General features: G+C 50.2%; 3 protein-coding genes across 6 annotated transcripts; 2 read left to right on the forward strand and 1 right to left on the reverse strand.

Moving 5' to 3' along the window:
• The first annotated feature begins 13,088 nt into the window (after positions 1 to 13,088).
• MLPH (melanophilin) lies at positions 13,089 to 41,084 on the forward strand. Of its 4 annotated transcripts, XM_030952327.1 has the most exons (17): positions 13,089 to 13,496; positions 17,353 to 17,574; positions 18,498 to 18,634; positions 20,041 to 20,079; positions 20,664 to 20,758; positions 21,849 to 21,977; positions 23,056 to 23,242; positions 24,900 to 25,051; positions 28,780 to 28,863; positions 30,627 to 30,818; positions 34,516 to 34,692; positions 36,850 to 37,005; positions 37,113 to 37,205; positions 37,376 to 37,441; positions 37,571 to 37,628; positions 39,064 to 39,161; positions 39,458 to 41,084. In XM_030952327.1, the coding sequence occupies exons 1-17, from the start codon at positions 13,270 to 13,272 to the stop codon at positions 39,482 to 39,484; spliced, it is 2,139 nt and encodes a 712-aa protein (XP_030808187.1). In that variant the 5' UTR covers positions 13,089 to 13,269; the 3' UTR covers positions 39,485 to 41,084. The 4 variants fall into 4 exon arrangements, with proteins under 4 accessions (XP_030808187.1, XP_030808189.1, XP_030808188.1 ...); XM_030952329.1 differs by lacking the exon at positions 34,516 to 34,692; XM_030952328.1 differs by lacking the exon at positions 28,780 to 28,863.
• A 2,759-nt stretch (positions 41,085 to 43,843) lies between these two features.
• On the forward strand, positions 43,844 to 44,322 carry PRLH (prolactin releasing hormone). The gene is made up of 2 exons (XM_030951945.1): positions 43,844 to 43,943; positions 44,180 to 44,322. Exons 1-2 carry the CDS (start codon positions 43,844 to 43,846, stop codon positions 44,320 to 44,322), a joined length of 243 nt encoding a protein of 80 aa, XP_030807805.1.
• A 1,088-nt stretch (positions 44,323 to 45,410) lies between these two features.
• Positions 45,411 to 51,407, reverse strand: RAB17 (RAB17, member RAS oncogene family). The gene is given in 7 exon segments (XM_030952631.1): positions 45,411 to 45,523; positions 45,880 to 45,973; positions 46,166 to 46,239; positions 46,242 to 46,290; positions 46,526 to 46,677; positions 47,930 to 48,077; positions 51,284 to 51,407. Coding segments are annotated over 6 exon segments (627 nt in total). The 5' UTR covers positions 48,075 to 48,077; positions 51,284 to 51,407.
• Positions 51,408 to 61,874: the final 10,467 nt, after the last annotated feature.

A 61,874-nucleotide genomic window follows, 5' to 3' on the forward strand; every position in this document is an offset into this window, starting at 1 on the left:
AACAGGAACTGCTGTAAAGCCATGACAATGAGCTTTTTTTTTAATTTTTTTTTTTTAATTTTCACGAGAGTGAGGGACAGCTGCTAAAAAATAAAACACATATGATGAAGGAGCATTATGTGGGCAGAAGGATCCAAACCAAAGGCCTTTCCAGGGGATTTCAGTTGTCAGGCAGAGCTCAGCTGGGATGCCCCATCCCTAGAAGTGTTCCTGGCCAGCTTGGACAGGGCTTGGAGCATCCAGGTCTAGTGGAAGATGTCCCTGCCCATAGAGGGGGATAGAATAAGGTGGTCTTCAAGGTCTCTTCCAACCCAGGCTATTCTGAGATTCAGTAAAGCAAGAACTTGAGGCTATAGTTGCTATTATAATGAAGGATTATATCCACCAGTGCTTCCAGTTTGCCACCACCAGTGGTAACCAGTATGCAGCTGGGATCTGTGTTGCCTTTTCTTCAGATCTGCCTGGAAAACCAGAGTTTTCTCTGTGGCAGTGAGGGAATGCAGGGAAACACTTTAATTGACTAAAAAAAAAACCCAAAAGGACAAACCACAGGAAAGCTCCACGTACCCCCAGAACAGTGGTGAAAAACAGCCAAGTCAGAGAATTCCAGATAAATAATGTAACAACCCTGGTGAAATATGTGTGAGCAGTGTAATGTGCCTATCACAGTTCAATTGAGAACATGATTAACTGGGGAGTTGGATTGATTTCTTTTCGTGCTGTTAGCATTTCTTCTTTTTTTTTTCCCTTTGTCTTAACATGGTTTTAATATTGAAGTGACTTTTACCAAGAGCTCCAGTAATTAAATGAGGCTGCAAGAGCTCTTCAATTCCCATCTGACTGCCTCATGGCTGTAATAACCAAGCTGGAAGATCTTCCTTTCCAAAAAGGGGCTTTATTACTGACACATAGCGGGGGAGCAGCCAGACAGGATGCTCAGGGCATTTTGGGGTGGGGTTATTTTTTCCCCCCTTTCACTCACAAGCCTTTACAATCCTTCCTTTAGCAGTTCCCTCACCATTTGTGTTGGTGACTCCCAGAAAAATGATCCCCATCCATCATGGGAACCTGGGCTGTGGCTGCTGTGGCATTCTGGGGGGGGGTGACCTCCCTAGGGAGAGGGTGACATCTGCAGGGACAGACTACTTTCCACCCCCAGACACCAAACAAACCCTCTGATAATTAGTAAAAGACTGGATCACATCACACTGGTAATTTCTAGAGGCAGCTGGGACTAAGTTCAGTAATATTTCCTCCCTGGTGCATTAATAACTAGATGTGATTAATGCTATGAGTCAGGAAGAGGGTTTTGAGGAATTCTCTTTGTACCCATGAAAAAAAATTAAAAGCCCCATGTGCTACATCATCTCCAGGATGCAAAGGTGACTTTGATGTCCTCCCATTGCCAGAATGAGGGTCCCAGCTTAAAAAACATCCAGTGAAGCTGGCAGAGAGTGGTTAAATTTTGCAGTTCTTTTCTGATGCGCCTCAACTGGGCAATTCCCACCCTGACTTAGGAAACCTCTGTGGATTTTGCCCGAGTGTGATTCAGGCAAAGCACAGGGTGGCTGGCTGCGGGTCCCTGGTGACACATGGTGACACCCAGGAACATCTTGCCTTGGCTCCATCCTTGAGCACCATCTGCTGGCTTTTCCTCCAGGGACTCCTCGGGCATCTCTGCCAAACCCAAAGTCACCTTTTTCCCCTTCAAATAAAAGCTGTTCCTGCAGAGAGAGAAGCTTCTTGCTCTGAAATGAGGGAGTACCACCAAAACCCAGGCTTGCTCCACTACTTTCCCATCTGCACAGCAGATCAGGGGTGCAGGATCCCACCTCTCACAGCCCTAGTTTTAAAGAACAAACTCTTTGTCCTGCTTGGAAATGAAGGCAAAGAGCAGCTCTGCTGGGACACAGGGAAGGGCTGCAGGCTGCATTTTAATTTTGCTTGCAATAGATGGTTTTCATTAGCTCCAAAGGATTTGCTATTGCTTTTATCCAAATGCCTCCCCAGCACCCTGGTTAGGAAGTGGTCCAGGAAATATTTTCCTGAAGTTCTCTTGGTTCTGCTTTTCTCCTGTGCTTTCTGTTGGTCTGTCTGCCTTCATGCAAATATTTCCTGATGTATTTTAGTCTCATCAAATGACTTTGGAACAGTCAGGGAAAGGGGCAAGAGCATCTCTAGATGGGCAGGTCAGAGTGGGAATTAAGAAAAGATAAGAGACACTTGGATCTGCCCTTCCCATCCTGCAGCACTGGCCAAGAATTTAAAACATCTCTGCAAAATTTCCCATCTTCCATCCCTGGGAGTGTTCAAGGCTGGGTTAGATGGGCCTTGGAGCAACCTGGTCTAGTGGAAAGTGTCCCTGTCCATGGGAGTTGGAAAAAGAAGAATTTTAAAGTCCCTCCCAACCCAAACCACTCTGTGATTTTATGATTCTATGATTTTTTTTTCTCCCTCTCATAAAAACTTTCATCAACAAAAACAAGCCCACACCAGGCTGTGTGCATTATCTTAGTGTATATACACACACTTAATCCATGGCCTGCAAAAGAGATCATAATTCAAAAGGTGAAACTTGGAGCTCTAACCAACCACATCCTGCAAAAAGGCCTCCTGCTAGAAGGGATTTTCAGTGATTACAGGGAACAAACTACGCTCAAGTATGTAAATAATGTGGATATTTTCCTCTCTAACACAATGCACAGCCTGTAGGTCAGTAAACTCTAATGTGAACTGTGATGCTTGGCTTCTAGGAAAGATAGCTCAGCTCTTTTTCAGAATAAAAGATAACTCAGGGAGCACAAAATGCATTTTGGACAACACAGACCTTGCCAGCCTTTGCTTTGGGTTACTCCTGTTTTCTTGTTTTAGAGCCTTCCAGGTGATGCCCTGCACAAGGGGATGAAAAAACCTTTCCAAGTCTTGGCCTCAATGTCCTGTGGCAACTTGTGCTGCACAAAAAAAAAAAAAAACCTATTAGGAACGGGCTGGATTTCAACAGATCAACGAAACTTCCAACTTTTGTGATGGAAAAGACTGTTACTAATTACAGGGAGAGAGGTGAGGTGGCTTGAAAAGAGCTAGAGTCAGAAAAATGGAGAGGCCAGAAATACTCACTGCCCACACGGACAGGATGATGTAACGGCAGACGAGCCGAAGAGGAGTTATAGGGAATTATTTGTACTCCAAGAGGAATTGTAAGGAATTATTCATACCCATGAATGAGTGTTGTGTTATTTGGGAAGGTGCAGAGGGGAAAAATAGACCTGGGGATTTGCTGTAGGTAGTTCCTTGGAAACCTGTGGTCATTGTGCTCCAGCACTGAAGAGAAAAAATCATGTGTAATGTAAAAGGGAGAGGAGAGCCCAGGAAATGCAGAGCTGTGTTGGTGTGCCACACATCCCAGGCCCCACGGAGATGTTCCCTACTAAAGACATAAGAAAATACATATTTTATCTTGCCTCCCTGTTTTTTTTACATGAAAGAATATTCCATGGCTTTTCTTGCCTGTGAGTAGGGTGAGATGGAAGTTGGGGATCAGCAATGCTGGAGTCTGAAACGACCTGTGGGGATTGTGGCCCACACCCCAACCTTGCCAGGGCTTCTGCTTCTCCCCTGGGGCACCAGGTCAGCCCTGGCTGCTGTTTCCTGACAGAGGGTCTGTCCAAAATGCTGCTGCTTTTTAATCTTTGGGGCTAAGTTGAACAGGTTTAATTCAGCTGTGAAAATTGGGCCACTCTCCTGACTTGAATTAAGAGGTGGGAAAATCCCTACATTGTGCTCAAGGTGAGCGCAGGGATTTGAGGAGGGTTGAATCCACTCTGCACCTCTTTCCATAGAATCACAGAATGGTTTGGGTTGGAAGGGACCTTAAAGCTCACCCAGTTCCACCCCCTGCCATGGGCAGGAACACCTTCCACCATCCCAGGGTGCTCCAAGCCCCATCCAACCTGGCCTGGAACACTTCCAGGGATCCAGGGGCAGCCACTCTGGGCAACCTGTGCTAAGGCCTTCCCAGCCTCACAGGGAAGAATTTCTTCCCAATATCCCATCTAACCTTTCCCTCTGGCAACGGGAAACCCTTTCCCCCCACCCTGGGATTCCATGCCTCTCCTGAAAACCCTTCTCCAGCTTTCTTGGAGCCCCTGTAGACACTGGAAGGTGCTCTAAGGTCTCCCTGAAGCCATGGGAGTTCCCCTGGGTGGGCACAGGGATCCAGGCTGCATCATTTTCCTCTCTTCCCTGTAAACTTCCCGTCAGTTGATGGGGGAGCTTACATAAACATCATCTCCACATCGTGGCTGTTTTGTTTGGAGCTCATGTCCAAAAAATCCCAGGAAACAGCACGTATGTGGTCGGTATGTATTTATTCCTGAGGGGCTTGTCCACAATTTATATGGAGCATATGGAACAACTTGTGCTTGAGATGTTTGCCTTGAGATGTTTGATACATCTGGAGATGCTGGGTTTCAAACAAGGAGGGAAACCTTTGTAAGCTAAAAAGGCAAATTTGCCTTTAGAAGCTCACTTGAAGCTGGTCTAGGCAATTTTCAGAGAGATGGATTTTGCTGCATGACCGCTCCGTTGGAGAATTTTTCTTAAAGCAAACATCAGCACTGCCAGGTTATTCCCACGCAGTCAAACACAAACTAGTAAGAAAGTGGGAGACCTTAATTGGGTATTGAAGTCATTTTCAAATTGTGAAAAAGAAACCAAATTAATCTAGTGCAGTGGCACAAGTGACCAGGTATAAGCCCCTGCTTAAAATTGGGGTAAAAGGGGTAAAAAAAAAAAGCATTAGGAAATTACTTTTCTGAGGAAAATAATGTTGTTCTGCTAATTTGCTTGGCAAGTGGATTTGTTGTTTGTTTTTTTTTTTTTTTTTTGCTAAGGAAGCCAGCCTGGTTTTAGAGAGCCAGAGAAGAATTTCAGTATTTTTGTCCTGTAGTTCAGTTTTGGGGAGGAAACAGAGACTCAGGAGGCTGTTATTGGGAAGCATCTCCAAATTAAAGGGAAACCTCTAATGAACTTTTCCCCATATTTAGGCATCTCTTTGGGCAAACAGAACCTGCAGCTCTCACAGTGCCAGGACCCTGCTGCAGCCCCTGGGCTGGGGATGTCCCTGGATGTGAAAGATCAACCTGTGCTGGGACAGGAAGAGGTGGAGATGGCTTTGCATGGTTACAGTTGCTGTTTATCACCCTTTCCAACCACTTGTGGCAGAAGGAGTGGAAAAATAGCCTTCAACTCTCCATATAAAACATGGAGCCAGAGGCCTTGCCAGCCTTACAAAGTATCCTCTGTCAAATGGCTCATTCATTCATTCTGCAGCGGGGACACGTGAAAATCACATCATTTCCCCAAGGTGGAACAGCAGCGTGCTTGTCCCTAAAAAATCCCAGTGTGGCAGCAGGTCACCTGTCACCTACAAGCAGGCTGGAACTGGGATGATCTTTATGGGACTGAGCATCTGTGGGAATAAAGCTCAGGCAGAATGAGCCTGATGGATATTTCTGGCTGCCTGAGGAACAAAAATAACATGGCCAGGAGTGCTGTCCCCTTCCCTCTGGGCTGGCACATCCCCATGCCTAGGGAGGAGGTGCATGGAGAGGATGAGGTCACACTGGGTGATGGCCTGTCCCAGTCCCTTGCTCCCAAACTGTGACTAGGCACTCTGCACGGTCACCCCCAAGGGCGTCCCTTTCATCTGAACCTGCTCTGCAAAGCTCAGAGTTTTTGGAGTATGGAGCCTGCTCCACTTCCACAGGGAGTGTTTTAACCCCTTGAGAGCAAGGCCAGCTGCAGCCTGCCCTGTCCAACCCCTTCCAAACATATGGAACCTCCACCATCCTGTCCCTTTGGCAAACTGCTGCTGCCCAGCCATGTGCCAGGACAAGGCTCTGCACCCAAAATAACTGATGCTCCAGCTCAAAGCCCAGCTGTACCTCCATGGGATGCATGAAAACAGAGGGGGTGAACTCACCAGCTGCTCTTCCTCCGTAGGGATGGCTCCCAAAGCTTGGCTTGTCTTGCTTTAATCTATGTGGGGTTTTTTATCTAACACTCAGGGGCCTCTGGTCCTCCGAGCAGCAAGGAGAGGGATGGTAAGTTGCCAACAAGCAGCATCCACAAACACCAGCATTTCTTTCACAGTCAATCTGCGTTAGGCTCCCTCTCTGCCTTCAGAGCAACCTAATTGTTTGGAAATGTTGGGGTTTTGCCATCTGACATGGCAGCTCTGATTCATCAATCCATCAGCCTTGTTGTCCTTTAATTAGCAGGACCTGAATCCAGCCTGGCCACTGGTGAGGTTATCACTAACCGGAAAATACTTGCGCAATTTATTGGGTGAATGTGATCCTTTTTTGATTCTAAGGGAAGTTTTATCCATATTTATGTATCCTGCAAAGGTACAGCCCAGGCTGCAGCACTCTAGGCAATCCCTCAGCTTTCCCATATTGCCATTCCCTCCCTAGTTTGGGTGCACACACCAGAAGGTGAGCTCTGGCAGGGCACTAAAATTACCTGAATAGGAATAGGATACTGGGCTATAATAGGAGCGACTTTCCCTATGGCATCATCCTGGCAGCTGGATAAATCCCTCATGGAAGGCAACAAGCTCAGGGACCATCACTGTGTCCAGCATCTCCCAAGGCTTGCTGACTTCTTGTGATGTTTTGAGGAGGTTGGCGTGCATTATGTGGCTTTAAACTGATTTATAGAGATATGAGGTTCTGCATCAAGGAATGCCTTGAAGGCAGAGGTTTCCCCGAGCTGTGCTTTGGTGGAGCCCAGGAGCAGATACATGGCAAAAGGGGATCAAATCTTCTTTGGGATTTAACAACAGGAGCTATTTTTACACAAACGACCTGAAACTCCTCATAGAAAACCCAGTTTGGTATTCAGCTAGGATGAGAAATACCAGAGAGAGAAAGAGAGGAGGAGATTTGGGATTTTTCCCCTGTTAGAGGCCAGCCCTGGCCAGGCTCCACCAGTCATGGGATAGCAGCTGTGATTTTTCCTTCTCTATCATCAGAAGGAACAGGGAGGAGAAAACTTTGATTTTAAGCTTTGCATGGAGGGGCTGTGTGGGGCTATAAATGCTCTGAGGTCTATGGGGGCTGTGAAGGCTAGAGCTGCAAGGGCTACAGAGGTTTTGGGGGCTGTGAGGACCAGAGGGACTTGGAAGGTTTGGGGTCTGTGAGGTCCTTCAGAGCTCTCAGGGCCATGAGGACTCTGGGGGTTATGGGATCCATGGTGGCTGGGAATGTTAAAATGTGACTTTGAGGTCTGTTAGGGCTAAGATAGCCAGGGAGACAGCAAGGTCATTTATAGGTGGGAGGAGGAGTGATTGACAGGTGGGACTAGGTGATTGACAGGCTATCAGATTGATTGACAGGTGGCTCTAAGAGTGATTGAGAAGGGGGTCACCCCCTCAGGGTGACGACAGACAGTGAGGGTGACAAGGGGCAGGGCAGCTGCAGGGTTCAAACTGAGGGGAAAGATGACAAAAAACGAGTGGGAAAGGTCAGGGGAAAGGGACACAAAAAAAGGATGAGGAATACGATGGGGAAGGGACAGAAAAAAAATAAAATGAGGGGGAAAGGGCTGGAAATGTGAGGTGAAAAAGGGTGGGAAATATGAGCGGAAAAAGAGTGGGAAAGGTCTGGGAAGAGGGAGACAAAAAAAGGGTGAGGAATACGATGGGGAAGGGGCAGGAAAAAGTAGATAAAATTAGGGGGGAAAGGGCTGAAAATGTGAGGTGGAAAAGGGTGGAAAAGATGAGCAAAAAAGGAGTAGGAAAGGGGCAGGAAAAGGTAGATAAAATGAGGGGGAAAGGGCTGGAAATGTGAGGTGAAAAAGGGTGGGAAATATGAGCAGAAAATGAGTGGAAAAGGTCAGGGGGAAAGGGAGACAAAAGAGTGAGGAATATGATGGGAAAGGGGCAGGAAAAGGTAGCTAAAATGAGGGGGAAAGGGCTGGAAATGTGAGGTGAAAAAGAGGGGGAAAGATGTACGAAAAAGAGTGGGGAAAGGAGAAAAAAAAAGGATGAGGAATATGATGGGGAGGGGCAGAAAAAGATCGATAAAATGAGGGGAAAAGGGCTGGAAACGTGAGGTGAAAAAGGGTGGGAAAGGGGGGAGTAATGGCGGAAACGGTGAGGGGGAAAGGAAAAAAAGAAAAGGGCGGGAAAATGAGAGATAAAAGGGCGAGAAAGATAAGGAGAAAAGGGACAGAAAAGCAGCCGGCAGCCCCAGGACGGTGAGGACGAAGGCTCCCAAAGCCGAGCTGCCGTGCAAAACCTTCCATGGAAGCTTGGTGTCGCTCCAGGCCTTGGGAATGCAGCAAACCGAGGCGGCCGGAAGGGAAAGGAGCCTTCGTGGAAGGAGCCGTGCCGGACCCTCCGCGCTCCCTGTGCTCACCTGCGTTCCCAGGAGGGCGCAGAAGGAGCTGAGACACGCAGGGCTGGAGCTGGGACACGAAAAGCTGGAGCCGGGACACGAAGGGCTGGAGCCGGGACACGAAGGGCTGGAGCCGGGACACCCGCCCGGCTGCCACCCGCGGCCGCTCCCCTCACGCCTTCCTCGCCATCGCCGCGCCTTCGGGTTTCGCTTTGGAGAGGGATTCTACTTATTTATTTGTTTTCCCGGCGGAAAATAAATAAACAAAGGAGACAACTCAGACCCGCGGGGGGGAGGGGAACACAAAAGAAAAAAAAACCAAAAACACTAAAAAGAACACACTCGCCGGCCCGGAGCGCGGCGGGAAGGGGAAGGGATCGGCGGTGTCACACCCCAGAGCACGCCCAGCCCCGGGTGAGGGATCCTAAACAGATTTAAAGTCAGTTCTTCCCCCCAGAGACCTCTCCAATGGGAGTCTATGGGGTTTTTATAGAATATATTGCGCTGGAAGGGACTTCAAAGCTCATCTCGTTCCACTCCTTTGCTACAAACACCTTTCACTATCCCAGGTTGCTCCAGGCCCTGTCCAACCTGGCCTGGGACACTTCCAGGGATGGGGCAAACACAGCTTCTCGGGAAACCTGTGTCAGGGCCTCCCCACCCTTATGGTAAAAATCTTTTCCTAGTATTTATATTTATATTGACGTCTATCCTTCACTTCAAAACCATCACTCCTTGTGCTGAGGGCTGCGGCAGCCCCAGGTGTGGCTGGTGAGGGTGATGTGTGGGACAGCATTTGGGGACCCTGGGAAGATTTTTTTTCTTTCTCCTTTCTATTTCATCTTCCCCATCCCTCACCAGTGCATCCCAGTGCCCCCAGGTTCTCCCCAGTGCATCCCGGTGATCCCAGAACAAAGGCAGGGAGTTCAGGGGAAAGGGGGTTTAAATTGAGGGGAAAAACCTCCTTTTCCATTATTATTCATGTTTAAATTAGGAGGAAATCCTTTCACCTGTGATTTAAAGGTTATAAATTGAAGAAAAACCTGCCTTTTCTGCATTTTTAGGGGTATCAATTAATTGACCAGGAATCCCTATTTTCCAGTTTAACTGGAAAAGATCTTTTTTATGTCATGTGTTGGGTTTGAATTGAGGGTAACACACCCCCACATCCCCCCATTTTCATCATCGTAGGATTTAAATTGAGAGGGAATTCCTGTTGTCCTTCACCTTTTTAGGGTTTAAATTGAGGGATATTACCCCATTTTCCCATCATTTGGGTATGGGTCCTTTGGGGTTGTGGGGGCTATGGGAGCTCTAAGAATCTGTGAAGGCTATAGGGTCTGTAGTAGTTATCTGTTATATGAGGGATGGAACAGTATGGGGTTTTTTAAGGGTTATGGGCTGTGTTAGGGATGTGAGGGGCTTTGAGGTCTGTTTGGGGTCTCTGGGCTCTGAGGTCTGTGTAGGGTATGGGGGCTTTGGGGGGCTGTCAGTGCTGTGAGGCTCTTGGGGTTTTTGAGGATCTGTGAGGGCTATGGGATCTGTGAGGGCTATAGGAACTGAGAGGGCTCCTTAATGGTCACATTGGTTGGGGAAAATGTCCTTATATCTTCAATCCCATAAATGATACTCCACAAACTTTGTTTTCATGTTCTCAGTTGATAGTTTCCTAATTGCTACAGATGTCAGAGCATCGTTATCCGTGATAATTAAAGTTGAATGGTTATTTTCTCTGAGTGAGGCTGTTGGGGTCATTCCAAACGAGCTGTGGTCATGCCATAGCATAATTTAATTGCTGTATTAATAGATGAAACCCATGGCAATCCCTTGTGAGTCACATACAGAAATAGCAGTGGCATTGTACGCTCCTTCCCTGTCCTGCTTGTTCTTCTCCAGTACGATGGTGGTGATAAGGTGTCTTTGTAAAGCTGCCAAGAAACTGAAGGGAGAAGGAATGCCATCCCAGCAAGATCTCATGACTTGGACATGATTGCAAGAGGATGGGGGAAGAGGCAGAGGCACCCAGGAAACTCCTGGGGTCAGCAGCAATGTGCTTGTTGGAGCTCCTGTTTTTGTTATGCTCCTGTGAGTAAAGATCCTGTGACCTCTCTGCCTGTGGCTTTGAAATGGGCTGGAGCTGCTGGTGGATACTCCTTGTTTGACTCCATCTGGCTTTTGGAAATTCCTCTAGCTTGGTGTTTGGGATGACCCTGTGTTGAGGGGAGCCAAAACACCCATCAGTGTTGATGGAGTGAGAAGCAAAACTGGAGCTGAAGCCACTGAAAATCACCATTTCAGCACCTTGTGTAGGCACATTTTCCCTCTGCAGCACTTAAAGCAGCTGTTTGGAAAATTGGGTACTGGAGAAATTATTGGGGTTTTGCCCCTTGGTTTGGCCAAACCCCTTCAGCAGGAAGAAAATGAGGATGTGGGAGTGTTGGGTGGCTTCACAGAGGTGGTGTTTGCTGTCTTTAGAAGCAACTGGATATTATCTTCACTCATCTGTTTTGTTGAACTCTGATTATGGATTTGCTTCCAGTTATCAGTTAAAACATTGTGAAGTGAATGGCTGGAGGAGAGCCAGGCCACATGTCCCATATATCAGTTCACAGTTGTCTAACAAATAATTACCAAGAACTGCAAAGATAACAGCTCATATGACTGTTATTTTTAAAAGAGTGGCCCTGCAGCTAGAAGATCTTTTAAAGATACCCCAGAAATCCATTCTTTTCCTCATGTGGCAATAATGAAAATCAGAAATGGTGCTTGGGATCCATCTATGCCTGCTTTCCCAGGAGAGGCTTAGCTTATTTTGCCGCAAGGTCCCCAATTCAACTGGAATCAAGGTCCATTTGAGCCTCCAGCTAACAGGAAACACAGAACTTTTCCTTTACATCCCTGCTCCTGATCTCCACCCCACACATGTGTGGTCACTGCAGGGGCTGGCGGGCTTAGGCAGACATATAACATCATCTGGCCCTACAACTTGGAATCATAAAGGGTGGAAAAGTCTTCCAAGGCTGACACCAACCATTAACCTAACACTGCCAGTTCCACCACTAACCAAGTCCCCAAGTGCCACATCCACATATTTTTTGAAGACTTCCATGTGACAGTGTCTGCCTCAGAGGTTCTGGTTGTGTAGGGGTTTTTTTTTTTTTTTGGTTGTTGTTTTTTTCTTTTGCATGATTTTGTAAGATTTGGGAGCCTTTATTCACAGTTGTATGATTGGAGAGGGAGCTGTGGGCGGGCAGGTTTAATCGTCCTCCTTAAGGCAGAGGACTGCTGGAAGCTGGTGGTTGCTGGGTCTGAACTGATGCAAAATCCAACAAACTGCTTTGAAAGAGGGAAAAAAAAAAGGAAAACAATTCTATCAATTCTATCTTTGCGATTATACACACCAGTGAGCTGAGGGAGGAGAGTTTTCCAAACGAGACTCTGTTCCCAGGCAATGAATACTTTGAATTTATTCCTGTACCTAGGACATTTCCCTTGAGGTGGTTTTCTGTCTAAGCCAGCCCTTTTTAGGGGGTATTGGCTCTGCTGAACGCTTGCATTTTTCCCCCATTTTCATTGCCTAGCAGGCCACATCTTCCCGATTTAAGCAACCTCTTTATCCTTTTGGAGGAGGATGTATTGGGATCTGGGGCGGTCAGAGCTGCTGGAGCGGGCGGGAGGCCCTGGAACAGGGTCTCGTTGTGATGTTAATTAGTAGCTATTGACCGCTCCCTGTTCGGATGCAGTGGGGCGCAAGGGCTCTCCAACTTACATAAGGACCTGCCCGACTGATGTCTGCCTCCTGCCAATAAACTGATTGCTTTTGTCGGGACCTCTGCTGGAAATCAATTTCTGGCTCCCAGAGAGGATCATGCATTCCCGATATCCAAGCTGAAACACTGCATCTGTAGTCATCACCTTTCCTGCACAAAATCCATCCTAATTTGGGTTCAAAATGCTTTTCTGGCTCTGTTCATGGAGCTTAATCTAATCTTTGTTTCAAGTGAATTATCAGGGTGGATAATTCCCTGTACCCCTGTGTGGGCAGCAGGGATTTTAGTCCCACCAGGCAGAAGTTTTCCTCTTCGGTCTTGCTGTCTTGCTCCCTGTTTACATTCCTGTCAGGGTGGAAAAAAAATAAATAGAGTACTATCAATGTTTGCTCTGATGAAGGTGAGAAATGGGTTTGCTTTAATATCCCTAGACACAGAGGGAGTGTTTTACTGAGCAAGAGAGCAGTTCAGCAGTCGGACATATATATATATTACAATTTATATCTCTTTGGTTGCATGGTGTATTTAGCACTTTTCTCAAAATCCTGTCGAACCGTCTTTTCTTGCTCACGGCAAACGAGGGAAGCGCTGCTTCCTAATTAAGTTGTTTGCCACAAGCAAAGCTCAGCTGCCCAGATTGCTGCGAGAGCAGCTCAGGACGCCAGTCTCTGCTGCTGAAGTTTTCCTCACAAACTGCTGCTGGGGGCAAAATCTGTGTAACGAGATGAGACACGGGAGATGGGAGCAGAGCATCCCGATGGAGCCGGTCCTCCCGGGCGTGCAGGCACAGCTCCTCCCGGGGATGCTGCGCTCCCTCCCAAAGCCCCGTGGCCTGCCTTCCCCGGGGAGGCTCCCTTTCATTCGCACGCCCTGCATCGGGCGGGCAGAGAGTAAACATCTCCCGCAGCCCCAGCCAGGCGGGCGAGGTGTGCAGCTGCGGGCAGGACCCTGGGGGAAGGCAGGGCGGCCCTGCCGGAGTCCCCGCCGCGATAGGCGCCGTGCCAGCCCTGCTTGGCGGCCAGGCTTGGCCGGCAGAGCGGCTGCGGCGCTGGCAGGAGCCGGCTGGCCTGCCCGCAGCTCTGCCCCTGCCCGCTTATATGGGCAGCCGCGGAGGTGGGGCCGGGCTCTCCTTGCCCCTCCGACAGCATCATCCCGGCATCGTGCGGGACAGCGAGCGCTCGGGGGGAGCGAGTAACGGGAGCGGCTTCGTCGAGATGGGCAGGAAGCTGGACCTCTCCAAGCTCACCGATGAAGAAGCCAAGCATGTTTGGGAAGTCGTTCAACGGGACTTTGATCTGCGGAAAAAAGAGGAGGAGCGGCTGGAGTGAGTATCTGCTCTCCCGTCCCTGAGTTGGGGGCAAACCAGCCAGGACCTCGTGGGCTGCAGGGATGAAACAACCTGCTGAGGTGTGGGCGAGGAGGGACGGCGGGAGAGCGGGCTGTGGAGGTCGAACGCGGTTAATAGATTACGTTATCAGCGGCAAGGTGACGCATTCGGGCAGCCAAGGTGCGAACTGGCGCCGTGCCACCGGCAGCGATGCGGATCGGTGACACCGCCGCGCTTTATGGGGACAAATACCAGGAAATGCCTCCGTGAGGCTGGAGGCTGGTGGGGCTCGCCAGGGGAGGCTTCACCCGGGAGCAGAGGATGGGATTCGGCTCCCTTGGTTCTGCTTCATGTGATGGGTCCTGGGAGTCCTCAGATCCCTGAAGAATCCCGGAAAAATAACTGAGAGGAATAGGAGAAACCTACTTCTACTAGTAAACCTATTTTAGTAGCCTTAAATATGCAATACCAGGGCTGTGCTGTCCTGGAAAGATTTTAGGGGTCTACAGATTAGGAAAAGGTTGAAAAGTCACTGGAGCAGCAAATTCTGTGAACTTCAGGGTGTTGGATGAAAATGTTATTTAAAAAATGTTCTGTCAGATCAGATTAAATGTTGGGCATGAGAAATCATAAGGATTCAGGTTTTGTTAATGAACTACATCAGATGCTGAGCTTAATAACGCCTTAACATATTTCAAGAAGCTGCAGTGACCCTCTTCGGGGTCTGGCCAAGTTCTCATTATCCCAGAGGGATGGCCCATGCTCTCAGACTGGGTTTGGGCTGTGCTGCACTCCCACTGAGCCCTCAGACCCTCCCAGCTCTGAATTTTGTGTGCCAGGGCTGGTGCTGATACCACGATAATGCCTGGAGAGCAGGAGCTCATTAGTTCCTCTATCAGATCCAAAAGGAAGGGTGAGGAGTGATAGCTATCCTTGGTTTGGGATATCTGCATCCCCCAAAACCTTCCAGTCGTGGGACCCTCTCCATTTACACCATTGGCCACATGAAACTCTCAGCTGTGTATTTTTCATCCCCCTGATTACTTTTTTTGCCTAAGAAAAAACAGCCTGCGTGGGAGGCAGAGATAATTCAATATCATCATCTACTGCCTTCCTCTGCTGGTGGCTCTGAAGAGCAGGAAGGAGATCAGACAGGGGTATTTAAAAAAATTATCACCCTGCAAAGGGAGAATGTCTCCCTTGTGATGCATCTGAGCTCAGCCTGGAGGGAGGAGGTGGAGACCCACATTGCTGTGCCCTGCAGCAAAGAATTGGGCGAGGTGAATTCCTTCTTTACTCGACCTTGGCGCCAGACTGGCTTATCTGGGTCCCCTCTGCTGCCCAGAAAGCTTCCAAATTGAGTTCCATGCTCTGGGAGATGCAGGATGGGGGGAAGGTCTTGGGATGCTCCTTCCCAGCTGCTGTCTCTCCTCCTAAGGATCATTTCCCCTAGTTTCTTATTTTTATTTTCTTCTTTAATCGTGCCCTGCAGAGGGCTGGCAATTAAGCATTCTGAACTACAGAAATTTCTGTACTTCCTGAATAATTTCTGCAACAGACCAGACCACCAGCCTGGGAAAGTATGCCACATTCCTGAGTGCTGGACATGGAGCTACACAAGAATTTTCTGCCTGCAACAAGCTGGGACATGATGTGACATTGTGTGAGACCCTGCAGCCATTCACTCTGTGCTCTGACCAGCCTCATTTACTTTTCTATTCATTTACTTTTCTATTCACCGGGCTTGTCTCAACCTGCCAGCCTTGAAGAAATGTCCTGTCCACCCCCTCCCCAGCTCGGTCTTTTTCTTCCCTTTTTGCTGCTTCTCTGTATTTTGGTTTTGGCAGAAGCTATTTACCAACAAGGGACAAAGGCTTCAGCTGGCTACAAGCTGTACAGGCATGTGAGGGCAATGCTTTGCCCCAAAAATTAAATAACGCCCATTTTGAGGTGTTTCTCCCTGATTCTTTCCATGCCCACAACCCCATTTTTGGGGGATGGCTCCCTGCATCTCTCCTGGGGCTCTGTAGGTCCAACCCTGCTGCAGCTGGCATCTCAACAGCACAGATTTATTCATCCTGCTGTGAGCAGAGCAGGGAAGGGGCTGGCTGCTGCTCCTGCCAGCAAGAGGAGACGAGAGGCATGCGGTTCCTGCGGGTTTTAAACTGGTTTGGCTGAGACTCTTCCTTCCTTTGGCAGGTCTGGTGGGTGAGGGAGGAGAGCTGAAGGGATCCAACCGGTCTCTGGGAACCAGAAAAAGCAGTTCCAGTAAAAAAGATTGGATCCTGCTGGCTACAGCGTTAGCACGGGAGTGGAAAAGGAGTACAGAGTCCAACCCAAGGGTTTTCTGTTTGAGGGCTTCTTTTCAGAAGTCACTTAAATTCACTGCTGGGACATTTGCACCACTTTGAACAAATCACTGCTGGGATGGTGAACAGCAGATTATACAAGCCAGGTGCCCAGTTTTCTGTCTTTATGCTGGTTTTAACACCTCCCAGATGCAAATGCAAGTTGGTGTCACTCCTGTGCGACCACAAGCAGAGGGAGTGACACCAAAAAATGTGTCTTATGGTGCGCTGGCTGCCAGCTGGCCAGAAAATTCTTCCTTGAAAAAAAAAATAAATCAAAAGCTGAGCCCTAATGTGCAAACTGATTAGGTTAAACAGAGATTATCTTGCTTGAGATGCCTGCCCTTCCCACTGCCAGTCTCACCACTGCTCCCAGGGCCAGCCAGGCTCCTGCTGTGGTCAGCCCAGCTCCTGTTGTGGTCACCCCAGCGTCAGTCAGGCACTGGGAGCATCACCAGTGCCTCGTGCTCCACACTGTGATCCTGGAGCAGCCTCCAGACCTGATTGCTTGAGGGTTTTAACCCAAGCTGACTTCTGCTCTGGAAAACACAGCTTCCTAATCCTGTCTAGAGAGAAAACAACTTTCTAGGACCTTCCCTACAAGTCAAACATTTTCCTTTCAGCCGTGGCCCCAAAGGCAAACATGCCTGAGGCGGTGCGTGGCACGGGCAGCAAACAGAGAGCTTTTGGGCAGTGCAGGGTGCCCCACCGGCCTGGCAGGCATCTCAGCTGTCCCCAGCTGCTGCTGGGGCCTCAGCCTCATGCAGACACTGCTTCCCATGGGGATCTCCTCTGGCAGCCAGGTCTGGAGAGTGAAGGAACCTGCAGGGATGCACTGCAGGTGAAGGTGCTCTTGGAAAGGGCTTCCCTTTCACGGGATTGTCACAAGCCTCTCCTCCTGCTGCATCCTCTGAACAGCCAGAACCTTGTTGCACATAACTTTATAAAGTTCTCTGCTGAATTTTAATCCTTTTTAATCCCAGATTTCTTTTCTTCTTTCTTCCCCCCTCCCTTTTTTTTTTAAACGAAGAATTCCAGAAAGATTTTAATTCCCTGCAGGACTCCAGGCTTGAAGATTGTGTCATGTTGGGATACAGCCACAGGGTTTGAGAAAAGCTGCTCTCCCAAGGTTCCTGGCATTAATGATCAACACCCTGTGAAACAAACAGGACAGGTTTTGGCACAATCACTTTTTTTTTGTTAATGATCCTTGTGGGTCCTGTCCAACTCAGAATATTCTATGGTTCTAATATTAAATTAAATCAAACATTAAGCTCCAGTTACTCATCCTGAATCTGGAGCCCACTTTGTTGTTAGCTTATTAACTCGTGATATGTCATTTATTGGATTTGCCCTACAGCTGTTTCCACAAGCTGCAGACTTGCAGCGTTCCCTGGAAAATCGTTCCTGAAATGATTGTGGCATGATAGGCTTTGCCATGTGAGGGTTTGCAGTGAGACAGCAACAAACTCAAGTTCCTGCTTTTGGGGGGGTGTTTCCTACAGGGAGCTGAAATGCAAGATCGACCAGGAGAGCAGCAAGAGGGAGTTCCTGACCAGTCAGTCCCACCTGAACGAGACTCACTGTGTGCACTGCCTGCAGCCCTTCAAGTTCCTGCTGAACAGCAAAAGGCAGTGCCTGGACTGCCGCTTCTACACCTGCAAGAACTGCAGCCGCTACCACAAGAAGGAGCAGGGCTGGGTCTGCGATCCCTGCCGCCTCTCCAGGTGCTGCTCCTCGGGGAATCGCAGGGTGGTTCTCACCCTCACAGGGAAGAATTCCTTCCCTATATCCCATCTAACCCTGCCCTCTGGCAGTGGGAAGCCATTCCCCCTTGTCCTGTCACTCCAAGCCGTTGTCTCAAGTCCCTCCCCAGCTCTCCTGGAGCCCCTTTAGACACACTCTAAGGTCTCCCCAGAGCTTTCCCTTCTCCAGGTGAGCGCCTCTAGCTCTCCCATCCTGGCTCCAGAGCAGAGGGGCTCCAGTCCTCAGAGCACCTTTGTGGCCTCCTCTGGTCTCATTCCAGCAGCTCCACATCATTTTTTGGGGGGCCCCAGAGCTGGAGGCAGCTCTGCAGGTGGGGTCTTACCTGACTGGGGCAGAGAGGCAGAATTCCCACCTCCCCTGCTGCCCACACTGGGGATCAGCCCAGCACTGATCAGTGCACATTTCTGGCTCTTATCAACAGTCTCACCCTCCTGCACCCCCAAGTCCTCCTCCCCAGAGCTGTTCCCAATCCATTCTCCGCCCAGCCTGTACATTCACTTGGGATTGCTCCAACCCAGGGGCAGGACCTTGCACTTGGCCTTGTTGAGCCACATGAGTTTCTCACAGCCCCATGTCTCAAGGCTGTCACGGCCCCTCTGGGTGTCATTCCTGCCCTCCAGCATGTGACAGTATGTCAGGAACTGAGGGAACACTCAATCCCAGTGCCCCTGTCACCAACATATATGTTCAAGCATTCCAGACCCCATATCAGCCATGGCAACACCACTCCTCACTGCTCTGCTCTGAGGGACAAGGTGATGAGGCTCAGCAAGACTTGCCCAAACTCAGCATCCTTTTAGATGAAAGCATGGTGTGTTTTTGTTAAGACAGAGATTTTTGGGTGAGGGCCTGCTGACCTGGGGTGCCTCCTCTCTTTGGGCAGGATCGTGAAGATCGGCTCCCTGGAGTGGTACTACGAACACGTGCGCTCCCGCTTCAAGAGGTTTGGAAGTGCCAAAGTGCTGCAGTCCCTCTATGGCAGGCTGCAGCCAGCCCAGGGGCTCAACTCTGCCTTTCTGGGTGAGGAATGGCCTCTGCTGCTCCTGGGGAATCTGTGCCGCACCACAGCAGTGGTGGTGCTGCTCTGAGGGTTGTGGGGTACCAAGAATGGTCAAAATGTCCCAGGGAGGAAGCAGAGGTTCAGGGTTGTTCATTCAGACTCAGAGCAGGTGTTCTTGAGGGTTTTTCTACTGTTAAGTTTAAAGTTTTTACCACAGGCTGGAGAATGTAAGATCATTACAGTTGGAAAACACCTCTGGATCATCCAGTCCAACCCAGTACTACCATGACCACCATTAAACCACATCCCCAGGTGCCAGATCCATGTGTTTTTGAACACTTCCAAGGATTGTTGTTCCATGACCACCCTTTCAATGAAAAAATTCCCTAATGCCTCATGTTTAATTTTCAAAGTCCCACGTCCTGCGGTTTGTAAGTATGTAAATTTGCAGCTCTATTTTTTCCTTTATTTTTGGTCTTTTCATCACAGAGCTTGTGGAATTGACCCTAGTTTAACCTGCAGGATAAAGCCAGCCCTCATTTTTTTTTCCCCCAAGACCTGATGATTTTTACAACCAACCTCATTATCCCCTGCCACTGACAAAACTGTGCCAAAATTAGTGAGCTACGTGTCACCATAACTGTTTTCTTCAGAGCTTTGTGGACCTTCCATATTTCTGATTTTGGTCCAAGAATACATAAATATATGATTATATTAATATAGCATTATTACTAACCAGCTCCTAGTTGTTATTCATAGAGCTCCCACTCCTTGGCCTATTTCTTTTGGAAGTCAGTGTGGAGTTTATTCCCATCTTGAGGAGCCACAGAAAAGTTTGCACACATGCCATTGACATGACCTGATTCAACTGCTCCAATCACTCTTTTAGCCAGGCCACTCATGGCAGAAATAGCAGCAAAAAAAATTAATGGACTGAGAGACAATCCATGCATTGTTTGGACAGAAAATGCATCAGAGCACACAAAAACCCAACCAAGCATGAGGGTAACAGTGCCTTGGGCTGCTTTAAATTGAGATTCTGATGCCTTTTTCAAAGGGAAATGATTTTGTTGTTTATTACTTCATTAACACCAGTGAATTGGCCTTGACCCTTGAGCAAGCAAGGATCTCCTCCTGGGATGTATCTCTGGCCATCTGCAGTTGGCTGTGCCTTCCCCTGCAGCTCCCAGGCATGTTGCATCAGCCTGGGAAAGCTGTGGCGAGCAGCTCTTTGACTTTTAAAAGTCAAGTTCCACCTCCAAGTGCCTGTTTTGTTGTCTCTAAAGAGCTTTTTTAACCATTGTTTCTTGTGAGGGCTAGAGAATGAGAATTCCAGTTAGCCATGGCTCTGAGGCTTGCTCTCTGCTCCAGGAACAGGAAGAAAATGTGATTATTCCTTTTTCCCACCATTTTTCTCTTTGTTTAGGTCTTCATGACAGAGTTTATAGCCTGCCAGACATTAATAGTAAGTAAAAAAGGGGATTGCAGCAGGGGGCTTGCAGTTCAAGCAAGGTTTCCAAAATTTTTATGTCTTCACACCCCCTCCCAGCTGTGGCCACTTCTGGAGAGATCTGGAGTGGTCAGACCAGGGAAAACATTCCTCCACTGCAGTGGAGATGGACTGTAGTGCTCAACCCCTGCATTGTGGTACATCTGGGGTCTCCAAGGGTAGATTTGGATATGAGAGGACTTTTAGTTACATGCCACACTTGAACTTTGCAAGCACTCATCATCTCAAAGCAGTGGGTCATGGATAAACAGAAGAGCTGATGGGAATCAGGAATAGCTCCTGAGCCTTCAAGCACTGGAGTCACCCAGGTGGACCTTGGAGTGCTCTCTGTGGTGCAGGTGGCCCTTCACCTCCACATCTGTGATGGTGCACATCTGGCAGGGGAAGCAAGGAGAGGCCAGCAGAAAAAAAAAAAAAAAAATTGGGAGAGTTACTTCTAATCTGGGCTTTTTCGCCCTGTGTAAGAAGCATGGCCTCACCTGCAGGTACTGGTGTGACCCCCAGGGTGGGGACTCACCTGCTGCCTGTGTCTCCTGCAGGAGAGTGCCAGCTGCTCAGCAGCTGTGACCCTGGGGATGACAGCGATGAGGAAGACAATGTCCTTCGTGGGGCTGAAGCAGAGCGCTACAGCAGGGTGAGTGTTTGGTTCTGGAGCTGCCACAGCCTCACTCTGTGCCCCTGGCCTGCCCTGGTGATGGTGGTGGTGGCTTTCTGTGCCACTTTCAGAAATGGACCTTTCCCTCTGTTTTTCTCCTCTGAGATAAGCTCCTCTCCCACTTAGTTTAAAAACAACCATGTCAGAAACATCATAAATATTTATTATGTCAGTAGCATCATAAATACTTGTGCTCTGGAAAAAAGACCCATTCCTAACACTATGAATGTCACCAATTAATATGAAAGTCCCAACTCTCACCTGTATAATGAGAACCCACCTGTGGTGGTGTTCACGGGGGTCCCAGGACGAGGGAAGAGATGAGAATCTTGACTCCGTGTTTCAGAAGGCTGATTTATTATTTTATGATATATATTATATTAAAACTTTACTAAAAGAATAGAAGAAAGGATTTCATCAGAAGGCTAGCAAGGAATAGAAAGGAATGGAATTATAATAAAATCTTGTGACTGACCAGGCAGTCTGAGCCAGCTGGCTGTGATTGACCATTAATTAGAAACAACCACACGAGACCAATCACAGACCCACCTGTTGCATTCCACAGCAGCAGATAATTTTTGTTTACATTTTGTTTCTGAGGTCTCTCAGCTTCTCAGGAGAAAAGATCCTAACGAAAGGATTTTTCATAAAGTGTGTCTATGACACCCACCTGCTTGGGGTTTTTTTACTAATGACCTCTCAAATATTCAGACATCTGCCTGCAACATCCTCCCTCTAAAGACAGGGTGATGCTTCAGGGCTCAAAAGCATCACCTGGGTCTCTCTCTGAGCTGTAACCTGGCCCAGCTTTCCCAGAGTGCCTTCATAAACCACGAGAGAGCTTCTCACCCTGCTTACAGAGGCTGTGGAAATCAGGAACCCACTTTTCCTTGCCTTTAGCATGAGCACACGCTCTACCTGGCTCCCTTCAAGCACGACAGCATCAGGCCCAAATTCCCTCTGCAAAAAGCAGGGCAAACTAAGGAGAGAAAGGTCCTCCCTCCCCCTTTCCTCAAGGTGAACTCTGTCTGACACTGAATTTGCCTTTCTTGCACTTTGTGTGCTAAAGATGTGCAAGACAAAGCGGCTGCTGTCTGTGCACCCCTTTGATTTCGAACTGGACTCGGATTACTCTGCTCAGTCTCGCCGCCAGTCTGTGCAGCTCTCTCCAGCAGCCAGCAGCCCGGATGCTTTCCAGGTACTGGGACACTCCTGGGGGGTTCCTTTCCTTTCTTCCTCCTTCTCCTTGCTTGCTACCACTGCTCCTTCAGCCTCAGAGCTCCTTCAGCTGGTGTTGGGAGGCAATGGGCCAGATCCTCATCGCTGCTTGTGATCTCTTCTTCCAATTGAAGTCCTTTGCCTCAGGCCAAGTCAGGAGCAGGACATCTGATCCAAGTGAGGATGAATGCTAAGATGAGACAGCAGGAGGTTCTCTGGCCCTGTCCCTGCAGATTTCCTTGCTCTCAGTGGACAATGGTTTGAAACTGCACTTTTAAAGCATTAAACAGCTCCTTTTTAAAAAAATGCTCTGATTAAACTATTCTTGGGTAGAAATAGGATGTGCTGAGATCTGTAACAACTTAAACAAATAAATACGCACAATTCCACACAAAATTATATAATTTGGGGGAAATAATTATATCCCTCTTTTTGTTTGTCTTTTCCCCCTCTTTTTTGCAGCAGAATTCAGTGTGAGGGCTGGCCTCTGTCAAATTGGGTTTATGGATTACAGATTATTTGAGGTGGTGGCTGTTTGAATAGGTAGAAAGGGATGGTGTTTTAAAAGATCAGAGGGTGTTGCAGCCCGGCTGAAGGAACTCTGTGCTTGTAAAAATTACCAGTGCCCCCTGGCAGTGATGGGAAGTATTGCTCAGGGTTCAGCAGCCAGGCAAAGCCTTTAAATGGGATTATTAGGAACTTTTCTATTTTATTTAAATATAACTGGCATTATAAAAGGTCAATCCATGCATATATTGAAGAATGAAGAGAGGAGCTCTTAGTGGAGGTCAGGAGGGACAAGGAGTCGTAGAATCATAGAACAAGTTGGGTTGGAGAGACTGTAAAAATCATCTCATTCCACCTCCTTCCACTATCCCAGGTTGCTCCAAACCCTCCCACCCTGGCCTTGGATGCTTCCAGGGATCCAGGGGCAGCCACAGCTCCACATTGTTCTTCCTCTGGGGGCCCCTGAGCTGGAGGCAGCGCTACTGATGGGGTGGGGGTGACACCAGTGTAATCTCCGTGGGCCGCTGCTCAGCAGCATCCTCAACTCTCAGTCCTTCCCAGATTTCCCCGCCTCAGCTGAAGATGTCTCCCAGGAGTCCAGGATCAGGGATGCAGACCTGGTGTTCCACCACGTGCTGCAGGAGCCGGGGGCGAGCGCTCCGGAGCAGCACTTCAGCACCGAGGTTCGGCTCACCGTCAACGCGCGGAGGAGGAGCCTGGAGAGAAACCCAAAGCCTGGTGGGTGCCCTTGGCCAGCTTCCTCTCGAATCCTCTTGGGACAAGTGGCTGCAGGTGTTGGAACAAAGTGGAAACATCTTTGGGTTGTTTTTTTCCTGGACAACCTCAAAGCCACTAAGAGGGTCAACACGAGTTATCCATCTGCAAAAGGGATTTTCCTTAGGAAAGAATCTTGCTGATGTTATTTAGTTGTAATGGGGCTGATTTTCTCCCAGCAAAGCCAAAGGGGTTGCTCCTCAGGTGTCCATCCTTTCATACCTGCTGGTGATTTCCAGGGCAGAAACTAGATACAATCCAGTGCTAGAAACAATGGGATGTGTTTCCTGCTGCAGGCAGAGGAATTCAGCTCCTTAGCAAAGGACCTTGTGGCTGCAGAAAGCTTTGAGTTTTTAGGGGACTTGGACAAGAACTGGAGGTTGCTAAGTGGCATCCTTGTAGCTGGGCAGGGTGCATGGGTAGGCTAAATGATCTGTGGGTTTGTGAGTCTATAAGAGGCAGAATTTGCCTTTTACAACCTCTGTTTTCCCTGCAGGGATGGCAGAGCCAGGAGGGTTGGATATTGGCTTGTGCATATGCAAATGTAGAATATGTCCTTCTGTGTGGCCTGGCTGTATTTTCAGGACATTTGGGAAGGCTGGGTAGACCTTAACACGGCTGTTTAAATTCCCATTTCAAGTCCTGCTGGAGCATCACAGCAGCAAGGTCCCCTGGCATGTTAATTCCATTTTCTCACATTGTTTTTGCCTCATTTTAAATTCTCCTTTACACAGGAGACTTTCCACTCTTTTTAAATGCTCCATCCTAGGCTGGTACCTCTCTAGCCTGACCATCTTCCAGCACCTGGGCAGTGCACAAAGGGCAAGATCCAAACCTGGGCTCCCACAAAACTGGGAAGGCAGTGGTGGTTTTTGGTGAGGCTGTTCAGGGCATGACAGCAAGGATGGTGCTCCTCGTGCCCTGTGTGGGACCTGCTGTGCTTGGTGCTGTGTGGGCACAGAGTGTGGGGCTTGCAGCCTGGCCCAAGGCTTAAACTTAGACCTTAAACTTGGTCTGGCTTGCAGAAGCACCTCCTGCCAAAGGGTAGGAAGTCTGATCTGGGAAAATGCCTCATTATTTACTTGTCTTAAGGATGGGGCCAATGCCCAGGGAGGAACTCAGGGGTGTTGATGCCCTGTGAAGGCTGACCTAGAGCAGAGGCCAGACAGAGTTAAAGAATAAAGCAGGGATTTATTAAAAGGCCTCAATGGTTACACCTTGGGCAGCACAAGAGCCCAGCCAGGGCTGCACCCAAGATGAACCAAAATGGTCACAAAATGGATGACTGGTTGTGAGATCTCTCACTTTTATAAGTTGTGATTCATTTGCGTATTGGAGTTAATTGTCCAGTTACAGCTTTAGGTTATGAAGTCCCATCCTTCTTGTTTTTCTCTCTTCATTCCACACTGTTGTTTGTGCTCTTGGGCCTGAGATTTGGATCATTTGCCCTTGCTCTCCAGCTAGAGAAGGAATTGTTTTGTCTCCCTGCTCTGTGAAGAGAGCTCACCATGCCCTAATATGAAGCTCAGAACTACACACTAGAGCAGCACAGAATGTGAAAAACAGAAAAACTCAAACCCAAGGCACCCCTGTGACTGCCTTGTCCCTTTCCCTCCCCAAGGCACGCCCTGGAACGAGCCGCCCCGGGCGCGGTACTCGGCCGACATGGACACATCCGACGAGGAGCTGAGGGGAGCCCAGCTCCCAGCCCAGCCCAGCAAGCGCAGGAACAGAGCCTCCTCCCAGGAGAACATCAGCCACTCCTCCAACCAGGTACCCAACAGCCCCTGCTGGCACCCAGCCCCTGGCCACGTCCCTCTCGTTGCCTCTGAGGTGCAGGGTGTTTCAAGGGAGAAGAGAAGCAGCAGTGGCCAGCTGGGATTTGCTTTCCCAGTCACAGCACAAAGAAAAGCAGCACTGGTTGGTGCTTCCATGGCCCGTGCTGCCATCACAATAACAGACCTGGCCTTGTTGCTGCTCATTTTCCAGCTTGTCCTTATTAATCTGAGTTACTTGTGGGTTATTGTGCCTCCAGAAAGGCTTGCTTAAATAGAATGTGCCAGTGCTTAATAAGCAGATGGAGGTCTGGAGATGGGTGTTTAATAAGCACCAAGATCCTTCTCATCCTCTGCAGTGTGTTCCTGCCTCGGTAGGAGTGGGTCAGGATGACCTGTCACATACCTCCTCTCCTGAGTGATGGTAATCGGGGGAACAGCCTAAAGAAAGGTGTCAGACAGGATCTAAGCTTGTGTTTTAATTGCCAAGCAAGGACCTGCTGTTCCTGGTGCTCCCTTTGCCAGTGGTGGGCGGTGAGGATGGTAAAGCTGATCTGGTTCCTCAGACTTCATGAGCAGCAAAATGCAGGGTGGTGTTTGGCTGCAGATGCAGGGGCAGAATCACTTTCCAGTCTCACAGCTGGTAATTTGGCATGTCCTGGAGCCCTCTTTGGGCAATCAGTGTGAGACCTGTGACCACAACCATCCCTCAGTGTGACGGTGTTCACAGGGGTCTTAGGATGAGGGAAGAGATGAGGATCTGACTCCATGTTTCAGAAGGCTTGATTTATTATTTTATGATATATGTTACATTAGAACTGTACTAAAAGAATAGAAGAAAGGATTTCATCAGAAGGCTAGCTAAGAATAGCAAAAGAAGGAATGATAATAAAGGCTTGTGGCTTGGACAGAGAGTCTGAGCCAGCTCACTGTGATTGGCCATTAATTAGAAACAACCACATGAGACCAATCACAGATCCACCTGTTGCATCCCACAGCAGCAGATAACCATTGTTTACATTTTGTTCCTGAGGCCTCTCGGCTTCTCAGGAGGAAAAAATCCTAAGGAAAGGATTTTTCATAAAACATGTCTGTCACACCTCAGCACCACACTTCATGTGCCTGGGTAGGCAAAGCTGCTCTTTGCCATTTCCTTCTGTGGGCACATGTTTTAATTAGCAAATGCCATTCCTTCCTCAGCCAGCAGTAAATGGGAGAACCCTGGACTGGGTGTCCTTAATGAGGCCACGCTGTGTTAGGCATGAAATGTGCACCATGCTTTTCAGTGGGCAAATGGGCCCAAATTCCTACCAACACCTCCCACGACTTCCTCCAGGAGCTGGGAAAGCTCCCACATCCCACATGGGGCTGTGGGTTGTTCCCTCACACCCAGTGGTGTGGAGCCCTGTCACCCTAATGGTTACGAGGCATCTTCTCAGTGCCACTTTACCCCCATTTGCTCTTGTGGCAGCGTTGCTAATTAGCTGAAATAGCTCCCCATCCTCTGTGCCCTTTGTGCTGCTGATGTGTTTACAGCCAGCAACCATCCTCCCACCCCGCCTGCTCCTCACCCAGCTCTAGCTAAACCAGGGGCTCTTCCCTGTTCCTGTGACTCCAGGAGCTGAAGGTTCAAGAGTAAAACTTTAAAAAAAGAAAAACTCTATTTTAAAAATCACTTATGAGACGCAAAAAGAAGCCCTGAGTTGGTAACTGTGAGGGTCTTTGCCTTCAGGTTTTTAAAAGTCAGGTAGCAACAGGACCAAGCCACAAGGAATAGCTCCAATTTACCAAGTTTCTCCCCAGAAGCCATCCTGCTGTACCTCAAGGGAGCTCAGTGGTTCTGGATTCCCAAAGCTTTGATGCTGTCTGGCTCCTCTTCTTTACAAAAAGCTTCTGTTAGAGGCTTGGGTAGAGTAACCAGTCCTCCCTCCTCAGCAGCAAGGGGTAGTTTCCCCTTCCTGATGTTCTGGACTGTGCTTTAAGCTTATTTCCCCTTAAATGTTTTAGTGCAGAGCACACTTTGCCAGCCTTTGTCACACTGGGAGAAGTGCAGGGTGACCCAGTCCCTGCTGGAGATGTGCCCTAATGGGGGGCATCAAAGCCAGCCTTGACTGGGAAGGAGAATGAAGCTTTTTTCCAGCAGGTAGATACCCATCAATATCAGCAGCAGCTCGTGCTTTAGGCTCTGATCTCTCCCAACCCCTTCCTTATGGAGATGGGGCAGTGGTGACTCCTGGTTTGTCACCATCGTCAGAGGCTTCTCATTGTCACTGGGAGCCATGAGCAAGACTCAGGCCTCAAACAGGACTGAAAAACCTCTTAGCAATGGGCTGAAGTGCTTCCTGCCAGGGAGTTTAATGCTGCCTGGAGGTGCTTTCACTTCGGGGTGGTAATGACAGCTCTGCTCTCCACAGGGCCAGGTTTTTATATTCATCTTCCCTTAAGCAGATGCAATCATCACTAGCTGTTGTGAGGGTCTAATTAATCAAAGGCTGGCAAGCACAAAAACTGAGTGAGAGGATGGAAATTGTTACAAAAACAAAACCTGCCCCTCACATCTCTTTGTTACCACCTCTGCTTACGGCTTTTGCTGCTTGCTCCTCTTTGAATGGGCAGAAGCCACTCAGAACAGCAGTGATGCACTGGTAGTGTCATAAAACAGGCAATATTTACCATCACTTATGTTTTATTTGTCTGGATCAAAGGAAAGAGACTTAGGTTTTTTCAAAGAAAGAAAAACTTCAATTTCTAAAGGGAAATAAAAAAAGCTTCCTTTAATGTTTAAAGTGATCGTAGAGATGTTTTGGTTTAAATGGATCTGAAAAATATCTCATTCCACCCCTCTGCCATGGGCAGGGACACCTTCCACTGTCCCAGGCTGCTCCAAGCCCTGTCCAACCTGGCCTTGGAGACTTCCAGGGATCCAGGGGCAGCCCCAGCTTCTGTGGGCACCCTGTGCCAGGGCCTGCCCACCTTACAGAGAACAATTCCCTCCTAATGTCTAATCCAAATCCACCCTCACCACAAAGGTTTGTCTTGGTTCTTGAGCACAGGAAGTAACTTCTCTTTGATTTCCAGGGTTCTGTCTATCTTTAATTTCTCTGCCCTTCTCCCCATGCCCCATTTTTAGTCAGAAGAGTGAGGGAGAAGAGAGGGGCGAGCATCTGGGTAAATCAGCGCACAGAGAAGTCAGAAAATATCAAAGTGGTGGGGAAAACTTTCAGGTTTTTCTACTCTGATTTTTTGTGTTTTGTGGATTCCTCTCCACCACTGTGTTGGCAGGCATGTGATGGGGTGGTTACAGCTTGAAAAACATGTTAGTAGGAAGTGAAAATGGATGTTGACTTCAATTTGGGACAGCATGGGAACGATGATGAGTTGGATGGCTTTATTACAGGCTGGTGCTTTTATTGGTGGTGGGGTTTTACATTCACTGCATCACAGGCTCCAGATGCTTTGGTGGGAACTGCCTTGTGCCGGGGGCTTGGGATTGCTTGGAGTTTTCCAGATTTGAGGTTGCTCTGCACCTCCTGGAGCTTATTGGCATTTTTAAGCCATTCCTTCAAAGATATTATTTTTTAATGTCCTTTAACTCTGCCCACGGTGGCGGTGCCCTGCTTCTTGCTTTCCTCTGCTGGTTTCCTCGCTGTGCTGGCAGTGGTGGCTGGTCTGTTCTGTTCTCTCCTCCTTTTCCCTCTCCCTGTCTCTCTCTCCCCTTTCCTGTAGATCCATGAGCTCCACACTCGCATGTCCGCAATCGAGCGCGTGCTGAACCGCTTGGAGGAAAAAATCCTGACACGCCCTGACGAGGTAACCAGGCAGGAATCCTGCAGGGATGGGCTCTGGGCTCTGCTGCTCCTTTCCCCTGCCCACTGCAGAGGCAGCCAGCACTGCAGGCAGAGACAAAATCATGGAAATATTTAGGTTGGAAGGGACCTCTGAGATCACAGAGCCCAACCGTTCCCCTGCCACGTCCTTCACTGAACCCTGTCCCCAAGTGCCACAACCACCTGGGCTCTCTGAGTTCACTCCTGTTTTGGCCTTGGAGGCTTTTCTCCACTTCCAGGTGATGGAGTGCCTTAGAAAACATTGCATGGCAGGGCAGAAACTGCAGGAAATTGAGCCCATTTAGACCCTGTGCAAACCAGTGCCTTCCTTGCCCCCTCTGCACAAGGGAAATTTGGTTTCAGGCTGATACTTCATGAAGTGTTAATTTCAGGAGTTGTTTTGTTAGGTGGTGTCTGTATCTGCAGAGCTGTGACAGCTCATTTGAAATCATGGGACACTCAAGTGTGCCTCTGAGGAAGGCACCAGGTTATTGTGACTGTGAGAGCTGAGTCAAGGAGCATTTCTGTATCTCTTCTGAGCTGCCCTGATCTTACCATGCCATCAAACTTGGAAGAAAGCAGCTAAATTAAGTTAAAGCTGAGCAACACTGCAGAACCTGTGAATACTTAGACCGCTTAACATTGATTTTTGGGCTTCTAATTTTAGACTATGCACTCTTTTCCTTCATGTGAACCCATCACCACTGTGGCTGCTGATGGCTCAGGAGAATGGATGGTGATAATTACAGGCAAAGCCCCCAGGCATGGATGGAACAATGCAATTTCTCCATTTTTTTTTCCTAAAATTCACAGAAGGGGGTGGCCACAATTTTAATCATTCAGGGTTTCCATCAGTAATCCTGACCAAGGGAGTAAGAGGTTTGCACAGTGTCAGGTTCCCACACTTTATTCCCATGTCCAAGGCAAATCAGAGCACAGGCAGTGGGTCCAAACAGCTGTGGGACAGGCTGAGGTTAACTACAGAACAAAGCAGAAAGGATAGCAGAGCCCTGGAATACATTGCCTGGGAAAAAAGATTGCCTGCTGCAGATGCTGCTGTTGGAGGCTGTTAAAAAACAGCTCAGACAAAACCCCACCAGGAATGATGCAGGTAATTGTATTCCCATCTTGATGCAGGGGTCAACAAGTTCAGGAACTTCTGGAGATCTCTTCCAGTGCCTGGGAGTTTAACAGGATTCTTCTCCAGCTACCATGAATTGCACCTAACAACAGGGGTGGGTGGTAAATTGCCACCTGTCCTCCAGGGAAATTTGCTGTGGGGGTTCTCATCCCAAATGAGGTTACCCAGAGGTTCCAGAAGTTACCTCAGGGAGTGGCAATTCCCATGGCTGCTTCCCTCTCCCTGGTGGACCTTGTTTCTGGGTTGCTGTGATCTCTGCCCTCAGAGCCACCAGCTCCTAATGAAAATGTGGTGATTTTTGGCCCCAAATCCCTCATGCCCACCTTTTTAAGGATGCGGGAAAGGCAATTTTCCACAGAGAAAACTGAGCAGGTTCTGTGTGTGGGGAAAATGGGAGTGGAGGTTCTTTAGGTCAGGGGTTTGTGTTCCTCAGTGAGGAGCTGGGGCACAGCTCTCTGGGCTCTGCTGTGCCCTGGGGTGGTTTGGAAGCCCCTCTGTGGTCCCACTCCTCAAGCTCCTCTGCTTGGTGAGCCTGTCTGGACCCGGGCAGGCCCCATGTCCACCACAGGAGGTTCTCACACCTTTCCCTTCTTCTGCTCCTCCAGTCTCTGGCCCCAGAGTCCCACACTGACCCTGATGCTGAGGAGGAGGAGCTGAAGAGGAAGCTGGAGGAGTTAGCCAGCAACATCAGCGATAAAGAAGTCTCCTCTGACGAGGAGGAGCGTGAAGAGGAGAAGAGAGCAAGGAAACCAGAGATGACTTCCTCCAGCGAGGCCGTGACCAGGGATGTTAGAAAGGTAATCTGTGCCCTACCACCCACATCATTCCAGGCTGCATCCATGGTTCCTCCTGCTCTCAGTGCTTTGTGGATTTACACCATGAAAATGGGACTCTCCTTCTGTCCAACACCACCACCAGGGCTGTGTCTGTGTCTGCTTCAGCAATGCCAAGGGATAGGGAAGTCCCAGGGTGTTAGATCTGGATATTTATCATTGTAGGCTCCCCCAGTCCCAGCCAAGAGTCAAAAGTAAAGCCTCTGAGAGTTCTTGCAGGCTCCTGCCTGTCATGGAGAGGTACAAAGCCTCCACATCTACCTAAAGGAGTGGCCCCAGGATCTGGAAGTCACTATGGAGAAGAGCCCTGGGGTGGGAGAAGAGCTCTGTGACTAGGTAGTACCAGCCTTTGTCAGGCACCTGCTACAGCCTGAAATGTCTTTTCCACACCTGTCAGTGCTCCTGAATCCCTAAATCCCTGACCCCACTCTGCTAGATCAGCATCTCTTGCATTTCCAGCTCTGTGCTGCCTCCTGTCCCTACGCCATGGTGGATGACCCATGGGGACAGGAGGACAGATCACAGCAGTGTGTCCCCAGTTGTGCAGAGGCTCCAAAATAATCCATTAGGGATAAACACACAGTAAGTTATGCATCTAAATGCAAATAAATGCGTCTGCATGAAGATATTTCAAATCATCTCAATCCACAAGAAATTGTTAAATGAGGATTCTTAAGTGATGGAGGGCCCCCAAGAGTGGGTAAGCTTCAGTTCCTGCCTGGCAGGAGAAGGTGGAGCTTGTGCTGACATGGTTTTATGGTTAATGCAGTTCATTTTGGCAAGCAGATCTCGATTGTTACTTGATTTTGGCTTTTTTACTGAAGGAGGTGAGTTGTTTGGTCTGCAGCAATGGCAATATTAATATACCTATTAATATTAGCACTGATGGAGAGGTCAGCACTCCCTGTTGGGTCTCTGAGGGCAGGTTTGCTCATCCCCTCCCTCCTGCCTTGGCTGTGGAAGGGGGATGTGTGCATTTGCTCCAAAATGGTGGCAAAAGAATGAAGCAGGCACCATCCTGCCCGTCTCCTCTCCTGCAAAGCTTGGATGCTGTGGTGGCTTGCATGGTGCCATGAAGCCTCCATTTAATGTCCATTTGTTCCTCACCACACAAAACCTGGTGGGTTTGGGCACCACTTGCTGTGCTCTCCCTGCCACTGGAGCAGCAGAGCTTCCTCACCCACAGCATCCTTTACTGCCTCATTTTTCCTGATCCTTACCCACAGCATCCTTTACTGCCTCCTTTTCCCTGATCCTCACCCACAGAATCCTTTACTGCCTCCTTTTTCCTGACCCTCACCCACAGCATCCTTTACTGCCTCTTTTTTCCTGACCCTCACCCACAGCATCCTTTACTGCCTCCTTTTCCCTGATCCTCACCCACAGAATCCTTTACTGCCTCCTTTTTCCTGACCCTCACCCACAGCATCCTTTACTGCCTCCTTTTCCCTGATCCTCACCCACAGAATCCTTTACTGCCTCCTTTTTCCTGACCCTCACCCACAGCATCCTTTACTGCCTCCTTTTCCCTGATCCTCACCCACAGAATCCTTTACTGCCTCCTTTTTCCTGACCCTCACCCACAGCATCCTTTACTGCCTCCTTTTCCCTGATCCTCACCCACAGAATCCTTTACTGCCTCCTTTTTCCTGACCCTCACCCACAGCATCCTTTACTGCCTCCTTTTCCCTGATCCTCACCCACAGAATCCTTTACTGCCTCCTTTTTCCTGACCCTCACCCACAGCATCCTTTACTGCCTCCTTTTTCCTGAAAGCTGCTTTCAGATGCTTGCTGCAGCCAGACTTAACTTCTCCCAGATTGAACAATCTGCATCATCTTAATAACCATTTCTAATTAAGTGTAGATAAGTGGTAATTCACCAAGCCAAGGTTTCTGTGTTTGAAACCTCTGTTTCTGTGTTTGAAAGCCTCTGCAGCAGGCAGAGGCTCAAACCCTGAACTGTTGGTGTGGTACCAGTGTAAGATTCTGGTTTCTTATCAAATGAAGCCTGGATCCTCCAGATTTTTTACTTTCTGTGCCCCCAGGCCCTGCTATGAAGCAGGGAGGAGTATTGAGATAGAAATGCCTGCAGTAGCTGGACCAGCCTTGGTTAAAGACTGTCAGCATGGATGATGTTGAGCACCAACTTTCCTTATACTTGCAACAGATCCAGGTTTGGATTCTGTGTGATTCTGAGGGATTTTTGATGGCAGGTTCTTCCTCCAGTCAAGAGGAAATATTCTGACTGGGGGAGCACTGTGATGGAAGCACACGAACCTAATGGAAAATGTGAAAAAACTCTGCTGTACCATGAAGGCACCATAAAATGATAAAAACATCATCTGCACTGAGTTAGCTGGTTCTCTGCAGGACAGCTTGCCTGGAAATACATGCGGCTGTAAACACAACCAGCACATATGTCACCCCCATGTCCTTGGTTTCTAGGGAATTATCAGCTGGGAGAGACATGATGAGTTTCTTGGGGCCATTTTTACCCGTGTTTAGCACCTCATCAAGCCAAGGGCAGCACTTAGGGGGAGTTATTCCCATCAGTGCTCCTTGGGGTGGGAAGAGAGGACATAATTAGCCCCAAGTTCTGTCATTGTGGCAATGCAATCATTTTATGGGGTCAGGCTGGTTTTGTTCTTTTGCCACAAACTCAAGGAGTTGTTTGCATCTCCGCTCAGGCCCGCTGAGGTGGAAAGCAATATGCTGCAATTAGATCTTAACTGCTGCCTAACCCAGTGGCCCTCAGGTGCTTCCAGGGAGAGAAACATCCCTCCATAACCTCTTCTCCAAGCCTTTGGAGGTGAGCTCTTGTCACAGCCATCCTGCAGGAAGCAGAGGCTGAGACCAAAGCTCTGCTGGTGTAGAGCCCTTCATGAGCCCCTTAATCACCACTCCTCCCTCTTCCCACAGCTCCTGGAGGTCTGGTGTCCCTCTCCCCCTGGCTTGTGCTGGTTTATACACCACATTAACATAACGTTGTGAAAAACGGCAATCGCTTTTTTTTTTTTTTTAATTTTAAAAGTTTAATAGTAATAAAATGGTTATAAAAATAGTAATACAATTAGAGTAATAATAATTTGGACAATTTGAATTGGGACGCTATGAGACAATAGAAACAAAGAGTTACAGATGGTCCGGTTACCTTTTTCTGGGCAGCACGAGCCCAAAAAAGGACGCACGTTAACAGAGGATTAACCCTTAAAAACAATAACCTGTTGCATATTCATACACCTCATACATAAATTCCATTCAAACACAGGATTCTGTTGGTCACCATCAATTTCTTCCTCCGAATCCTAACAGCGCCTTCGAGGCAGGAAGAATTTAGTTTCTTCTGATAATGGGCAATAAATTCTCTTTCTCTGAAAGATTTCGGTGTCCTGTGGCTGCTATCTTGCCGCAAGTCCTTTCTTTACAAAAAAAAAGTATCCTACCTAGCATAGTTTCTATTTTAACATTTTGTTATAACCTAAAACTATATTTAACACACTACTTAAGAGAATTAATACAACATCACTTTCTAACACAACACATATAATATTCATTTTGATATTTGCTAAAAGCCAACCATAAAATATGCATTTTTCACAACATCCATGTTTTTTTTTCCCTCCCTCCTTCCCTCCCTCCCTGTGCTTTGGCTCTGGCAGAGGTCGTCGGCTCAGGCTTTGAGTGAGATCACGGCCAAAGTGCTGAGAGCCATAAACGCCACGGAGGAGGCGGTGTGGGAGTCGGTGCATGGACACAGCCAGGGCTGGGCTCTCCCTGCAGGGCACCTGCCAGGTGGGAGAGAGGTGGCCGAAGTGTACCAGGAGCTGGAGGAAAATGTAAGGCTCCCCAGAGATTTTGGGCAGAGGGCGGGTGGTGTGGTGGTGTTCGCAGGGGTCCCAGGACCAGGGAAGAGATGAGGATCTGACTCCATGTTTCAGAAGGCTGATTTATTATGATATATATTATATTAAAACCATACTAAAAGAATAGAAGAAAGAATTTCATCAGAAGGCTGGCTAAGAATAGAAAAAGAATGATAACAAAGGCTTGTGACTGACCGAGACAGTCTGGACAGCTGGACTGTGATTGGCCATTAATTAGAAACAACCACATGAGACCAATCACAGATTCACCTGTTGCATTCCACAGCAGCAGATAACCATTGTTTACATTTTGTTCCTGAGGCCTCTCGGCTTCTCAGGAGAAAAAATCCTAAGGAAAGAATTTTTCATAAAACATGTCTGTGACAGGGTGGGAATGCAAAGGAATCCCCCCCTCCCCTGAAATTTCTTGTTAGGGGGTAGGTCAGCACTGAAAGGATGTTCAGCAGAGGGATTAAAAAGTCTGGATTAATGGTACAACAGCAAAAGAAGGTGTTCTGTCTTGTGACTTTCCCTCCCTTGGTTCCTGGGTGATGAGTTGGTCCCCACCCTGCTGTAGCATGGCTTTGTTGGATCTCAGCAGTCCCTGCTCCAGCAAAACTCGTGTCCCATTCCCTTCAGCTCCTCCCCAGCACTGTGTGTGTGTTTCATCGAGGGGTTCATGAGCATCACCCCTCTGTTCACTAAGGCTGCTTGTGCCTGGGGCAGGTGACAAGTCCACAGCCTTGGATTTGTCCCAATCCCCCTGCAAGGTTCGTGTGACTCTGGAGCACTGACAGCTCTTTTAGCCACCATAAACCCATAGGAATTCCCTGTGATTCCCTGTGGAAACATTGTGCATCCACAGTGCCCTGTACCAAGCTCCAAAGAAACAGTTCAAAGAAGAGTTGGATCTCCATCTGAGTGTAGGGAATGCCCTGCAATGGGGAGCAGGGTTTTAGGACACTAAATTTTTTAGCCACTCTGTGGCTCATCTCTCACTGGGGAAAGCTTATAAGTAAGGCAGCTACAACACCTGGATGCTTTCTGGCCAAATACAGCATCCCAGGGGAAGAGGGTTGGATGAATGAAGGTTTTGGGGTTCGTAAGGTTGGGAAGGATGTGAACTTGGGGCTTGCTGTCAGCTGGGGACAGGGCTGGCTAGACAATGGCCCTGGGAGGTGTGTGTCATGCTGCCACTCCCTCAGGGACCCTGGCTGAGCCACAGCTGTCTGTGGCCACTCTGTTCTCCTCTGCAAGGCATGCCACCCACCTTGGAGGGCACTGGGAGAGCCTGATGGGCCACCAACAAATCCCTGTGGCTCAGGTTGGGTGTTCATGGCCTTAGGGTTTGCACTGGGACCCCTGGGAGTGTGGTGCTGTGATTTGGGTGGATGGGCTGCAGCTCAGTGCATGCAGAGGAAGCTTTGCACAATGGCCAGCCCAGGGAAAGCTGAGAGGGCTGGAGGAGCACAAATTGCCATGGCAGTGCTGAGATCTTGGGATCAGTCAGCAGAACAGTGGCCACAGCTCATGGGATTGCATAGGGATGTGTTAATGCTTTCTGAGCTGCCTGGCTTGGACCTGTGTCCTTGGAGTAACCTGGGAGGAGACAAGTGGCAGTAAAACCAGAGGTTTTATTGGGATAGATCCTTTTAGCCTTCTTCTCTAGGCAGCAAAGGCTGCCCTGCTCTGACCCTGCTCCCAGCAACACAGACACCCTTGAAACAGACTGAGCAGGTTTGGAGAGTCAGTTTGTCTCCTCTTCCTCACAGGACACAGCAGCCTGAGCTGGTTTGCAGCTGGTACCTGCTCTCCCTCTGAGCACACAGCACAAAGTGCTGGCTGCTGCTTCTCTCCAGCAGGTCACTGAGTTTTGGTCCTTCCTGTGTTCCCACTGAGCCTCTCACCGCTTCACACTGTTGGTAATTGCTCTCCAAAAGCCCAGGGAAGGGAGAAAATGAGAAGAAAAGCCGTGTCAGAGCTGACTGGCACTGTCTGTGCTGCGAGGCAAGAAGGCAGTCAAAAAAGGGTGGCAGGAGCTGCTGCGTCCGGGGCTGCAGCCACAGAAGGAGAGGAGAACTCCAAGAAGGTTAATCCTTCAATGCAATTTTTCCTTTTGTTGTATTTCAGGTGTACCTGGCTGCTGGAAAGACCTACCAGCTTGAGAAGACCCTGAAGGAGCTTGAGGAGGGGGCTCAGCACAGCGGCACCACTGACTCGGAGCTGTCGGAGCTGGAGGACAAAGTGGCCTCAGCAGCTGCCCAGGTGCAGCAGGCAGAGAGTGAGGTGAGAGCCTGACCCTGGCAGATGCTTTGCCCAGCCAGAGATGGCAAACAAAGGCACTGATGGCTCCTCCAACCGCCATCTGTGTGCCTTTTCTCCTCCTCCTAAAGATATCGGATATCGAATCCCGAATCGCGGCTCTGTCTGCTGCAGGGCTGACAGTGAAGTCTGTGGAAAAGGCAAAGAAGAAATCGAGCGTGCAGGTGAGCATGGAGGGGGGTGGCTGTGATCTACCTGCTGCCCTGAGCTGTAGCTGCTGCCCCAGGTGCTGGGAAGGGCTGTCTGGCTCAGCTCTCCCTGTGCTGCCTGGTGCTCTGAGGTGTCTGCCTCCTCCTGCACCCCCAGAGACACCTCTGCTTTCCTCTGTCCACAGGCTGCCTGTCTCCATTCTCCTGCTCCTGCCAGCAGCAGCCCTGGGGAGTCTCTGGATGACATTAAAGTGAGTGTGTGGCACAGAGTTCAGCCTGGGCACAGCCAGGGGGCTGCCATCAGAGAGAGCCGTGGCCTCACTGGAGACCTCTGCCCTCCCAGCCCTTGGCCACAGCAGGCTGCTGCCCTTCTCTTGCAGGCAATGCCCGGGCTGCAGAGGTTCAGGAGGAAGTTCAACAGCCCCCTGGAAATCACCAGTAAGGAGCAGGACCCTGCCCCTGGGAGATGGGCACTGTGGGGGGCTGGGCTGGGCTTTGGGGGATGCTGCTCCCCTCTCTCTCCCCCTCTGCATCCAGCTGTGTATCTGCAGTGGAATCCCCTTCCCTGTGCTCATGGGCTGTGATGGGAGAGCAGAGGTCAGGCTGAGGTGGCTGAGTCCTCCAAGAACCAGGATTTGTCTGCAGCCACCCCACAGTCCAGGGAGACACCTGTGTGCCTTCATCCCCTGGGCTGTTCGGGCTCAAAGCCTCACCTAAGCCCATCCTCTCTTCTGACAGCAATTTCTTCCTTGCTTGGCCACCTTGGGGAAGGTATCCTTCCCTGGATGGCATGGCCTACCCCTGGAAGTGCTCCAGGCCAAGTTGGACAGGGCTTGGAGCAACCTGGCCTAGTAGAAGGTGTCCATGCCCATGGCAGGGGGTGGAACAAGAGGGGATTTCAAGTTCCTTTCAACCCAAACCATTCCATGACTCTGTGAATCTTGGCCCTGCTGCTGGGGGGCAAGAATCCCTCCAGGGCCCAGCTATGGGCAAAGAGCAGCTTGGGAGAGCTTCAGAGTGGATGGTGACCTGAAACTTGGCCCAGCAGCTGGTGTGGTGGGGGGACAATCACTGCAAACACTTCATTCTGACCAACATCAGCGAGACCCATTAGGAAATGACTTTTCTATTTCTCTCTTATCTCTCTTCGCAAGCTTAAAGGCAGAAAGAGTGGCTCTCCTTCCAGATAATGGAAGATGAAGGGAGGGAATGGGGGAAGGATTGTGTATTGCAGAGGTAGAGCAGCATTTCCCCCATTCACATAGACAGTTAGCAGTGCTGCTCCCCAGGCTGGGGCTGGCGGGTGGAAAGGTCCCTTGTCTTCATCCTGAGGAGGAATCATCTGCTCTCCTTCCTGCAAAGGGCAGGCAGATAAAGGCAGCCCCCTGCCAGGAGATAGAGGGATGTGCAATGGGCACAGACATCACCAGGCAAGCCTAATCCTGTGCCTGGGCTGGGCCAGGGCTGGATTTGGTCTCCTGACTGCCTGCCTGGCAGGGCAGGGACTTGGAAAGCTGGGCCTGAAAAGGTGCAGCTGCTGGAAGAGGAGATGAATTAACAGGTTAAGAGATTCTCAAGGCTGGGGCAGGGAGAGCTGAGAGCTTCTCCCAGGCTGGGGTTTTGCTGCACCACCAGAGCAGAGTGTGGGAAGGCTGACCCAGCTCACAAAGAGCTCTGGAGAGCTGAGCAGCAGCAGCAGCAGCAGCTCTGTCTCCTCCTTACCAAAGCGCTCCCATCCCACCGGTTGGATGCCGGGATGCATCCAAACCCACAGCCAGAGGGGGATCAGTCCATCCCAAGTGACTTGGTGGTCACTGAAAGCTCTGGTGAGGTGGGTGAGGAGCTGCTGGCCACCTCTCTCCCCTCCCTGCAGGTTTTGACGACTCCTTTGACCGCAACTCCGCGTACCGCGGCTCGCTGACGCAGAGGAACCCCAACGGCAAGAACAGGAGGGTGGAGCGGCTCTTTGCGGTATGGACCAGCCCAGGGCAGGGCTGCTGGCCTGGCTTCCCCTCAGACTGTCCTCCCCCAGGTTCTCCTCGAGCTGATGGAGCCCTCAGCTCCCTCCCTGCTGCCTGGTGAGGGCAGGAACGCCCGGGCACCACCCCTGAGGTCAGGGATGTCACAGCCCCAGAGAGGATGAACATCTCTGAATTCCCTCTCCCTGCGTGGTGGGACAGGGACTCACTCCTAGAAAGGGACAAGGGGATGCTGGGCTGGCTCAGGGTGGTGTGGACACTGAGGTTTCTCCTTCTTGTGCCCTGCAGAAGCCTGTGATGACCCACCTGTCCTGAGGAGAGGGGACCTCCCTGCTGCCGCATTTCAGTGAGGATACGAGACCTCAGCAGCAAAGCCAAGCCACTCACAGCCTTCCCTGCAACTCTTCCTTCTCCTGAGCCCCTCTCTCCCTGAAACCCTGGACAGAAAGGAAGCCAGAGGCCGTGGGAGGAGGAGCAGAGCACTGGGGTGCAGACACGTGGCCAGGGGTTCTCTTGGGAGGATGCTGGAATGAGGGATGCTGGAATGGGACCTTGGGCTGGGGCAGCTCTTTGGGGCTGGGCCAGCCAAGGGGACCAGAGAGGTGCAGAGCAGGAGTGACCTCCTCAGGGGCAGCTGGGTGTCAGTGTGACATTCAGCACAGGGACTGGGCAGGGACACAGCCCTCCCTTGGCAGAAGCTGTCAGTGCCTGTCCCTGCTCTCTCCAGGCTGCTGTGAGCAGGGACAGTGAGCATGGAATGCCCTAGGGGTAGCCCAGGTAGAAGAGGGATTCAGGTACCCCAGGTAGCAGAGGGATCCAGGCATCCCAGTGCTGGGATTCACATCCTGATGCTGGTCCCAGTTCCCTGCCATGTCCTTTGTTTCCCTGCCCTGAGCAGCAAAGCGGGATGAGAGCCGTGCTGGTCCCCTCCCAGTGAGCACGTGCTCTTTGCCCCAAGCCATGCAAACACCCAGGGATGGCATTGTGGGGCCTCTTGGGACCCCCCCATCCTTTGGCAGGCCTGTGATGCCCTTTGGGGGCTGCAGCAGCCCTGGGCCCCTGGTGTCAGCCTCCCCCAGCTCCCCCAGGACGTTTGTTTGCCTCCAATATTCAACTCTGCACTGATCCCAGTGGATCAGTACCAGCCCCATTGCCATGAGCAGAGCACCAGGATGGGCAGAGGGTTGCTTTCTCTTGCAGGTCACTTTGGAAGAGGATTTTTGTTCTGTCCCTGTCCTGTACAGCCCCCTCCCTCCTTCCCTCCATCCCCAGTGGGCAAAGTGGGGAGGATCACTCACAGCTGGAGCAGGGACATCAGACCAATGCTGAGTTTCCCCTCCGTGGCCACCCAGGCTGGATCATTTTAGGCAATTCCTGAGCATCTGAGCTAAAACCACTTTAATTATGAGCAGTAGGGTGAGTTCTCATGCAAGTAACACATTTGTTTGGCTTTGCTAACAGTAGAGGCTGCTAACTGCCTAGGAATTGCTCCTGTGGTCATCCCAGAGAGTATTGTAAGTCCATAGTCTGGGTTCCCCAGCTGGAAACAAAAGCAGTTTCTTGATTTAAAATTAAATCCTTGTGGCCTGAAGCTCAACAGGGTAAGTGCAAACCTCTGCTGTGGCAGAAACTCCCAGGCACTGCAGCTTCACTGGATCCAGCCTGTGCTGTGCTGGGATGGCAGCTCCTGGGCTGGAAAAAGGGAGCTCCACCAAGACCATCCAAAGGGTTTGCACCCACCCTTGTGGCATCAGGGCTCAGCCTTCACCCAGCCCCGTCTCCTGCTTGCCTGGTTCCAGCCCTGGCTCCATCCTTCCACGCCTGACCCTGTGCAGCAATCCCCACAGGGAACCTCAGCAGTGCCCACCAAGGCACCGTTCAGTAGCCACCCATGTTGTTCTTTGCTGGTTTCCTGACCCGTTTGCCTGTGTAGAGATGATAATAAATGTTCACTAAATCATGCAATAAAGCCAATTCTGTGTCCAGAACCACCCACCCATCTCCCAGTGTCTGTTTTTTCAGCGCACTCGAGCGAAGGCTCCTTTCTCTTCCCATGGAATCCCAGGATGGCTGGGCTTGGAAGGGACCTCAAAGCCCATCTCACACCCCCTGCCAAGGTCAGGGATGCCATACAGGTTGTTCCAAGCTCTGTCCAGCCTGGCCTTGCACACTTCTAGGGATCCACTCTGAGGGCCTCTCCACCCTGACAGGGAAGAATTCCTTTTCCAATATCCCATCCATCCCTGCCCTCTGGCAGTGAGAAGCCATTCCCTGTGTCCTGTCCATCCATCCCTTGTCCCAAGTCCCTCTCCAGCTCTCTGGGAGCCCCTTCAGGCCCAGGGAGGGCTCTGAGGTCTCCCCAGAGCTTTCTCTGCTCCAGATGAGCACCCCCAGCTCTCCCAGCCCAGCTCCAGCCCTCAGAGCCTCTCCATGGCCTCCTCTGGACCTGCTCCAGCAGCTCCATCCATTTCTTTACCCATCCTGTGCACTCCTTGCTTCAAGGCTGGCCAGGTGGAGCAGGCAGGAGCTGGACCAGCAGCACTGAAGCCAGGTGGGGGCAGGTGGTGCTCATCAGGATGGCCACATGAGTGGCCACAGGGCCACAGGTGTGATGATGGGGTCAGTGAGGTGCCCAGTGAGGTGGGCAAAGGGGATGCCCAGGCTGGTGCTGAGGAGGGGCTGGCCCTGAAATAAAGGCTCCAACTTGCATGGAAACCCTGAGCCCAGCCTGGCAGCTGAAGCCACAAGAAGCACAAGCCCACAGCATCGAGGGATTGCTTTGAATCTGTATTAAAGCTTTAAATCAGTATTAAATATCAGCAGCAGCTCTGGGGTGGAGAGAGGCCTGCTGAGCCCGGGCTGGGGATTCCCCTGGCTGGAGCCCCGGCTGGGGCAGGTTCTCCTCTCTCCAGCCCTTTCCCTGCTTTGCTGCACATCTGTGGCAGTGCCCTGTGCGCCAGCTGTCCCCAGCACGGGCTGTGCTCAGGCAGGGGAGCTGGGCACTGCCTGATTTGGAGCTCTGCCCCAGAGCAAAGCCACCCCACAAGGGTGAGATGGCAGAGACCTTTCCCTGCCCACACCCCGCTGGTGACAGTGTCTGCACAGTCCTGCCAGCACAGAGATGTCCCTGTTTTGGGATGTCCCATTCTGTCTGCTTGGACTGACCCTCACGCTGGCTCCTCCAGTGTCACATCCAGCAGAACAAACATCAGAAATCTTTAAAATCCGTTTAAAATGGGAGTGGGGGGCAGGGAAGGTGGGGATTTGGGGAACAAGCACATTCCTGCCAGCCCATGTGCCCCAGCACATCGCCTTCCCCTGGTGTCTGTGTTTAGTGTTCTGCTTTCCCTAAAACAAATTTTTTGGGGAGGAGTAGAGGGGAAGGGGTGGTGGTACCGCTGTGAATCCCGCGGTGGAGTCACAGCGTTCAGGGCAGCAGCACATACCGACCCCGGCAGAAGGAGCAGAAATCTTCCCCTGGTCCCAAATAACCCCGCGGGGAGGACAGGCATTACCAAATTCCCAAACCAGCGCCAGATAAAACGCGGCTCCCTTCTGACTCACCGACATGCCGGTGCTGATTCGGTGACAGGGGACAGCGGCGAGGGAGGGAGGGAGGGAGGGAGGGAGATGCCCCGGCTCGGGGCTCGCCTCTGACATCAGCAGGAGCCCGGCCATAAAAGCAGCGAGCGGGGGGACCCCGGCTCACAGCGCCGGCCCCGGCTCAGCGGGACGGAGCGGACACCTCTGCTCGCCCCGCCCGGTAAGTGCGATCGGCAGCGACGCTTTTCTCGCTTTCCTCTGCCTGCCGTGATGCTCCCGGTAATGCCCGAGCCTGCTTTGCCTCTCCGTGTGTCTGTCCTCGCGTCTGTCCAGCCGGCTGGCGGGGATGGGATGGGATGGGATGGGATGGGATGGGATGGGATGGGATGGGATGGGATGGGATGGGATGGGATGGGTCCAAAAGTTGGTGGTCGCAGCCAAGCTGAGCTCCCGGGAGCGCGGGGTGTCTCCTGCTCGGCGCGCTGAGAACTTTTCCTTGCAAAAGTGGCTGGAAATGGAGCAGCCTCACCGTGTCCCGCCTCGCCCAGCTCCTCCTCTTGGTTCCCCTGCCCTGCTCCCTGGTTTGGGCGGCTGCAGAGACCCAGCCCCTCAGCCAGCCTGCCCTGCTCAGCGTCTCAGTGCCCCCAAGTGTGGCACAGGGTGTTCCTGGGTTGTCACTTCTGCAGCCGCGGGCAGGGGTGGGTGCCACGGGGGCAGAGGTGGTCATCACCCATCCATCTGTCCGTCCACCCATCCGTCCATCCATGGCTCTGCAGCCAGCCCTATATTTTGGTGGTGGTCCCCATCCCGTGGGCTCTGGGCTCCCACAGCTTTACTGGGGGGTCCCTTAGAAGATCAGGCCTGACCTAAGGCACCAGGCTAGGATCAAAACCTATTTCCACGACCATGAGGTTTGTGCAGCTCATGTTTGGAGGTGGTACTTTCCCCAGAGCCCCAGCACACCCCTGGATTTGTTCTGATGCCATCCCCAAGCCCTGTGCTGCTGGCCTGGGGACACAGATCCACAGCCACATCCCTTCTCTCCTGCAGTGACATCGGAGCCTTCAGCAGGGCTCAGGAGACTCCACAGCCAGGTCACAGCGGCCCAAAGTGCTGAGGATGAAGCTGGGGATGAAGCTGGGGGTCGCCTGCCTCCTGTGGCTGCTGCTCCTCTGCCTGAGCCTGCCCACCACCTGCGGCCGCGTCCTGGAGCGCTCCATGGAAATCAGGAGTAAGGAGAACATGAGTAAGGGACCCATCCCACCACCCCCCTCTGCATCCCCCGGCTCAGCTCCGTTTGGGGGGTGAGGAGCTGCTACCAGCGTGCAGGAGCTGCTTTGAGAGAGAATTGCAGCAGCTTTTATGCTCCTCATCCCCCTTCCCTGGTGCTCCCATCCCCTCACCGGTGGGCGCAATGCCCCTTCCCCGCTATCCAGCCCCCTGACGGGCTCTCGGCTCTTCCCGCAGCCCCGGACATCGATCCCTCGTGGTACACGGGCCGCGGGATCCGGCCCGTGGGGCGCTTCGGGCGGCGGCGGGCGCTGGGCGGGCCCGGCGGGGCTGTTCGGCGGGGCTGCGCTGCTCCTCCCCGGCTGGAGCTGAGCCCCTGAACCCCGCCGGCAATAAAATCCCTGCTCCTCTCAGCCCCGTGTGTGCCAGCCTCTCTGTTCCACACCTCACCCCCACATGTGCGTGGCCGCCGCGGCTTTCTGCCTGCCCTGCGGGTGTGACAGCCCTTCCCTCTCATGTTTATCCCCTCGCACCGCAAGAAACATCCCAAAAAATAATCACAGAGGCTCCCCTTTCCCAGGGGTGCGCCCTGGGTGTGCCAGCTCCCAGGGGTGCCCCCGACACCTTCATTTCCATGAGCTGGGGACAGAAAGAGCCCCCCCGTGTCTGTGGGGTCAGAAACTCCTGGGGAGGATGTGATGCTGTGTCCACCCCACTGCCGTGCCCCAAAACCTCAGAGATCGCTGCCCTGCAGGCAGGGTGAGCGCTGCTGCCTCTGGAGAGGGCACAGGTGGTTTTTGCTCCTCTTGCAGCCAAGGGGAGTGCCCACAGCGTAAAGGGGAGGCCCAGCAAGGCACTGTGACACCACATGTGTGATTTGACCCCATTCTGGCTCAGTGATTGCGCCCAAGGATGGGCTGTGACCCCTGTAATGGGGTGGGTGGGGTGAGGAGAGCACTGGCTCTGGTCCCTGCCACCCCCAGGCTTCCTGTGGTTCCTTACAGGCTGACATGCAGGACAGCAGGGGGAAAAAATAGACACCTTTAGGGCAAAATTCTCTTTATTTGCAGCCTGGGTGTAAAACCACCGGGATCTTTGCTTTGGGAAATTAAACCCTCCCTTTTCAGAGGGAAAGGGAGATGGAGGAGGTGACAGCTGGGGGTGGGGGGATGTCACCAGTCAGGCTTGGTGGCAGTGCTCCTGGCAGGTTGTGCTTTAATCCGCAAATGGGAGATTGGTGGAGAAAACCCCTGTGCTTCATCTCCCAGCTAAGGATGGAGCTACAGGTTTGAGGAGGCCCCTTGTACCAGGCCAGGATCGGCTCTGAGTGGGATTTCAGAGGGAGGGTGGTCAGGCTGAGCTGTCCCTGCAGCTCTGAGCCTCACTCTGAGCTGTCCCAGAGCTCTGAGCTCTGTCACTGCCCCTGATGGAGGTGGGCTCCAGCCCTGCTGGGTGCAGTGTGACATCCTCAGCTCCTGCAGCACCTCGTCCTTGTCCCGCTCGCCCCCAGGTCCACGGTCGACCTCCCAGGTGGAGATGGCCTGGGTGCCTTCTCTTTCTCCCTCCTCAGAAGCTCTTGGACTAGGAGGAAACACAAGGCAAAAAGAGGGCTCATTTCTCCTGCCAGAGGTTTGGATGCCATGGCCACCCCCGTCCCACCCCAGGGCAGCATCCTGCAGTTCCCTGAACAGCTTAGCTGGGGACAGCATTGCACTCCCAGACTGGATACCAATGCAAAATAAAATCGTGGCTCTGGGAGAAGGCCTGAAAGCCCTCCCTGACTCTGGAATATCTCAGGATGGATCTGTCCATCCTTCTGCCTTAAGGGGTGGTGCAGGCTGGGCTGGCTGCGAGGAGCATCTCAGTGACAATGAAGGGGCTGAGCCTTTCGTGGTTCACCTGCCTCTGCTCTCACCTAGAGCCATGCCACAACTCACCTACGGCCATGAAGACATCATTCACCTGGTGGTTGGATTTTGCAGATGTCTCCATGAACAGGAGGCCTTTTGTTCGTGCAAAGTCTTCCCCCTCCTAAGAGAAACAAGCTGAGTTATTCCCCTGTCCCCTCTGGGGCTGCTTGTTCAGTTTTATGGTGGATTTCATGTACAGGCACTTCAGAGGTGTCTGAAAACCTCTTAAATGCTTGGGTTTTCCCTGGAAATTTTCCCTGGATGTATCCCGGTGCTTTCTGTGAGGGATGATGAGGGAAGCCCAGGCACTCACCTCAGTGGTGACCTCTCTCTCAGCAGCAAGGTCTGTCTTGTTGCCCACCAGAGCAATCACGATTTCATCAGGCAGAATTTCTTCTCCAGCTCCTCCAGCCACAGCTTTGCTCTGCTGAATGTTTGCTGGAGAGATGGGGACAGAACCACCCAGTGATCAGGTTTTGATTTAATCCCTTTGTCTCACACCAAGCCAGCTGGGTGGCACCAAACCAACGAGGGTGGGGAGGTTCTGATTGCCCCTCTCAGGGAAACAGGTCACCCGCCCTCAAACACATTGAGGGATAAATCACCCTTGGATGGGATTCATGGCAGCAGGAACCACCCCTGGGTGGTGGCAGGGTCCTGCCAGGGGCCTTACCTTGTTGGCAATGTCATAAACGAGGAGGGCAGCGTGGGCATCCCTGTAGTAGAGGTGACAGACACTCTGGTACTTCTCCTGGCCCGCCGTGTCCCAGATCTCAAACTTGACAGTGGCCTCGTCCAGCTCCAGGATCTGTGTGAAGAAGGAGCCTGCAGGCAAGATCCAAGGTGTGTGTTCACTTGGAGCAGGAGCAGGCAGCTCAGACTCCTTGCCCTGAGGCCAAACTCATCCTGAAGGTCATTAATGATGTTCTAATGCACAGAATCCAGGGGGGACTCCTTGTGGCCACTGGCACTGGGCTGAGGTGGCCCTTCCTGGCAGCAGATTTGGGTTTGATGTTGGGTAACTCTGAGCTTTGCAGAATGCCCCCAGACAGAGACAGCTCCACCTCGCTGGTGGGTCAGAGCTGTGAGGGGAATATCCATGGAAAGGGCTCCCACTGCAGGGGAGCCTCCATCCTTTCCCTCAGGGAGCAGATGGCTGGTGCACAAGCAGAGGAACAAGAGGAGAAGCTCCACTTTGCTCTGCTCCACCAGCTACAGGTGGGATCACAGCCTCCCTACCTGCTTAAGGCAAAAGCCAGGTGCATGTTGTAAAATGAATTTACATAAAGTGTAGGAGCTGTAGGAATTGAAACCAGGTGATCTTCAATGCAAACTTTTCTAAGACACCCTCCTGGGGTGCCTGAATAGCTGGGAAGGCAGCACAGCATGCAAAGAGCAAATAACGAGTAAATGCAGTTTACTCATTATTCTGCTGCTCACCAGCCTCTGAAAAGCAGCACAGAGCCAGACCTGTGTGATGTGGATGTGGCTTTGCTTGTGTGGCCTGGAAATGCAGAGGTGTGAAGGGGGAGTGTAGCCATGGTATTTTCTGAAAAATCCCTTTGCCAGCATTTTTTCTCCTGAGAAGCTGAGAGGCCTCAGGAACAAAGTGTAACCAATAATTATCTGCTGCTGTGGAATGCAACAGGTGCATCTGTGATTGGTCTCATGTGGTTGTTTTTAATTAATGGCCAATCAGTGTCCAGCTGGCTCAGACTGTTTGGTCAGTCACAAGATTTTATTATCATTCCATTCTTTTTCCTTTCAAGCCTTCTGATGAAATCCCTTCTTCTATCATTTTAGTATAGTTTTAGTATATTTTTTTTTAATATAATATATATAATAAAATAATAAACCAGCCTTCTGAAACATGGAGCCAAGATTCTCGTCTCTTCCCTCATCCTGGGACCCCTGTGAACACCACCACAGGGGAGGATCTGGCTTTTGGGCAAACCTGCACCACAGCGGGTCTGTGCTCCTGCAGGATGGAGCAAGCAGCTCTCCTGCATCCCCCCCTCCTGCAGGGCAGTGCAGCAGGCCTGCTCTCTTGTCCAGAGCCATGGAGCCCCTCACTCACATCCCACGGTGGGCAGCAGCTCCCTGAAGTCGTTCTTCACGTATCTGTAGGCCAGGCTGGACTTGCCCACGGACATGCTGCCCAGCAGCACCACCTTGTACGTGTGGGAGGGACGGGGCCCCTCTGGTGTCACTGTCTGCGCCATGTCCTGCAAGGAAACCAGCTCTGCTCAAGGGGCACCTGCCAGGAGAGATCCCAGGACCGGCTGAGCCTCCTGCAGCAGCTCCTGACTGGCAGCGGGGCAGGTGGGGTTAACTCCCAAAGAGGCTGGAATAAAATCAAAATCGTTAATGTCATTAGCTGCGCATTTAATGCATCAAAGCATCTGCCACTGTCAGCTACGACCAGAAGGTGGAGATGTTTAGGAGGAAACCCGATGCCAGAAGCCTCCTTGGATGTAGGCAAGGAGATTGGTGCATCTCCTCTGACAGGGAGGAGCTGGCTGTCCCTTGCTCTCCAGGACACCTCCTTCCCCGGAGTCCCGGTGAAGAGCTTAGGCTGATATCCCACATTTTTTATCCTGGTTAGGAGTTCCACCAGGAGAGTCTCAGGAGTGAGAGGCCCTGCGCACAAAGCAGGTGGCAAATGCTAAAGACCCCCAGACAAACCAAGCCCCTGGAATGCCACCCCCATGTCACCCCAGAGTGTGACAGAGCGCCCTGCTGTGCCCAGGGATGGCAGGAAACACGGACCCAGCAACGGGGAGTGCCTCAAACCTGAGTGGTAGAGAGCTGCTGCAGAGCCTTGGTCGGTGGGAGCCCTCTTGGGTGACACGGGTGTCCCCTCCTCCCAGCCCTGGGCCAGGGAAGTGCCACTGCTGGGTGGGAAGTGCCGGTGCAGGGCAGCAAAGCACACTTTGCCCTGCTTTGCCCCGGCTCCTCCTCGCGGAGCTCCTCCTCCAGAAACGCTCAGCTCATGCGGACAGTTATGAAGGAGAGAGGGAAGTTCACGGGGTGCTGGGCTGAGCAGGATGCCAGGCTGAGCTCTGCTGGAGTGGGGGGATTCCCTCCACGTGGAATAAAGCCCTGGTGGGGCAGACAGCAGAGATCTGCAAGATTTATGACGAAGAATTGGTGCAATTTCTACCTGGGCCTCGGAGATTTGGCTGTGGAAGCAAGAAGTACCTTTAGAAAGACACCTACAGCAGCAGCAGCAGTGCAGCTTCTGCAGTTCTCTTCCTGCAGCTCCTGCAGCTCCCTGCTCCCTGCAGCTCCCTTCCTGCAGCTCCCTGCCATGACAAAAGCCCCTTGTTCCTGTGAGCTGCTCATCCCACGTGGCTCCTTTATTTTGCCTGTCCTCCCTCTGCAATCTGGCAGGCTCCAGACCTTCAATTCTTCATCAAGGCTGTCATTGAGAGCGTTCCTTGGCTGAAGCCAGGTCTGTGTCCTTAGATCCAAGCAGTTTTTCTGCTGGGTGAGACGGGCTTTAATCCCCTTAAACACAAGTAACATCATCTCCCCCAGCTCATGCAGCCCTGTGATGAAGGGCACGATTTTAGTTTGTGCAGAACACCTAGTTAGTCATATTTTTCAAGCAGGAGAAAGATAAGCCCTGTGGCACAGCATGGTTGTGCTCCTCAGGGTATTGATTACATACATTTGCCTCTTTGGAGGCTGGAAACAAGACTGCCATCCATCCTGGGCAGTTATTGTCAGTGGTAAGCCATAAAACTCTCTAAGGAAATAGGAAGCTGCTTGAAAACTACCCAAGGCTGTATTAAAAACAGTTTCTCATCATTTCCCTCTGCTGCTCTCTGTGCAACCTTAGAAAGGTGATGCTGGAACAAAACTCACCTGAGATTTACTGCAATGAGTTTTGCCAAAGCTCACTTGAAACAATTTTTTGCCCCATGTTAGGAGGCAGAGGATGAGTCTCCCTTCCCACCTGAAGGAAGCAAAACAAGTGGCTTTGCTCTGATTCAATGGAAAATGGGATTTAGGGGGATATGGTGGGGGCTTTGTCCTCTTTTTTTTTGTTGGAAAAGGAGAGTACAGAGTAAAACTCTGCTCTTCCTGGATAAAGGACTGTGGGAAAAGCATCCAGATATCTACTGCCATCAATTTGGGGAGCAGCAGCTGAGGTGGTGCAGGTCCTCTCCTTGTGCCAAGAGGCCACACTGAGGGGCAGGGAAAGCTCAACCTGCTCAGATCCAGTGTAGTCAGAGAAAACAAACCAATTTATCTTCAATCAGCTGTAAAAACCCTGCTGGTGGATTTAGTCTCCGGATACAGCTTGATATTTTGTGGCAGCTGTGTCTAGCAGCAGATATTAGGGGCAGGATTGCTTGATCCTACACTTGCCCTGGAGCTGAATTCCCAAACAGCCACAACGCCAATCACTTCTCACTTCCTAGCAGAGGATTAAACATTGCTGCACCCAGGAACTTGTGTTCAGCATCTTTAACCTGGGCTGGAGGGATCCTGGTGTATTTGTTGTCAGGGGATAAGCCTTTTCTTTCCAAAGGAAAGCAGTAATAATAGAAAAGTCAGGCATGCTTTTGGGGATGGAGTCACAGAGAAGTCTTATTTAAAACTGGGAAATTAATGTTGTTTAATTGTAATGATGTCTAACTCTTGTCTAAGCTTTTCTAGGTCCCAGATACCATCAAAGCCATTTGCTGGGTTTCTGCAAAGGGGTGCAAGGGTGAACCAGAACAAAATTACTAAGACCCTCAGAAAAATTACAGGACTTCAACACTTTGCTGTGTAAGTCTGCAGTGTTCAACCCTGCAGGTTTTGGACACAGTATTTCAGGTTCTTTCAGATTTAGATAGTTAACTTTTCCCCCACAACACACACAAGATAGTTGTTATGCACCTACCTCCCCAGTTAAGTTCTAGCATTCAGCTCAACGCTCTCCTCTGCTTTTGGGAGCCTCCTCCCACGTGCTTAAGCTCTGGCTTAAATACGAGAGTGGCCACTCAGAAAGTTCACTTAAGCCAGGGCTACCAGGGGATACAGCAATCCCAACTACAAAGACACGATGTGTAAATATTAGATTTACACAGCGATGATCTCCCAGAAGAAGCAGCTCCCCTCAAAGGGAAGAAAGGGAAGGAATGAGGATCAGTAACCGCGAGGGGAAGTAAAGCTGCCATAAACGGGACTGCCCAGAGACCCAGAGCTCGGCTGAGCCCTTCACAGCAGCCCTGAGAGGACACAGAGCTTCCTAAAGCCTCTCCTCCTGGGCAGGAGTGACTGCGGACCGTGACACCCTGCGTGTCTCAGATGCGGGGCTGCCCCGTGAGGATGGGAGGATTCCGGAGCCCGCCTGGGAAAGGCACCTTGGAGAGGGCGGGTGTGGCCGGGGGATTCCCTGCCCGGTGGGGAATTGCTGAGCGGAGGATGCCTTTACCTTCCCGAAGGCTCGCTGTGCCCGGTCCGTGTGTCAGGGGTGACAGGGTGACGGCCCCATCCTTGTCCTGCAGCCTCTCCGTGCCGGGAGCGGCGAAAAGCGAAAGCACCGGCCCCGGCAGCCGTGCCAAAGGTGAGAGAGGCAGCCCAGATCAGTGAACCTTAGACCCGACACCGGGTTTAAGGTCTGGCAGCCGGGCAAGACGGCGACAGGCTGTTGTCACCGGGGCCATCCCTCCCTCCGTCCTTCCATCCCCCCCTTCCCACGCTGGGATGGATGGGCGGACAGACAGACGGATAAACGGGTGGGTGGGGCTTTCCCCCTGTCTTGGGGTCCAAGAGTGTCGCCGTGATATTTTCTGAAAAATCCTCTTTGCCCAGGATTTTCTCCTGGGAAGCTGAGAAGATTCATCATTCTCCTGTGCTTGCTGCTCTGGAATGTGGTCCGGAGATTGTTTATCCAAACATGTGAATTGTTTTTAGTTAATGACCAGTCTGTGTCAGACTCTGAGGAGTCAGTCACGAGTTTTTATCGTCATTCTTGCTAAGCCTTCTGTCTGCATCCTTTCTCTTTCTTTAGTACAGTTTTAGTATAGCATAATATAATATAATATAATATAATATAATATAATATAATATAATATAATATAATATAATAATAAATCAGCCTTCTGAGAGCATGGAGTCAAATTCTCAATTCCTCATTCTTTTCCAGCTTTCTGTCTGTATCCTTTCTCTTTCTTTAGTAAAGTTTTAGTATAGCATTCTTTAATGTAATATCATAAAATAATAAATCAGCCTTCTAAGAACATGAAGTCAAATTCCCAATTCCTCATTCTTTTCTAGCCTCCTGTCTGTATTCTTTCTCTACAGTTTAGTACAGTTTTAGTATATAATTTTCTTTTAATATAATGTGGTATCATAAAATAATAAATTGGCCTTCTGAGAACATGGAGTTGGATTCTCACCTCGTCCTGGGGATCTCACAAACACCAAACAAGAGCATCCCAGCTAGCAAGGAGATGGGGGTAAAACCCCGCAAGGTTTGAGGATCAGGGAGGGCAGGGTGTGGCTGGAGTCACGGCACACACGGGATTTCTCCTCTCCGGGTTTTTATAACATGGCAATTTCTGCTGCTGAACATTAGACCTGGCTTTGGTCTCGTGCCAGGGGCAGGCTCAGATATCCCAGGCTTGGGATTGCAAAGGGGATGTGTTTTGTGGGAGAAGATGTGCACGCTCATCTGGCAAAATGCTTCAGCTGCTCCTGAGTTTGGGAGGTACAAAGTGAGCAAAACCTGAGCATTTTACTGCCTGTAAATTAAGATAATAGCTGGTTACCCCAGGCAGCTGGGGCTCAGTGCTTTGAAGAAGGCTGCTCTTGTTTAATACCTTGAGAGAGAGCTCACTGCACGTGAGATTGCATTGGGATAACGGGTCTGGAGTGAGAATGGGAAGATCTGATAATTAAACATCTGAATGACGATAATTCTGTGTTTCTGTCACTCCTCTTGTCATAGTCAGTGTCTTTCCTTCAAGTAAGAGATCTGGAAGTGAAACAGGCTTAACAAAATCTAGTCCTAATGGTTATAGGGAACAGGGTGAAAAGCAGAAGTCCTACAAGAAAGTTTAAAAACAATATCATCTTAGTTTTGAAATGAAAAATGTGTCTTGTGACTTCCAAGGCCTAAACACTGCAGTTCAATTACTTCCCATTTCAGTGATGAAAAGCCACATACAGTTTACATTCCCAGGTCCTTCCCATCAGCTCTGCAGAGGCTAGAGCTGGATTTGAGGATCCTTTGAACACAGTTCCTGTGAATATATATCGTTTTTCCAGTCCAGAAGCAGTTTAATGTGCTCCCACCCCTTTCTTATAACTTGTTTCCCAAAGGAACTGACTTAAAGCCTTTTCTTTTTCTTTTTTTTTTTTTCCCCTAGGGCTTTGGATTAGTCAGTCCTCTGTGACCCTGTGCACAGTTGCACTGGTACAGCAAGGGGGTAGGAAGATGTTTCAGGATTTTGGAAGGGCTGAGTGTGGATACCTTGGGCTGGAGTTGCTGCAGCAGGAATCCTTGCCCACAGCAATGATTTTAGCCACTGGTTTGGACCCACAGGCTCTGGTAGCATCATGCACCTAAACTCAGCTTCTAATTTTTAGTAGAAAAAAAAAAAGGCTGGGAGGCTTTGAAGCCCTTGAAAGGATGGCTTTGTCAGGGCTAAGAGAACTTCATTCCCAGTTTGTGCTGCTCTGTTATTTTCATGCCTGCTCTGCCCCAGCAGGTGTCACACCTCAGAGGCCTCTGTGAAGGGCTTTTACAAAAGAAGGTGGTGGGGAGGAGGTGCCCAGACAAAGTGCCATGGCCTGGCTGGTGCAAACACTCCGGAGGCCTGCAGAGCCCAGGGGAGTGTGTCCCGTGTGAGGGCTGGGACAGCCTGCCCTGGAAGGCTCCTCTGCAGCTCCTGCCGAGCCAGACCCCACTAGAGGGCACAGCTCCTCTACCTTTTGACACAGCGAGGATGCTGCTGCTGCCCAGCCTCATTTCTGACCGGACAGACAGACAGACACCAGTCCATGAAAGATGCACTGAGGTCTCCTGCCAGAAGTGTGGATGGACAGCCAAGCTTCTCTCGTTCTTTGCTCTCCAAATAACTGGAATGTGAACACCTCTGATAAACACTGTTGCAGTGTCAGGGAGCCAAATTTTTTCCAATGTATCTCTGTCTGCTTGCCTGCTTCTTGTGAGGGAAAATATGCAGGATGCTGAGGATCAGACCCCTTCAGTGGTGAGTGGTTTGCAAATAGACACTGTGGCTGCATTGGTAGAGCACCTGGAGCATCCTGCACAAACCTAGGGATGCACCTCGCTGTGCTTGTGCAGTGAAGAGTTCCTCACCTGAAATAAGTTTTAGTGGTAAAACCTGGGCATGGGTTGTTTTTCCGAGGTTTAGGGACTGCATTTCATTTTACAGCCACCTGATGTAATTGTGCCATGAGAATTTGGAGGCTGGGTCTGGCCACGGGGGTGGTGTGGATCAAATACACCTTGTAGAACTTCCCCCACTGCTCCACCTCAGCCATTTTATTTGATTTTTGACTGTGAAGGAAAGGCTGAAAATTCTTGCACACATCATTGGTGTACAAGAATTCCAGAGGAGGTCAAAACAAAACTTCTAGGCTAAGCACTCAAGAATAATTCCAATAATCTTGTATTTCTGGCTCTGCCTGCTGCATAACTTTGAGCAGGATGCCTCTCCTTCCTCCTTTTTCTGAGTTAAGGGACAAGGCACAAGCACACAGATCTTTGTGGGGCAGTTTAGAAACTCCTGGAGGGTTCTTTGTCAGCGGATGTGTAGCCCTTGGCTCTCCCTGTGCTGTGACTGCTGGGAGGAAGCATCGATGTGGGCACTGTAAATCCTCCCTTGCTCAAGGAAGAGTGGTTCTGTGGGAAGGGCAGCAGAGTCTGGCAATAAAGGTACAGCCCTGAGCTGAACACAGAGACTGAAACCTCAGCTTTGCCACTGGTTTGCTGTCTGCCTGTGGGAAGAGTTCCTTTTTCTCCTCTGACTTGTTTCTCCCCTTCTCCTTGGGCTCTTCCATATGAATTCCATGTGGTCCCTGTGCAGGCAGCCCAGCTCAGGAGGTCTCATCACTATCAAAGCTCCCACACTGTGGAAATGAGGCTTAGACTTTGTACTGCTCTGAAATTATGCTCATCTTCAGCATTTTTGGTCCTCTGAGGTCCCTGAATACCACAGAATTGTTCCTGATGGGTCAGTTTGTATCCGAAACACTCTCATTTCTTAATTTTTCAAGGACGGACACCTGAAACCATGGTCAGCAAAATAAATTCAAAATAATTGTTCCATCCAGAGGTCACAGCAAACGGTGCTCTCAAAACTGTTTGCCATACCTGTGCTGTTGAATGTGCCATCCCTTGTTTGTGCGGTGGTTATCATACAAAACATGGCTAAGGAGTTAAATCACAGAATGGAAATGCTTGGAGTGTCCTGGCCTTTGCTGTTTCTCCTTTTCTGTGTGTGATGAAGTAATGAAAACCCAGGGTATTCTACTGGTGATCACACAGGCAAGGTCTGTCACCACTGCCATGCAGCATTGGAAGATCTTTTTGTTTTGAGAGGAGCAAGGGTTGTGCCTTTGCTAATGAAAAAAAAAAGATTGAGGTCCTCACTGTTACAGTGCCAAAAAGTTAAGACACATTTTAAGGATTGGTGGAGCTGTAATAGTGAACAGATCATTTACACTGTGGCTCAAGACTGTGAGCCTGCCCTGAACTGCTCCAGGCCTCTAAAATGCTTGCCTTCCTGTATTAATTATTAACGTTGCTAAAACACTCCAGAGATTGGCTTGGAAACATTAAACAAACTTAATATTAATAGCTCCCAGATGATAAGTGATGGTGAACATTAGCATGTGTTAAAGACCGAGGAGGGAAAATAACTACTGACTACAATAAACATTTGAAGTCTGGTGGCATTAAATTACAAAGAGAATACAAGTGTGAACCACAAGAAAGGCTTTCCTACAGCATTAGCACTTGAAGAGGCAGGTGAGATTTTTTTCACCCCTGAAATTGCACTTGACAGGTCACAATAAATAGCCTTGAGGCATGTGCTGAGGTTCTTGCCACATGTCTAATAAGCAAGGTGCAGCTTGGCTGACAAGTAAATGTATGTAGCTTGCTCGAGTAAAGATGTCTGCATTGAACAGTTTATCTCAAACTTCACATTCTCATTTCTCAGCAGACCTTGGCCAGCAGGATCCCCCTCCAGGAGTCCAGCCCACCTGGCCAGGAGAGCTGCCACAGAGAGACATTTGGCTCTAGGCTGGGTACCCAACTTCAAAGGAAACAAAGGAAAAGCCAGCTCCCAAGGGCCATGGAAACGGAGGAAATGGTTCAGTGAAACAAGAGACATCTTTATCTGACAAGGTGCAGGTTTGGCAGCATTTCACATGATTAAAGCATTTAAGCACTCCCCTCCACGTGCAGGGTCTGGTGTCTGCCCTGAGCTCCACGTGCTGCTTTTCTGCCAGTGGGGATATCACATTTGGGATGGACTCTGATCTCTCAGGAAAACTTGGTGGCGACTGGCCAGCTGGCTTCAGCTTTTAGTGTGGGACTGGCAGAGTGATCACACATGTTCCCTTAGGAAACCAGGCTAAAAATGGCTGTAGGTGGTACCTTTCCAAGCCAAGGGCTGTAGAGGAGCTCCCTGAGAGCCAGAAGTTGCTCAATAATCTCCCCCAGAAGCGCCTAATCTCTCTGTGTTTGTGAGGCAGCTGTATCCAATGCAACTGAAAATGTTTTGCCTGTGCATGGAAAGAGAACTATTTAAACAATGCTGTCTAGCACAGACTTGAAAAGCTCATGTGGGTGTGAATATGAGCTTCACTTCCCTGAAGTCCCCACCCAGCTTTGGGGATGCCCAGCCCAGAAAGCTTCACAGGGCATTTTATGACAGATTTTGCCTCTCCATGGCAGCCAGGCCTGTGGCCACAGCATGGTTTTGCCTTTTCAGGTCACATCTAAATGTTTGGCTGGTTTTCAGCTGGTTTTTAGTCTCAAGGCACTGTGTGTTAGAGGCATGGTCTGCATAGGCACCAGAATAGAAATTATTTCATCAGTTTGAGCCTGAGTAACCTCGTTTAAGGCCAGATGCTGCTGGAAGAGTTGTAAAGCAGTCATCTTGGGCAGAGGTGAAATGAGTCATCTGTTGCCAATAAACTTGGAAGGAACAGAGATGCCTGGGGGCAGGGGGGGACAACACCATTATCTGCTGTTACCTCCAGCAACTCCTTTTATAATTGAAAAAGGTATTAAAAATTATTTTGGGAATTTCTTAATTAGTCGAGCTGAACCACTAATGTGCTCCGGATGTTTCGGAAACTTAACCTAGCAGCTTCCCCAAAAGAGGCCACGCAGAGAAGTGTCTTTCCTGCCTTTCCCCTCTGCCACCACAGCTCCAAGGTCAGAGAGGACGAAAACCTCGGCAGAAATTGAAGTTGAGCAACAAAGGCGGTGCCTGTCAGCCCCTGGGGAGGTGCCTCCTCCTAACAGCGCCCAGATATCCATGGCTTAAGGCTGGAAACCCTGCAATATATTGAGTAGCTGCCCTTAGGGAAAGGCACAGGTAGGAAAGGCAGAAGGCAAGAGGAAGTAAAAGCAGAGATTTGGTAGCAGAGTCCATTCTACTCCTGTCTCTGGCTTCTTTTCTCCAGCATGATCCTTGACAAGTTGTTCAGCTGGCTGTGGAAATTGGTATTTTCTAGAAGCAAAATGTTTTGCTTTCTGTCCTGTTCGAGTTATGCCAAGCTTTATCTACCTATTGATTTATTTATTTACTGTTTTTACAGCAGCTGAAACAAAAGGGTTCTGCAGCAACTCATTGTGTTTGGTGTGGGGAGGAAATTATTCTTCTAATTGTTGCTAAAATAGGAGGGAAAATTAAAAACTGGAGACTTTGACGAAGCTTGCCTGACTGTTTTGGCTCCTTGTTGATGCAGAGGAGAGGAGCTGATCCCTTCACATTCCTACAGGGAAGGACCAGAGGGGTTTTGGTGCTGCAATAATTAAAGCTGAGGAAAAGCTCACAGGAAAATGGCAGAGCACAGTACCTGCTGCAGGGCTGGGATGGATGAACTGGGCTGGGATTCCCAGCGAGGCACTGGGCAGGTGAGTCAGCCCCATATGCCATTCATCAGTCACTCTGCACGGAAAACCAGGAATGCTGTGGATGCCAGAAAAATGCGTTATGATTTAAAATCAGATGCACCAGCTCTAACACGCTCTATCACCTCAGATGCTTTGTCTCCGTTTCCTCTAATGTTTTGTTACCAGTACCATCTTTCACTTCCCAGTTTAGGCAAAGTCCTTTATTTCAGGAAACTATAATGACCTGCCTTCCTGCCCTGCTGGTGATTATCCCAGCTGGAATGTGAAATCCTTTAGGTAACCCAGGAATTGTTAGCTGCCAGTGCTGGTTTGCTGCCGTTCTCTGTGACAGGAGGTAGGGCAGGGATGCACAGCTTCAGATGATAAAGCAGAACCACAGGACATCACACAGGTGCTCTTCTGTCTGATGTCAAGTGCTTGGAACCATTCCCTGAGAACAGGCCTGGCCATTTTTCACTTTGCTGTAGAAGAGGTGAGTGTAAAATCCCTCTTCCCTGACAAGAATGAAAGATGGTTTGAAACAGAGCACAGCTTTCTGTGCTTGAGGAGAGGGATGCTTTGCCTCTGGTTTGTGCCTTGGAGGAATCTGGATAGATTTCCATGGGGACAATAAACAGCACCTCCTTCCACTCCAGCTGAGGGAGTTTTAGCTGTGATGTGGTTTCCCAAAAGCTCTTCCAAAAGCATGTTCATATGGCATTTTACAGAACACTATGACTAATTAGTGCAAGCACTTGGTCTTTTGCAAACAATTGGTTGTTTTTAGGCCATGTGTTGTGGCTGTGTTTTACCCCAGCCCAAAACAACCAGCGTTTTAGAAAATCTGGAGGGCCTGATTGGAAAATGTGGCTCAGCTTAAAGCTGCAACATTTGGGATGGGAGTGGAGAGGCCACACAGCATGGAGCAGGAAAAACACAGGGAAACTTGTATCAAGGCCATGTGATTCCTCACTCCCGTGTCTCCGGGCTGTCAGTGGGGTGAGGACGCCGGCACCACGGCAGCAGGAATGCTTTGATATATTAATCCCAAAGTGGTGCAGGGTTAGCTCCTCAGCTGCTCCAGCTGATGTAATGCATTGTTTGCATCCAAGCCAGCCCGATCTTGTCTGGCTGAAGGATTTACTAGTTCAGACTGTGTTTTTGGACAGATGTAGAGGCTGTATTCCCAAATTAAATATGTACATTGATCTCTCGCCTGCATTCCACCTGGAGTGCAGGCAGAGGGGATGCAGGGCATCCCACAGCCTGGAATAGGTTTTAGGCCCACAGCAATTGAGGTAGGGAACAAGAGGTGTTTTTAGATTAGGTGGAAGAGACTAGGATGTCATTTCTTCTGAAAATAGCATGGGGCTCTCTTAAAATGTAGCTTTCTTCACACATCAAGAGGGGAAGCCACAGGAGGAGCAGCCAAATTTGGAGCTCAGCAGGGCTGTGGCAGGCTGGGAATAGCAGATAGGAGCAGAGAGAGCAAACAGCCCATGACCATCCGGCTTTGGGAGACAGCCTGGGATGGGTTTGGCTCCCCACAGCCCCAGCTGCTGTGGAGCTGGCTTCACTTTGCTCTGCTGGAACACTGCTGCTCTGCTGGAACACTGCTGCTAATTAGATTGGGTGCACAGAGGCTGCCTTGAGCTGGTTCCCATTTTTGCCTGAGAATTTTGCCCCCCCATTTTTTGTCACTGGGCTGCTCTCAGTGAGCTCAGTCGTGGATGGCACACTGCAGGTGAGCTCCCTGCCTGGCACAGTCACACAGAGCCTGCACATGTTGGTCTGGGTGAAGGCTGGCTGGTGCCCTCCAAGCAGGAGCATGGATGGGACAAGAACAACCTCTCTGGGGTCACTGAGAGTCAGCTGGGATGGACACCCATGTCCCAGATTTCCTGGCAGGCTGAAAAGCCTGCAGTGTTTGGACCAGTACTTGCTAGGGCAGACAGACCCTCAGGGTAGCGCTTACCACAGACTTGACATACCCACCCACAACCTCTTTTGGGGTGCGCTTTCAGAAATTTAGCAAGAAATCTCTGGAACCAGACTAAAGTGATATGTGGTCTGTTTAGCTGTTTGCTTTTGTGCTGCCTTGGCTTTAAGCTTTACATAGCATCATCCCCACCCCACTTATCTCCAAGGGACTTCACAGAAGAGAGATGCACTTTGAACAGACAAGCCAACCCCTTCTCATCTCAGTAAAGTCCTCCTGCTGCTTATCCTAGGAGCTGTTCTCTCCACAAGTATTCAAGTTTGATTTATTTTTAATATGGAAAGGCAGGCTTGTGGCACCATTTTAGGTAAGGTCTTGCAGATGGTTGTGCAATGACCCTTTCTTGAAGTGCTCTCAACTTTAAATGCAATGTTTTGGTGTTTCTGTTGTGATGGTGGCACGCAACCAACCCATTTTGTGACCCCAGAGCTTCCTCCTTTTTCCTTATTAACAGTTGGTGAGATCATGAATTTAGCCTCTGGCAAGGTATTGGCTGTCTGCTTGATTTCACTTCATTTGTTTCTCAAGTCCTTAACCTCTTGTATGATTTTACCCTCCTTTTTTGGTGACACCTTAACACTGTGTCATCAGCTTATTTCATTAGCACTGTCCTACTTGTGCTGGGCTGCAGATGGAAATACTAAATGAAATCAACCCCGAGGTTAACCTTTGAAAAACTCCCTCCAAGGGAAGATTCCTCCTCAACCCTAAAAGCGATCCAACGCTGAGACCTCGAGCTCCCCGAAGAGGCATCCTGAGTGACCTGTGAAAAATTCACAAATGGAAAACTATCTCTCATGGCATGCCAAGGTGATTAAAGGAGGCCAATAACTCATTAAGGGGTTGTGGCAAGATGAAGCCAAGCAATAAGCTTTCTTCAGAAAAAGTCCACATCACATTGCTGTTGGTAAAAGTGATCAAGGGTTGCTGCTGTTGTGGGATTTTTTTTTCCTCCAGTCCTCCTAAAGCTTGGCTTGGAAGCCCCGCAGTATTGTCCTTGGCCAACCCAAGCCCATGGATATCTGTTTTGGACCAGCTAGGAAGACACAAATCAGTTCTGGCTTTGCTGCGTGACTACAAACTCCAGGCTAGACATGACAAAGCTCAGCAAGGCTCCCCAAGGGCCAGGGCTCTGCTGATGCAAATAATGACCCTGCTGGCTTGAAGAGACGGAATAACAGTGAGCAATTTCATCCAGGCAAAATACACATGGACACCACCAGTCTCCTGAGCCCTGTCTTGACATTGTTCAGATGTGGCAACACACCTGAAAGCTTTTCCCAGGAGATCTGATTTGCTGGAGAGGATCACCTTGGTTGCACCAGTATTTTTTTCATTTTCCTGCAGAATTTCAGTGCCAGCACATACTTGTCTGTGATGTAATTTTTTTTCCATTAATAAATCTGCAGATCCTGCTGGATGCCACTGCTGTTATGTTTGCAAAATATTGCAATGCTAAAGGAGCCCTGTTCATCTCATGTATCCTGACAATCTCAAATATTGGCCTCCTCAGTGTGGATTTTCCAAGGTCTTTAAAGCGTTCCACTCTCCTTGGACTAATGGACATCTTGTTAAAGCTGCCAGGCTTCATTTCTGGTTTGGCAGATGCTGTGACCTTACAGTGGAGTGGAGAGGTGCCCTTGTGTTTGCTTTTAACACCCTCACTCAGCCACTGGATTCCCCTATCCCAGGGCTTGCCTCTAGTATAAATGTAATCACATTTTCCTTCACAGGACACAAACCCATCAATTTTATTATGTAAAAGAAGTTCATCAAGTACACCACCACCAGTTTGAACAGCTGATTGTTTGTTCTGATTCTCAACAGTGGGGTTTTACAAGAGGGTTTGGTTTAAGAGCAGCACAGAGGGGAAATTGTATCTTTTAGGGTGTGCTCTGCACAAAGCAGCCTCCTTGCACA

This window comes from Camarhynchus parvulus, chromosome 7 (genome assembly GCF_901933205.1).
Source record: "Camarhynchus parvulus chromosome 7, STF_HiC, whole genome shotgun sequence".
Classification (NCBI taxonomy): Eukaryota; Metazoa; Chordata; class Aves; order Passeriformes; family Thraupidae; genus Camarhynchus; species Camarhynchus parvulus.

Coding starts and splice junctions, on each gene's coding strand:
- PRLH (XM_030951945.1), top strand. CDS start 43,844: ATGAAGCTGGGGGTCGCCTGCCTCCTGTGGCTGCTGCTCCTCTGCCTG. Junction 43,944..44,179: donor GCGCTCCATGGAAATCAGGA/GTAAGGAGAACA, acceptor CTCTTCCCGCAG/CCCCGGACATCGATCCCTCG.
- MLPH (XM_030952327.1), top strand. CDS start 13,270: ATGGGCAGCCGCGGAGGTGGGGCCGGGCTCTCCTTGCCCCTCCGACAG. Junction 21,978..23,055: donor GCAGCCCGGATGCTTTCCAG/GTACTGGGACAC, acceptor CTCAACTCTCAG/TCCTTCCCAGATTTCCCCGC. Junction 28,864..30,626: donor TCCTGACACGCCCTGACGAG/GTAACCAGGCAG, acceptor CTGCTCCTCCAG/TCTCTGGCCCCAGAGTCCCA.